Source organism: Orbicella faveolata, unplaced genomic scaffold, assembly GCF_042242905.1.
Source record: "Orbicella faveolata isolate gen_17 unplaced genomic scaffold, um_ofav_v1 contig_2, whole genome shotgun sequence".
NCBI classification, from domain to species: Eukaryota; Metazoa; Cnidaria; class Anthozoa; order Scleractinia; family Merulinidae; genus Orbicella; species Orbicella faveolata.
The window spans coordinates 16,444,126-16,515,045 of NW_028301547.1; the positions used below are offsets into that span (position 1 = coordinate 16,444,126).

At 39.5% G+C, this 70,920-nt stretch overlaps 7 protein-coding genes, 1 long non-coding RNA gene and 2 pseudogenes across 13 annotated transcripts; 4 read left to right on the plus strand and 6 right to left on the minus strand.

Annotated features, from left to right (window-relative positions):
- Positions 1-1,913: 1,913 nt before the first annotated feature.
- On the minus strand, positions 1,914-3,934 carry LOC149112155 (uncharacterized). The gene has a single exon (XM_089289298.1). It carries the CDS (start codon positions 3,618-3,620, stop codon positions 1,914-1,916), a length of 1,707 nt encoding a protein of 568 aa, XP_089145424.1. The 5' UTR covers positions 3,621-3,934.
- A 1,339-nt stretch (positions 3,935-5,273) lies between these two features.
- LOC149112156 (uncharacterized) lies at positions 5,274-8,527 on the plus strand (annotated as a pseudogene).
- An 8,238-nt stretch (positions 8,528-16,765) lies between these two features.
- Positions 16,766-19,077, plus strand: LOC110049578 (uncharacterized). Its single transcript, XM_020755382.2, has one exon. It carries the CDS (start codon positions 16,875-16,877, stop codon positions 18,510-18,512), a length of 1,638 nt encoding a protein of 545 aa, XP_020611041.2. The 5' UTR covers positions 16,766-16,874; the 3' UTR covers positions 18,513-19,077.
- A 2,351-nt stretch (positions 19,078-21,428) lies between these two features.
- Positions 21,429-25,550, plus strand: LOC110049581 (uncharacterized). The gene has a single exon (XM_020755384.2). The coding sequence runs from the start codon at positions 21,650-21,652 to the stop codon at positions 23,282-23,284; it is 1,635 nt and encodes a 544-aa protein (XP_020611043.2). The 5' UTR covers positions 21,429-21,649; the 3' UTR covers positions 23,285-25,550.
- An 8,252-nt stretch (positions 25,551-33,802) lies between these two features.
- Positions 33,803-35,414, minus strand: LOC149112157 (uncharacterized; annotated as a pseudogene).
- A 3,059-nt stretch (positions 35,415-38,473) lies between these two features.
- On the minus strand, positions 38,474-41,517 carry LOC149112158 (uncharacterized). Its single transcript, XM_089290629.1, has one exon. It carries the CDS (start codon positions 40,889-40,891, stop codon positions 39,260-39,262), a length of 1,632 nt encoding a protein of 543 aa, XP_089146755.1. The 5' UTR covers positions 40,892-41,517; the 3' UTR covers positions 38,474-39,259.
- A 5,961-nt stretch (positions 41,518-47,478) lies between these two features.
- LOC149112159 (uncharacterized) lies at positions 47,479-49,156 on the minus strand. The gene has a single exon (XM_089290065.1). It carries the CDS (start codon positions 49,111-49,113, stop codon positions 47,479-47,481), a length of 1,635 nt encoding a protein of 544 aa, XP_089146191.1. The 5' UTR covers positions 49,114-49,156.
- An 828-nt stretch (positions 49,157-49,984) lies between these two features.
- On the plus strand, positions 49,985-51,990 carry LOC149112160 (uncharacterized). Of its 5 annotated transcripts, none has more exons than XR_016207421.1 (5): positions 49,985-50,249; positions 50,466-50,658; positions 50,806-51,088; positions 51,488-51,627; positions 51,886-51,990. It is a non-coding gene; the product is annotated as an uncharacterized LOC149112160 (long non-coding RNA). The 5 variants fall into 5 exon arrangements; XR_016207424.1 differs by having other exon boundaries at positions 50,604-50,658; XR_016207423.1 differs by lacking the exon at positions 50,466-50,658.
- Positions 51,991-56,474: 4,484 nt separating this feature from the next.
- LOC110049656 (uncharacterized) lies at positions 56,475-62,642 on the minus strand. Its single transcript, XM_089289302.1, has 4 exons — positions 62,259-62,642; positions 60,148-60,726; positions 58,061-58,104; positions 56,475-57,647 (listed from the first exon to the last, which is right to left on the minus strand). Exons 1-4 carry the CDS (start codon positions 62,640-62,642, stop codon positions 57,068-57,070), a joined length of 1,587 nt encoding a protein of 528 aa, XP_089145428.1. The 3' UTR covers positions 56,475-57,067.
- LOC149112161 (uncharacterized) lies at positions 58,085-59,953 on the minus strand. Of its 2 annotated transcripts, XR_016207307.1 has the most exons (3): positions 59,697-59,953; positions 59,324-59,551; positions 58,871-59,205 (listed from the first exon to the last, which is right to left on the minus strand). XR_016207307.1 is itself a non-coding variant. In XM_089289915.1 (2 exons), exons 1-2 carry the CDS (start codon positions 59,924-59,926, stop codon positions 58,588-58,590), a joined length of 507 nt encoding a protein of 168 aa, XP_089146041.1. In that variant the 5' UTR covers positions 59,927-59,953; the 3' UTR covers positions 58,085-58,587. The 2 variants fall into 2 exon arrangements, 1 of the variants encoding a protein (XP_089146041.1); XM_089289915.1 differs by lacking the exons at positions 58,871-59,205; positions 59,324-59,551 and adding an exon at positions 58,085-58,864.
- Positions 62,643-70,920: the final 8,278 nt, after the last annotated feature.

Genomic DNA, 70,920 nt, shown 5'->3' on the forward strand with positions numbered 1-70,920 from the left:
TCCCCCAGGGCACAAATACGTCCTTCTTTGATATTTTACTTTGTATACTAAACTGAGGAGATGAAAAAGAAACGCGTTCTCCCCCACGCTTCTCGCAATTGTTATTTGTCTTGACTACGATGTATCGCGACAGAAACACTTTGTCATCACGAATAATGACTTAAAAATCGGTTTTGTTAAGCCGCTCCATTGGTTAGGTACTAGTCTAATTTATCGTGCAAATGAGACCCTATTGCATGTTTAATTTGTAAATGATAGCTTAATTCAGGTATTAAAAAGGTATTTATCACATCTTAAATAAAGATTCGAATTTTAAATATACTGGCATCTCCTGCGGATGAAAATAAAAAGGTTTGTTTCCGTGGGAGTTTTAGAGAGGACGAAACTGGAAAGCAACTTGCAGGGACATAGTGTATCAGTAAAAGAGTAGAGGACACATCTTGCTGGTATTTATAACAGCTGTACAAAATGGTACGATCCGGAAATAAAGGCTTTGACTGGGAGTCTTCTAAGAAGGGACCGTTAACTATAGTTGAATAGAATAATTGTGAAATAGTATCGTATTTTAATTCAAAAATCGCATTGGCTTGACATAAGCCAGAATATGGAACAGCAACCATCATAGCCGTAATCAGTATATGTGGTATTAAAGCATTGAATCAGAACCATTGAATAAAAGTCTATTTCAACCTTGAATAAACAACAACGAACTATAACATGAAACGGAATTAACTAGTTGTTTATAAATACTTAATACACAACTGAACGAACAGAATGTTTCTCTCTCCTCAGTTCAAGGAACTGTTTTTTGTTTTAAAGCAAAAAGTCATTAAAAGACCATGGGTGATTCTATTCTAGCCGAGTGGATAATAATGACAAAGCAGATTTCAACAAAATGCTACTTTTGACTTTTTGGCCAGAATATGTTGAGGATGATAAACCATCCCAAACCACGAAATCGCAGATCCAGCCAAGCATTTGCCCAATTTGGACTGGCAACTATTCGCCGTACCTCCAGCACAACACCACTCGAAGATCCAAACTTTTTAATTAGGCTCCTGACGCTAACGATGCCAAGTTCACCACCCTCAGAGAAGTAAATACTCGGGAGCATCGAGACCAGTCTACGGGTGATATCACGAAAACGGACGTTGACTGAACATAGGTTATTATACATCCGGCATACATGGTTAGGCCAGGAAAAACCAGAAGATAATAACGCCTCGGAAAGTATTTTCTCTAAAATTTCATTCGGGAGCCTTTCTATGGGGGTGGTTGCGTCGTTCGTGGAAACCATTCCAACGGTCTCGTTTCCAACAAAGTGGATGGGGATTTGTATACGATGTTGATCTTGTTCAGGCACCTCTCTTTCCTTTCCCATATACTGGCCGCGTGCGTAATCCTCCTGAGTAGATAACAAATCCGCGCCATCATCTTCCACCTCTTCTTCTGCCCTTTCTTCCTGCTCATCATCTTCCACCTTTTCCACCTCTCCATTTGTCTTTTTCTCCTGCTCCTCCTCCTCCAGCAACACTCTGCCGTCCACACATATGTAGTGTTCTCCGTGGTTCTCTGCATAATGCCCCAGCTGAACTCTTGCAGTGGGTATGCTAGAAGAGGGAGAAATTACCGCTGTGGCATCAGGTCCCAAGGTCGAAATTACAACAATTTCAATATTGTACAAATCTGCTGCCGCTTGTAAAGTTATTTGGTCACCATAGGTGCCATTCTTTGCCATTGAGCGTAAATATTCTGCCCAGGGTGTGGCCGCAAAAAGCTCCAAAGGCATACCTTCACTGTTGTTTGGATTGTTCGTCAGGTACTTTATAATTTCTTCCCGGACAGTTTCTGCTGATCGGTGTATACCGAGACGGTTTAACCAGAAGCACAGTGCCCCAAACTGACAGTTTCCGTCACCTGGTGGATTGTACATGAGAGACAAATCCATGTCGGGAAAGTCTAGATCCAGAAAACGATCGCGGGCTGTTAACGGTATGTACATTTTTTTTTCGAAGTTGTTTTATTTTCTGCTGTTTTATTGTTTTAGTTTCTGCTGTGCTTCCTCGGTGGCGTTTTCTAATGCTTGCAATGTCTTCTACCGAAAACCATTCTTCCATGTGTTTAGAAGAATTTGGAGGCCTAAATCTGACTTTATATGTATCAGGATTTGTTTTTCTCTTCTTTACTACTGTGCCTTTAACAACAAACATTCTTTTCGGTGCAAGTTTACCTCCTTTTTGCGGTCTGTAGCGTACCAGAACGTGCTCTTTTACTTTAAAAGTTTCCGCTTTGTGGCGTCGCTTGTGGCTCTTTACCATTCGATCGTTAAGCTTCTTGCTGTAAAGCTTAGCTCTCCGTCGGATCTTTTTTACTTTCTTCAGGTGGCAGGCCAATTCCCGTTTATTTGGCGCTGTGGTAACCATGTTATCATCAGAATCTACACAGTCCAGCGACGCCTTCACTAATTGATTTGACTTCCGCCCATAATATATTTCGAAAGGAGACCTCCAGCCAAGTTCTTCTTTACATTCTTCATTCAAAATCCGGTTATAGTCTTCAAGATTCGCTGCCCAGTTAACCCCTTTTTTACCCAGGGATACTAAGTCGTACATGATTTTTTTTCTTAATCGTCTGTGCGATCTCTCAATCTTTCCCTGCGACTGCGGGTGGTAGGGTCTCGATTTAATTAGTTTTATTTTTAACTGTTTGCAAAGAGGTCTAACCTTCCCTTCGAATTCTGTTCCTCTGTCACTTTGAAGGCGATCCGGTGGACCGTGCTCGCTATAGATCCTCTGAAGTGCCCGACTAACATGTTGGCTTGACTTTTTTTCCAGCGGCCGCAACCACAAATACCTACTGAAAATATCCATTACGCTTAGAACATACTTGTACACGTGCCTGTTGTGGTTGACAGCCTCTTTGCTTAAGTCCATCAGGTCAATTTGATGTTGACCTTGAATTGTCCTGGCGGTTACTGGCCTTGGCATGGCTTTATTTGTGAATTTGACATTGTGTATGCGATACTTCGCTTCGTTGTTTGTCACTCGTAGGATATTTCTTTCGCTCAGACCTGCGAAGCCATCTGCGGCTCGATTTCGCAGTTTTTTACATCCACCAGCTTTTGCTTGATCAAACGTTTTTGCAACAAGACTTGCTATCGACGACTTCTTAACTACTTTCTTGCCATCAAAGTACAGTGTTGGGGTAGACTGAGGTCCAAGGTGTAAGCTATCACGTTGGCGCCAATAGCGCACTACTGCATTCCTCTGTTCGCGTGTGCGTTCTGCCACGGGCAGGTTAAAATTTCCTTGTACCAGCAGCAACAGCGTCTCGTAAGCCTCGTCGCTTAATGAATGAAAATATCTCCCTTTCTTTTCTGCTCCGAAACTGCAAAAACACAGCATAAGGCAGCTCATAAAGGCTAAGATCCATTTATATGCCATACCGGCTTTATCGAAGGAAAAAACTATGAAGTTGCACAATAAAAGAATAGTCTTATCATAATAGAAAAGCCGGCTCCTAGGCGTCAAAATTGACACAAAGTTAAATGACGTTTTTCTCCAAGACCGCCCATAAGCGGAAGAGCCTATGGTGGAGTTGTTCATATGTTCACTATCCATGTACTAATTAACTTTATTATAATTTGTTTAGCTTTATTATTATTATTATTATTATTATTATTATTATTATTATTATTGTTCTTATAAATATTAACCCTCCAAGTTACGACCAGTTTAGGCGCCATGGCGACTAAAATTTTGCCTCTGGTGACCAGGCTTGAAAATGAGTCGCCAACGTGGCGACCATGAGATGTCGTGGGATGCCGTTCGAGTAGAACCGAAAACGAATCTGTACATTATTATTTAGGCAAACGGATGAACACACTTTTTAGTACATGCAGTTGTCATTTAAAAAAAGAATAAAGCAACTTCATGAAATCGCGACAAGGTGAAATAAAAAGAGCAAAAAGAATTTTGGTATTTGTCTTGTAATGGTGTTCAAGGTATCCCGACTTTTAGCCATGATTGTAGCAACTATTTTAAATCCTGTGACTACTCCCCCAAAAATTACCTCATATAGAACATGTGGCAAGTCACTTGAAGTCTCCATCTCCCTTACTAACCCTTGGACTCAACCCTCTCGCGTATCTTTTTATTTTTACCAGGAGTTATTTGCCCTCTGTTCACTTATTGCATTCCATCGTTGCTAAGCAAGCTGTGTTATCTCCAAAATAACAATTGCGAGAAGCGTGGGGGAGAACGAGTTTCATTTTCGTCCGGTCAGTTTAGTATGCAGAGCAAAATATCAAGGAAGAACGTATTTGTGCCCTGGGGGATTAGTTAAGTCATATAATTTCTACCAAATATCCTATTCAAAGGAAATTTGAAAGTTTATTACAAAGTGTGACAACTTGTTGTTACAAAGTGCGACAGCTTAATTTATTACAAAGTGCGACAACTTGTTATTACAAAGTGTGACAGCTATTTTATTACAAAGTGTGACAAGTGTTATTACAAAGTGCGACAGGTATTACAAAGTGCGACAGTTTTATTACAAAGTGCGACAGGTATTACAAAGTGCGATGATTATTACAAAGTGCGACAGAACACACCTCAGTTTAACATACATCGAACACTGTTCGACCACATCAAACGACTGACCATAGTTAGTGGATGCACAAAACCCAATAAGTGTCTACACCTGTCAGAGTTGCTAGTCAGTGGAAACGCTTCGGTCACTTGCGTAGTGAGCAGACAACAGAAGAAGGTGCCCAGTCTCGCGTAACATTCTAGTACAATTCTCGTCATCTTTGTTTGCTTCTTTGAAGTTTGTTTGAATTCATCTATTAATTATGGCCAGAAGAACTCCACTGCTCGTCATTTTAGGTTTGTTCCCGCTGTTTAAAATACAATGACTGTCTCGGGTCGGGAAACAGCTCTCGTAAGGTCTCACATGAATGGCTTGATATCCAGGACAATGGAACAGACAACAGAAACAATGCTTCTAGCCCCAAAACAATAAAAGCTGCTAACAAGCAAAATAATTATAGTTTTACGAAAACTGCAACACTTCTGACTGTTTCGAGTCCTCAAAAAAGATTAAATTAATTAAATAAAAATAAAACACGACAGCAAAACAGCCAGTATACCGATAAGGAATGTTTCGCTCACTGACTTGAACAAGCAATTATTATAGTTGGTGAGCATTATTTCCCTAAATTAGCATGTGACCTCAGCAGAACCTTATTTATTTAGCCTGTTGAGAGTAAAAACCCCTCATTATCATGCACAACAAGGCAAAAACTTAGTTTATCACTGAAATTCAGCTGCGTCATAAAGTGCTCGACCGTTCCTACACTAACTAATACACTAGTAGGGTTTAAAGCACCTGATCTACTGCTCACCGATTAACAATGAGTAGCAGAACACTGATAGAGGTGTTTGGTCATATCGTGTTCAGTTTTACACGAGGAGTGACAGAGCAATACAACCCACAAGAACCTGAACGCACGGCAGTGTCTTTTGACTACAGTCCTCTAGAAAGCACAGACCAAGAATGGTATCGTCACGGAGACCCTGATGAGGAGTATATTTATCAAGAATACAGCGACAGAGAAGCCACAAGCTTGGACTATCGTACGCTGCCTAACAGCCCTGAAATCATGCTTATAGACGCATCTTTAATGGAGGAAAACGACAAATTACAGGAAGATGACGACGACGAAAACGGAGGGATGGCTTGGAAGCGACTCAGACCATCCGCTCTCCGAACGGTCTTTAAATCAATGTACACTGGAGCTTTGATTTCTTTACTAACTGCAATCATCATAGGCTCAGTATACATGTTGATCTGCTATCTATGTTTTAAAACTATAAACAACTGTGAATTGTACCCAAAGAAGTCCATTCCAGTAAAAGTGCAATGGATGAGAACAATATCTGCTGTAATATCTACTGTTTTCCTATACCCGTCGTTCTTTATCTGCACGTTATTTCTACTTCATCAACATCAAGTAAAGGGGGTCAAACGAAAAATGATCCTGGTTATCTGCTTCGCATGGTTCTTGGATACAGTTTATCGAGTGGTTCTACAAGCCTTGGGAATATCGCATTCCAAGCTTTCTTTTTGGCAAAAACTTCCACTCAATATTTTGTTTCTTATGAGTGTATTATGTGAAGCCTATTTTCTAACGAATCACTTCCGTCTTCTACGGACATCATGCAAACAGCGATTGGCTTTGTTCTTACAAATGACAGTTCCTTTCTGTTCTATTATACTTCTTGCCGTTGCTGTGGTCACTATAATTTACCCACTGTATAACAAACAAAGTAAGGAAAGTATTCTACGCCTGGTAATCGCACTCTTCGCTCCTCTCGTTGGAGTGCTATTTAAAGTGATCTCACGAATTCTTGTTCAGCGGCAAGAGAACATTACCCATCCGGGATATTCGTGTGCTCTGTTAGCGCCATTGTTTTGTGTTTCAGCGATTATGTTCCGAGTGTTGCAAGCAGATCTTGACAGTTTACAATCCATGGCTATTCTTGGATTGATTCACGGCTTTACAGAAGTCATAGAACGAAGTACCATGGTTGTGATTGATCACATTTGTCACGTGATTTGGAAAAGAACATCAGCTCCTTGGGGAAGTTTTCGTACTCCTCGCTGTGAGAGACTAATGGCTGATATCGCCATCATGAGCATGTTGTTTGAATCAACTGCTATAGTGGCTGTTAACGGATTATTGTACTTGTATCGATATGTATACTTAAAAGACGATTCCCTATTAGAACTGGTACAGTCTTTTGCTATCGCAACTTTAATTCAATTGGGGATCGAATGGATTTCCACCAGTGTCTCTCTAGCGATCGAGACTCACTATCAGAATATAGCTGTCATGGCTGTTTGGCAAAGAAGATGGAAAAGACACATTTTAATGGCAGTTGTATCTATTTGTCATCAGCCCTATGGATTAGCGCAAACCTTTTAGACACTGCACATGAGCTTTTTGAAGTGCCTTCTACTCAGTATTGTAAAATGCCGTTCACTTAAAACTGGAGATCACAAAGAATCTTGATCTGCAATCTGCTCGACCTAAACAATGCCACACTTTTGATTACAGAGATCCTTGATTCTGGTTGTAGGTTTCCGATGAATTGTGTGTTTTCGCGCCATTACTTCAGTAACCAGAAATCAGACACTAAATGATTCGGCGAGCCGTTACATCATCAGCGTGGAATTTCGGGATTGATATTTTGACGTGTCTCGACTAAGAACTGAACTTAAGCGTGCGAAGGGTTTAGCTATGCGATTTCAAATACTTCACAAATAGCTTATGAATTCGAAACCTCTATGAAGTGATAGATGATGAGGCCTAAGGCCGAATCGACTATCATGCACCTGATAGAAATTGAGAGCGAACAGTCTAGGTTTTTTGGTAGAATTGTTACTAAATTTACTTCAAATGACGGTTTTCAATTATTTTCCTACGCACTTAAATCGGTTGGAAAATTAATGGCTTCAGAAAAGTTTGGACTGACTTCGTAAAGAGATTATTTCTTCTGGGTTTTCTTTCCCTGAGTGCTGCGATTGGCTTACTGAAATTAAGCACAGTTTGGACTGAGTGTTTTGGCCAATTGCTTGATATAGTCTGTCGTGTCATAACCTTTCTATATTCAGAGTTGATATTTTTGAAGCTGGGTCAGTAAATGAAGTGCTCATGCTTATGTAGACAAAGATTATCCTGTTGGTTGACTCTGTTTACTTGCCTTTATATTGCTTTTAAATATTGCTCAGCGTAGTTTGTATAATATCATATATCGTAGTTTGTATAATGTCATATATCATCATTTTCCTTTTAGCTGACTTGGAATTGTTGATTATTTTAAATCCACTTTAGGAACCGAATTATTTAATTATCCCTATAAAAAGTGTGTTTAACAATTATTACTTAAAGGCGGTAGTCATTCGAGATTATGATGTAAATAATTGGGTTGGTACCAGGAGCCCCGATTATGGCTCCTGGTTGGTACAATAAAAGTATAGATATTTGTTTGAGTCTTTGGATGCTCGTTGGGAGGCGCGGTGGCCTCATGGTTAGTGCGCTCGTCTCCGGATCGAGCGGTCCGGGTTCGAGCCCTGGCCAGGGACATTGTGTTGTGTTCTTGGGCAAGACACTTTACTCTCACAGTGCCTCTCTCCACCCAGGTGTATAAATGGGTACCGGCGAACTTAATGCTGGGGGTAACCCTGCGATGGACTAGCATCCCATCCAAGGGGGAGTAGAAATACTCCTAGTCGCTTCATGCTACGGAAACCGGGATAAGCTCCGGCCTGATGGGCCACTTGGCTCGCATGCAGACTTTACCTTTGGATGCGATCCTCTTCAAAGCCAGTTCTGTATGGCGTGACTGTATGGCTAACCGTTTATAGAGTGTGTTCATTTTGTGTTCATTGTCACGCCATTGAGTGGGTAAAGTCAAAAAAATTGTGATATTATAGACGATAAATAAAGAACACAGTTCTCCAAGTTTAACGTGTGTGTGTTATCCCAAAGTTGAGAGCGGCCTCTCCTCCCTGTGATGAAAAAAAAAATTTTTTCTACTGTGACCAAATCAAGTTTAATGAACCTGTACTTAAACCAGGAACACCAGAATAGTAGAATATCGCTAACCAGTAACTGTTAACGTCTTGCAGCTGAAAAAATAGCTGTTATCTGTCGAAAATTATACTGAAATCCAACTGTAAACATGTGCCTGCACATGGCGTAGTGCGCGCCCAGAACAAGTACGAGATAATCAAATGTTTTACTTACTGAGGAGGTGACAGGGAAAAATGTGACTGGCACTCTAAAAGTTTTGAAAAAAGAACAATAACTTTAAAAAAACGCGTGGTTACCCCTACCTTTTGTGTTATAAAATGGAAGTGGCAAGCCTGTTCAGCACGTCATTATTAGTTTCTGGTTGTGAGCAAAACATAGTTACAATGTATTTTAGCTGAACCAGAGGAAGGCTGTCAGAGACGCTAAAAGCGCTGTTGCAACGATTTTGTTATTAAAAACATATCAAAAATGGTTTTTATGTAACCATTCACCATTAAGTTTTAAGATCTTTATAAATATGTTTGCTTTTCTGTATGTAAAGGCGAATTCTAAGAAAATCTGTGAAGAAATATCTTCTCCTTCTTTTCTCAGAAAAATGCTGATGTCAGCTTTTTTGTGAGATTCAAGGCTAATTATCTCGGAAAAATGCGTGGCTACCCCAGTTTTTCTTTGTGGATTCCAATAGCCCTTGCAAAGATCTATTTTTTTCCGCGTGATCCTAACCTGGCGATAAAACCTTTGCATTTAGTAGGCACCGTGCTTAGTATCTTCATGTTGGTGTTGTGGGGGCATGTTGTGTGCAAACAAAACCTCAGTTAAATTTAACACCTCTTGGACCAAAACTACAGCAAAATCGCCGTGATAGAGCCAGTCTCTTTAAGCTTGTTCTGCATTTGTTTCCACGATGGGTATGGGAGATTTAACAGAAGCGTTCCTGCTGATCAAAGTAAAAAGTGAAGCCTTGGAGCCGACTGGCTCATAGCTGCCGGAGCTTATCCCGGTTTCTATAGCATGAAGCGGCTAGGAGTATTTCTACTCCCCCTGGACGGGATGCTAGTTCATCGCAGGTCACTCCCCCGCAATTTGTTAGGTTTCCCCAACAATTCGCTGCTACCCATTTATACTCCTGGGTGGATAGAGGCACTGTGAGAGTCTTGCCCAAGAACACGAAACAGTGTCCCTTGCCAGGGCGAACCCGGACCGCTCGATCCGGGGATGAGCGCACTAACCATAAGACCACCGCGCCTTCCTGCTGCTGATCAAGCTGATCAAGCCGGTAAAATACTGTCTGGGTCAGAATTAGTGCACAGGTGACAAGCCTGCAAGTGTTTCTACACGTAATTCTCTCAATCTTTCACAAGTGTCTCTTTAACTAGATAGAAACACCGAGGAAAAGTTTTTTGTTGCTTTTCGAACAAGCAGAGAGACAAAAGAAAGAAAAAGACTAGTTGCTCGTTTATTTCGAGTATCAAAATTCTATTTTCACACGCCATCATTACATCAAGAGGTCGTGCTAGTTCTGTGTCTCAAATCGAATCAGGGAAAACACGGCGGCTTTTAGTGTGCCCTTTCTGATGGGGTGTTTCCTAATAAGATCCTTAGTTTGGTTTACTTTAGGCCCCGGGCAAACGATCGCAACATTTCAACACAACATATGTCAACGTTGTTGGCCCAGCATTTGCAAGCTCCGGCCAAACGATCGCAACATTTAAAGGCAACATATCGCAACATTGTTGGGCGCGACATGTTGCACGCGTTTGGCCACCCTGTTACAACATGTTGCGACATGTTGGGTGTTAAAAATCGAACTAGTGCGCATGCCCTGGCACAAGATTGTTTCACGAACCTGGCTAAACGACTACAACATCATGCAACATCCACAAATGTTGCAAGAAAAATTTGACCAATAACACCCAACATGTCGCAACATGTCGCAACATGCCGTGACCAGGGTGGCCAAACGCGCGCAACACGTTGCGCCCAGCAATGTTGCGATATGTTGTGTTCAAATGTTGCGATCGTTTGGTTGGGGCTTTAGGCTAAAATAGCAATTTTTAATCAATAGCTTGAGAGAAGTTTAGATTGACTTTGTAAAAGATTATTTGTCATGTTTTGGTTTTGCTTTGGCTGAGCTCTGCGACTATCTTATAATTTTATAGCTTGATCAGTAAATGAAGTGCTCGTGCTTATATGCAGATATTCTAAACAAAGGTTACGTACCCTATTGGCTGACTCTATTTAATATATCTGATACCTTTTAATATTGCGCTGTGATTGTAGTACCAGACATATTAAAATATCCCATTAGTTTCTCTTTAGCCAACTTGTTGATTTTTTGCTTTTATATATATAACCGAGCTTTTTACTAGACACTGCAATGAGACTATTAATATTATTACACAAAGCCGGCTGTATTCATACAATAGAATAAAGGTATCTATCGGAGTCTTTTGCCAGGATCCTCTACAATTCCAGGCTGACCAAATTGGTTAAGGCTCACCAACCTGTTTCAATAATTGTGTGGATTTTCTAAACAGAGCAGTATTTTGTTATGCCAATTTTCTCGGACGCACGAATGCAAATAATTCGAACAGAGAGACTCAACCAGACAGTTTCCATTCCCTGCTGTTGTTATGAAAACTGCTTCGTGTTGTTAACTGAATGTATATCGAGTTATAGATACGCTTGAAAGTTTAAAGAGCACCCGAAAATCTAGATTTACTCTTGGCTACGCTCATTTTACGTCTCCAGATCTAGAGCCGCATGTCTATACCTGTCCATCTTAGCCGGCACAGAAGTTCTTAGTTCAAACAAGTAGCTGATCATATCATAGGTCTCCTGACCCACTCAGTTTTCCCTCGTGCCAAGCTAAGAGTGACATTTCATGCGCCTCTCGCGCTCAACAAACTCGTCCATGGATCAAGACAAAACTTGACTAAAGCAGGTTGAGCAGAAACGATAAGCATGAAGCGATTCTTTATTATTGACAGCTTCGATACTGATCGAGACTTCCTTAGCTGAATGCTAATCACATAGTTCTTCAAAATGATAATTATGATATTAGGACAAAGGAAGCTGCGCACGTTAAACGAGTAAAATGATACCTTGCTCAACATTTTGTGTACTTCAGTAAGTCACGTCAACTTCACCTGAAAGATAACAGATAACCAAGGATTTTAAAAAGCACTTTGGAATCTCCGCAATTATTCAGTCATTCAGCTAAAAGTAAGAGTAGCTATAGTTATTGTGGGTACAGGCAATCCACTTTGAAAATTTCAGACCATGACTTTAAGTAGTTTAATTTGTTAAACCAAGCAGACATGAATAACACGCTGATAAAGGTGTTCAGGGTTCACTGTGTTAAGCGTTACGTGAGGCAAAATTGCATATGTTGGAAAAAAAGCTAGAAAAAAACTGAGAAGAAAAGTAAGTTTCGATCCACGGACGCACGGGTCGAGAGGAATGACGTGCTTCGATTCAGCCACTGACAGAAAACTGCAGCCAAGGTCAAACCACAGGAAGATGCTTGAGAACACGTTGAAAACACAGTTCCTTTTGCTTAAAAATTCATTCCAAGTTATCATGCCATCAGGTCGACAAATTAAATTCAACTTTTTACTCGGGCTTTCCGAAGGAAACGCCCAAGGTAAAAATTCGGCTTCTTTTTTTTTTTTTTTTGCGTTCATTTAGAAATCGCCGTTGAGGTTACGGCGCATGCGTAGAATCTGCATAGTGCGCATGCGTAGTGTGCGCTACTGAAGCACACGGGCGAGTAATAGCGGATGGTGTTAAGGTCTCGTTGGTGACTGCGAATATTATGGAATCTAAAACGTTCAAAACACATACAAACGCATACATTTCTCAAGGTAGACCCACATTAAAAGATGTTGAGTATTTTCGGAAGGGGTCGGTCCGCGAGATTTACGAGAGATCAATTTACGAGCGAATCTTTACGAGTGAACCTTTTATCGTGAACCATGCTATGACTGCTTTATCAAATGAACTACCTATCGAAAATCATGCTATATCAAATCAGCTATCTCCTGTTAGCCTACGTAGAAATCGTCGTGTGGGTAAACGTGATCGAGAACCCAGCAGATTGCCGGTTCGAATTTTGAAGTCTGAGTATCAAAAGCAGAAAGCTGAAGGAGTTTGTCTTCAAACGTATCTGTGCAAGTATACCGAAGTCTTCCAAGCTTTACTGTTATGTGAAGGTTAGAAAACTTATAAAACATGAATGTAGTACAAAGATTACGAGCTTAAATAAAATTACACAACATGGAAAGAAGCTTTTGTTTAATTGCTCTAGCAGGGTTTATCAAGGGTTGATGAAGCTTAAATTTCGAGCAAATCGGTATTTATCATTGTTTACCTGTAATAGTTTGATGTGCCGGCACAAAAATCAGACCCATATATCAAATTTTTGTCAATTTAAACTGAGTACAGACATAGAGAAGAACCCTGGTTCTACTCCAATGTATATTGACCCAAGCAAAACAATATCAGCCCCTTATAGCCAAGGTAATGAGCTAATATTTGGACAGAATTCTGGACAATAATGTGTTGCAATGAGTTTATGCTCTTTGATCACAATAGCAAACAAGGAATCCATTCAGCCAATGACCTCATGGAAATAATGAATATTGGAAATCAGTTGTATTCAGGTTTGTCTCAGTTTGCCAGGCAATCCTTTTTAATGCAGTCAGAATTACCATCAATGCTAAATGTGTTCGAGACGGACTATCAACTTCAGTACAGTGAAAGCTACACTGGTACTCTCCATCAAGAGGCTGCCATAGAAGGATATCAATACTGTACTTCTTTGCTAAGAGCCTTTGAATCACTTTTGGCTGAAAATTACACTAATTTGGTATTGACAGTAGGGTGTACTGCTGTTGCTATCTATTGTAATGGTAATGTGGGGTTTAAAATATTTGATTCTCATGCAAGGGATTCATATGGTAGAAGCTATGCCCAAGGTACATGTGTGCTGCTTGAAGTATTGTCTCTTAGTGACTTAGTGCATTATTTTCAGAGTATACACAACAATGTTATGTTTGAGGTGAAAGGAGTAATAATTAATGAAGCTGAAAATGACATACTTGTTCAGACTTGTGTTAGTGAAACCATGAAGCTTAAGTTAAGTACTACTGTGGCTATTTATTCACTTTGCTATTCTATAATGAAATCCTGTGCTTATTGGACCTCAAAAACATTATCTTCTATTGTCGATAATGTCAAAAGATTATGTGATAGTTTATCTTTAGATATGAATTCACCATCCAATAAAAATTTGCCCAAAAGTGTTGATTTTTGTGGAGTTGAAGTAATTTTAGACCTTAAAAGTGATATTATTGAAGGAGTATTGTTTGAGTCAGTGCAAAGCAAATCTGTTCTCCAAAAATATTATAAAGAATAATAGTGAATGCACAGGGTTTTTGATATGGTTCGCATCTTTTTGCGTTAGCTGTATTTCAAAATCCATACAAAAATCAAAATATGTATATTCCCTCTTGGTCTATGATGAATGTCAAATCACTCCAGTTCAATATACTAAAAACATAAATGGTATTGCTTGTCTTGTTAAGGCTATTAGAAATGTTCAAAAAACATATCATTCAGCAGAGCATTACCAAATACAGTTTGTGTCATGTTTAACCAAATCTGTTGACAAGAATGAACGAAAAAGGATAATGAAAAATGAAAGGCAGAAACAGAATTATAAAGGGATGGAACCATGAAGGAAGACTATTATTTAACAAAAAGCAAGCAAAAGATTCTACAAATAAAAAAGAACTGCAAAAGAAACGAGCACAAAAATACAAAATAATGGATGCATTTAAGAAACAAAGGCTATCAAATAACTTTGAGATTTTCACGTTGCTTAAAGACGACTTCTGCAGCGTTCGACTTTTACATTGCAAGATGTTGGAAAAAAGCCCGAGTTCACGCAGTTATGCGTCTAGTTTGGCTTGAAAATTTGAACATGGCATACACGAAGATCTGGCTTTAGTTTATGTGAAAACGACTTTCTAGACATGCAAGAAAATGCTTACTCTATGATTCGCCAAATAAAAAACCTTACATGAACAGCTAATAGATTGATCAATATTGGGCTACATGCTTTTTACTTAGATTTCTAATTGGAAAATTTAGGGTTTTAGTTAGATATATTTATTTAAAGTGCCCTTAACCCCGAAATTTTTTTTCGCTGGAACGAATCTACTTGTTATTTGAAATACTTCTGCGAAAAATTTTTTGGGTTGGGTTAAATCTTCGATTTTCTGGGCCCCGACGAAATGTCGAAAATAGCTCCAAAACACCGCCATTTTGTTTCGCGACTGAGCTTGAGGGGAATGGGTCCAGCGGCTGTTGTGACGTCTACCCAGGAAGGTTGAATATCTCATGTCCTCTCATTTCCTTCAGGTGCAATACACATTCGAAAAGTGCGTAGAACGCCTTCCAGAGGTGCTATCGGCTGTTGCAGCAATATCCCAGATTTAAAGAAAAATATACTGTACAATTTACTGGCGATGATCGGTCAATGGTACAATAACACCGTAAACGATGGTTGATTTTGTCGAACCGAAACAAGCGAACTGAGTCTTTGAGAACCATTGAAGAACTCTCACTGGAATTTTTCCGGCAGACTTTCAAACGCTATTTTCAAAATTTTCTGCTTATTAAAGCCAACCAGCAGTTTGTAGAAATACTACCGACAACCTGTATCTTCCAATCCCGCAGTATTTATAACATAGCCGGCAAAGTTGTGTGATCAATCAAGAAGCGTTACGACCATTATATTGATATGTTAATAGTCGCAACTGTACGCCGCCAACCAACATTTATTTCTCTTTCGATTTAGATAAAAGTCTAAGATTAATCCTTTAGAATTACATAATAACAAAATTGTTAGACTCATAGAGTTTTTCGAAGGTTTGGAAATCAGCAGTGCGACAAACATTCTGTGCAATAGTGTGGAAAATATGACCACGTAACATTATCTGCGGACCGCTTAGGGAACACATCCTTTTTGCTTATCCGACGAATTTCACGGCAAACTTTGAGAAAAATTTACATTGGTTATATGGAGTTACGACTTAAAACGTGTGACAATGTGAAATCGGTTACTGTATGAAATGTTTCCTCTCGCTTTGCTTCCCGCACGATCGCGATTTTCAATCGATCCAAGCCAGTGTTCTGGAGGTCATCAAGTCTCGAAAACTGCAACACTTACGTCGCTCTTATAAACATGAAGCATTCGAGAAAGTAAAACACAAACTGGGTCTAATAGAACAATCATACCTTGACAAAATACATTCTCGCTAAGGACAAATGTAAACGGGCTATAAACACGCGTGGGAATCTTGTGTTTAGGTGACAAAATTACCATCCAAAGCAGTCCTTTAGTTTTCTTTCCTGCTTTCCGTTTGCCTGCTCCTTCACTTCACTTCTTTCCATTCCTAATATTCAAGGAGCTCGTCCGCAAAGAAGTCTTCCCCGTCGTCGCTTGAAATATTGCAAATCGCTCTCAAAGCTCTAAGCAGTGAGTTCACAGTTGTCAAACGTGCTCGATCGAAGTTTATTTCGGAGTCTTCGAAATCGAAACTTAACTTTGACTACAGTGACGAACAAGAAATGATTCTGAAACAAAACTTGGACGTTTTAGTCCCAAAAAATATTGGAACGATCAGTTTTGTTTTCCATTTTCTCGAGCAAATACAGAGAGCTGACTGAGGCGCCATTGTGTTTGGTTCCTGGGTAGGCGTCATTAGCAACCGCGCCGACCCAGACTCCCGAAAACGCGGTCGCGCAACACTTCAAGCGCGACTTTGAATGGCCATAGCAAATCGAGGATTCAACCAAATTCAAAAATTTTTTCGCTCAAATGCTTCGAATAGCAAATGAATTCGTTTTAACGAAAAAACATTTTTCGGGTTAGGTGTACTTTAACAGGTGGAGCAAAACAACCAACCTTTTTTCCTAAAAAAAATGAAATTTCGAAAGTATAAGTGTAAGAGAGAAAACAGACATAACAGTGATACGGCCCGCTGGTTTCTCCACAAAAGGCTTGGAACGAAACGGAAGCAACTGACACAGGAAGGCATAGTTTGTCAACTGCAGATTGTCACCGGCCGAATTTCATTTGAGCTGCTTGCTGTACTACTAAGATCAGCACTAACCAGGTGTCGGTTAGGAAACGTGCTCCTGGACTGACTGATACACTACGTCGGGCTTTGATATATTTGTTCAACTGATCTCCCAACTAAACACAATGAGTAGTAGCACACTGATCGAGGTGTTTGGCCACATCTTGTTCAGTTTCACACGAGGGGTGACAGAGCACTACAACCCACAAGAACCTGAATACATGGCAGAATCGTTTGGCTACAGTCCTCTAGAAAGCACAGGTCGAGAATGGCATCGTCACGGAGATCCTAATGAGGAGTGTATTTATCAAGAATACAGCGACAGACAAGCCACAAGCTTGGACTATCGAGCGTGGTCTAACAGCCATGAAATGAGAGTTATGAACGCGTGCGTAATAGAGGAAAACGACGAAACACAAGAAGATCACGAAGACGAAATCGAAGCCATGGCTTGGAAGCGACTCAGACCATCCGCTCTCCGAACAGTTTGTAAATCAATGTACATTGGACTTTTAATTTCTTTACTAACTGCCATCATCATAGGCTCAGTATTCATGTTGATCTGCTATCTATCCTTTACAACTGTAAACAACTGCGAATTTCACCCAAAGAGGTCCATTCCAGCAAAAGTGCAATGGGCGAGATCAATTTCTGATATAATCTCTACTGCTTTCCTATATCCTTCGTTCTTTGTATGTTCCTTATTTCTTTTTCGTCAAGGTCAGTTAATGGGGGTCAAACGAAAACTTATCCTGGTTGCTTGCCTTGCATATTTGTTGGATACAATTTATCGAGTGGTTCTACAAGCCAAGGGAATATCTCATTCCAAGCTTTCTACTGTGCAAAAACTTCCACTCAATATTTTGTTTTTTCTGAGTGTATTTTGTGGGGCCTGTCTTCTAACGAATCACTTCCGTCCTCTACGGACATCATGCAAAGAGAAGTTGGCTTTGTTCTTAAAAATGACAGTTCCCTTCTGTTCCATTATAATTGTTGCCGTTGCTGTGGTCACTATCATTTACCCACTGTATAACAAACAAAGTAAGGAAAGTATTCTTCGCCTGGTAATCGCACTCTTCGCTCCTCTCATTGGAGTGCTATTCAAAGTAGTCTCACGAATTCTTGTTCAGCGGCAAGAGAATATTACTCATCCGGGATATTCGTGTGCCCTGTTAGCGCCATTGTATTGTGTTTCAGCGATTATGTTCCGAGTGTTGCAAGCAGATCTTGACAGTTTACAATCCATGGCTGTTCTTGGATTGATTCACGGTGCTACAGAAGTCATAGAACGAAGCACCATGGTTGTTGCTGATCACATTTGTCACGTGATTTGGAAAAGAACATCAGCTCCTTGGGGAAGTTTTCGTACTCCTCGCTGTGAGAGACTAATGGCTGATATCACTATCATGAGCATGTTGTATGAATCAACTGCTATAGTGGCTGTTAACGGATTATTGTACGTGTATCAATATATATACTTACAAGACGATTCCCTTTTAGGGCTATTACGGTCTTTTGCTATCGCAACTTCAGTTCAACTGGTGATCGAGTGGTTTTTCACCAGTGTCTCTCTAGCAATCGAGACTCGCTATCAGAATATAGCTGTGATGACTGTTTGGCAAAGAAGATGGAAACGACACAGTTTACTGGCAATTGCAACTACTATGTTATCAGCGCTATGGGTCAGCGCAAACCTTTTAGACATGGCACATGAGCGTTTTGAGGAGCCATTAAATCAGCCTTGTAAAATGCCGTTTGCTTAAAACTTTGATCTGCCGGTTGGTCGACCCGAACAATGCCACACCGCTGACTACTAAGATCCGTGATTCCGGTTGTAGGCTTCCAATGTATTGTGAATTTTTGCGCCGTTAGTATTGAGTGACAGCAAATCAGACACCTAACGGCTCAGTGTATTGTTACGTTATCAGCATGGAATTTTGGGATGGAATCTTTGACTTGTCTCGACTAAGGAAGAACTGGACCTTAAATGGACCTTTAAGTCTATATTTCTGATGGGGTGTTTCCTAATATGATCCTTAGTTCGGTGTAGTTTAGGCTAAAATAGCAATTTTAAATCAGACAGTGGCCTTAGAAAAGTTTACACTGACTTTGTAAAGGGATTTGGTTTTGGTTTGACTGAGCTCTGCGATTGGCTTAAAAAAATTCAGTTTCGATAAGCGTCACGCCCTTTCAGTATAAAGAGCTGATATTTTTGTAACTTGGTCATCAGTAAATGAAGTGCTCGTTCTTATGTGCAAATATTGTAAACAAAGATTATCCTATTAGCTGAATCTATTTACCTTTTTATGCTACTTTTAAATTTGTAAATGTTGCCATGCGATTGTAGTATCAGACATAATATCATAAGTTATTAGTTTCTTTTTAGCCAACTTGTTGATTTTTTGCTTATATATACCTTATCACATGATATTTTCGCGACACGTTAATTTCGCGAATTTCGCGATTTAAAAAAAAATCGCGAAATTAAAGTGATTAAAGTGACGCGAACAATAAGTCAAAGTGATTCAAAATACAAAATTTCCGCCAAATCGCGGAATTTAAGTGTCGCGAAATATGCGCACCTCAAAATCGCGAAATAAACGTGTCGCGAAAATTTCATGTAATAAGGTATATACCAAAGTTTTTATTTGTCACTGTCATGAGATATTATTTCTCAAAAGCAGGTTGTTTTTGTTTGAGATTATTAGTGATACAATAGAATAAAGGTATCTGTCAGAGACTTTGGCCAGAATCCTCTACAATGCCAGGCTGAGAATGGTATTATCATCCTTAAAAGCCTTGTTAATATCGAAATTGGTGAAGGTCTAACTAAACTGTTCTAGCTGTGTGGATTTTGTAGCCTCCCAAAGTTTTTTACTGAAAAAGACAGTCAAAACAGAGGAGTATTTCGTTATGTAAATTTATGGGACGTACGAAAGCAACAAATTCGAACAGAGAGATTCAACCAGACAGTTTCCATTCCTTGCTGTTGTTATGAAAATTACCTCATGTTGTTAACTAGATGTGTAACGAGTTATAGATACGCTTGAAGTTTAAAGAGTTGACTCGAAAATCTAGATTTACTCTTGGCTACGCTCATTTACGTCTCCAGATCTAGAGCCGCATGTCTATACCTGTCCATCTTAGCCGGCACTGAAGTTCTTAGTTCAAACAAGTAGCTGATCATATCATAGGTCTCCTGACCCACTTTTCCCTCGTGCCAAGCTAAGAGTGACATTTCATGCGCCTCTCTCGCGCTCAACAAACTCGTCCATGTATCCAGACAAAATAAACTTGACTGAAACAGGCTAAACAGAAACGCCGGATAAGCATGAAGCGATTCTTTATTATTGACAGCTTCGATACTGATCGAGACTTCCTTAGCTGAATGCTAATCACATAGTTCTTCAAAATGATAATTATGATATTGGGACAAAGGGAGCTACGCACGTTAAACGAATAAAATGATACCTTGCTCAAATTTTGTGTACTTCAGTAAGTCACGTCAACTTCATCTGAAAGATAACAGTTTGAAAGTTGAAAGTGAAGAATGATCATCGCAGTTAATTTTCCAGTTTAAGCAATTGGAAAGAAGAAACCTGAAAAAATCAGGGCTTCAACGGGATTCGAACCCGTGACCTCCGCGATACCGGTGCGATGCTCTACCAACTGAGCTATGAAGCCACACATTGGGAGCGAGGTCAATTAGTTGAGTTCATATCTTCCCGTGAGGAGTGAAATGATGTGAAGTTTATATGAAATAATTCACATATGAACTGCGGTTGTAGATGAAAGTGAATAATGATCATCGCAGTTAATTTTCCAATTGCTTAAATTGGAAAATTAACTGCGATGATCATTCTTCACTTTCATCTACAACCGCAGTTCATATATGAATTATTTCATATAAACTTCACATCAGTTTGAAACTTGTTGACCAAAGATTTCGAAAAGCACTTTGGAATCCCCGCAATTATCCAGTTATTCAGCTAAAAGTAACAGTAGCTATAGTTCTTGTGCGCACAGTCAATCCACTTTGAAATTTCAAACCATGACTTTAAGTAGTTCGTTGAACCAAGCAGACATGAGTAACACGCTGATAAAGGTGTTCAGGGTTCATTGTGTTAAGTTTGTCGTGAGGCAAAATTGCATATGCTGGAAAAAAAGCTAGAAAAAGGCTGAGAAGAAAAGTAAGTTTCGATCCATGGACGCACGGGTCGAGAAGAATGACGTGCTTCGATCCAGCCACTGACAGAAAATGCAGCCAAGTTCAAACCACTAAAAGATGTTTGAGAACACTTTAAAAACACAGTTCCTTTTGCTTAAAAATTCATTCCAAGTTATCATGCTATCAGATCAACAAATTAAATTTAAGTTTTTGGCTTGAAAATTTCAATATAGCATACACGAAGATCTGGCTTTAGTCTCTGTGAAAACGGCTTTCTAAGAAGAAAAGAAAATGCTTACTCTATGATTTGCCAAATAAAAAACCTTACACGAACAGCTAATAGATTGATCATTATTGGGCTACATGCTTTTTACTTAGATTTTTAAGTGGAAACTTTAGGGTTTTAGTTATAGATATTTATTTAACAGGGGGAACAAAAAACAACCTTTTTTCATAAAAAAATGAAATTTCGAAAGTATAACTTTAACGGACGAAACAGACAACAGTGATACGGCCCGCTGATTTCTCGACAAAATGCTTGGAACGAAACTGTAGCAAATAACACAGGAAGACATAGTTTGTCAACTGCGATTGTCACCAAATTTCAGTTATGCTGCTTGCTGTTCTCCTAAGATCATCAGTGTCGATAAGGAAACGGGCTCCTACACTGACTAATTAATATACTACTTGGGTTTTACAATATTTGTTCAACTGATCTCCCAACCAAACACAATGAGTAGCAGCACACTGATCGAGGTATTTGGTCATATCCTGTTCAGTTTTACACGAGCAGTGACAGAGCACTACAACCCACAGGAACCTGAATACATGGCAGAGTCGTTTGGCTACAGTCCTCTGGAAAGCACTGGCCAAGAATGGTATCGTCACGGAGATCCTGATGAGGAGTGTATTTATCAAGAATACAGCGACAGAGAAGCCACAACTTTAGACTTCATAAGCTCCAGCAGAATTAATGCAAGCCTCACAGACGCAAGTTTGCCAGAGGAGAATGAAGAAACACAGGAAGATCAGCAAAATGAAGATACAGCAATGGCCTGGAAGCGACTCAGACCATCCGCTTTCCGAACGGTTGGTAAATCAATGTACATTGGAGCTTTGATTTCTTTACTAACTGCTACAATCATTGGTTCAGTATACATGTTGATCTCATATTTATGTTTTAAAACTGTAAACAACTGTGAATTTCACCTAAAGAGGTCCATCCCAGTACACGTCCAATGGATGAGATCAATTTCTGACGCAGTCGCTTGTGTTTTTCTATACGCTTCGTTCTTTGTAGTCACCTTATTTCTTTTTCGCCCATATCAGTTAATGAAGGTGAAAGGAAAACTGATCCTAGTTGCTTGCCTTGCATATTTCTTGGACACAAGTTATCGAGTGGTTCTACAAGCCTTGGGAATATCTCATTCCAAGCTTTCTACTTTGCAAAAAATTCCACTTTATGTTTTGTTTTTTATGGGTGTGTGTTGGCAAGCCTATCTTCTAACGAATCACTTCCGTCATCTGCGACAGACAAGAAGAGAGCAGATGGCTTTATTCTTACAAATGACGGCTCCCTGCGGATCTATTGTAATTCTTGCCATTGCTGTGAAATGTATTATTTACCCACTTTATAACAAGCAAAGTACGGAAAGTAAACTGCGCCTGGTAATCGCACTCTTCGCTCCTCTCGTTGGAGTCCTATTTAAAGTGATCTCGCGAATTTTTGTTCAGCGGCTAAGCAGCATTACCCATTCGGGATATGCGTGTGCCTCAATAGCGCCACTGTATTGTTGTTCAGCGATTATGTTCCGAGTGTTGCAAGCCGATCTTGACAATTTACAATCCATGGCTGTTCTTGGATTGATTCACGGCGCCACAGAAGTCATCGAACGAAGCACGATGGTTCTGATTGATCACATTTGTAATATGATCTGCAAAAGAACATCAGCTCCTTGGGGAAGTTTTCGTACTCCTCGCCGTGAGAGGCTAATGGCTGATATTGCTATCATGAGCATGTTGTTTGAATCAACTGCTATAGTGTCTGTTAACGGCGTTTTGTACTTGTATCAATATATATACTTAAAAGACTATTCCCTTTTAGAACTGCTACAGTCTTTTGCTATCACAACTTCAGTTCAACTGGTGATCGAGTGGTTTTTCACCAGCGTCTCTCTAGCGATTGAGACTCGCTATCAGAATATAGCTGTAATGGCTGTTTGGCAAAGAAGATGGAAAAGACACATTTCAGTTGCAGTTGTAGTTACTATTTCGGCAGCCCTCTGGGTTAGCGGAAGCCTTTTAGACTTGGCACATGAGCGTTTTGAAGAGCCTTCACATCAGCCTTGTAAAATACCGTTTGCTTAAAAGTAGAGACTTTGATCTGCAATCTGCTTGAACCAAACAGTGCCACACTGTCGACCCACTAAGATCCATGATTCTGTTTGTGCACTTCCCATACATGGATTGTGAGTTTTTGTGTCATTTATAGTGAAGTAACAACGAATCCGACACCAAACGGCTATTTTTTTTAGACAATTTTCTTAAACAATTTTTTTGAGACAATTTTTTTAAAACAATTTTTTAAGACATTTTTTTTTGAAACAATTTTTTTAAAACAATTTTTTTAAGACAATTTTTTTAATACAATATTTTTAAAAGGTAAACTAGTGAGCAGCACTATGTGAACTGCAGTTGTAAAACTTGTTTATTCTCCGACGCGTTTTGCCTAACTATCGTAGACTTCTTTAGGGAGTTTTACAAACATACATTAAACGCCTGTATTTAGTGGCAACTATTTCGATGGCCACAAACCACAAAGGTTTGGCCGGATTTACGAAAGGGAACAGGGGAAGCTGTGAAATATTTACGCAAGGCGTGATAGAGTTTTGGGGGCAACGGTTTTAGCTAAAATCCAGATCTTGAAGACAAACTCTTTACGTTACGCAAAGAACTACGAAAGAACATTGTGGTTGGCAAACCGCATTGGAGGAACAATCTCACAAAGCAGGAGCGAGAAGAACTTCACGAACTGAAATTCAATCTTAGCATCAGAGTTTTGCCTACAGACAAAATTCTGGGGCCAGCTCTTTTGTCTACGGATTGGGTCCAAGCCGAGACACTTAGACATTTGCATAACGAGCTGTCATATGGTAAAGTCACACAACAGGACTGGTATGATAATCGTCTTAATGTTATTAGCTCTTGCGAAAAGCTTATGTCTATCTATAGTAGATTTATTTTCTCTAACGTAGCTCGCTTTTTGCGTAGTTTCGAACATTTTGTTAGTTCGGCAAAATTTCATATTATCCCTAAGATCCACAAAGACCCGATGATGACCGATGGTGGGTAGGCCTATTGCCGCCTCCCATTCCTATATTATTAGGCCTATAAGTATTTTTGTTGACGAGCTCATTAAGCCTAAAATACGCATGCCTACTGTACTTAGGGACTTGGGTGAGCTTATTCAATTACTAGAGAGCAGGGTATTGCCCAATACGGATTGTTTCCTGGTTACGACGGATGTTGTATCGCTCTATCCTAACGTGGACACCAAGAAGGTATTAGTCGTCCTTGACTCTCTCCTTCGGTAAGCAAGGATTCCTGAGACCCCACTATTGATTCAGCTCGCCAGACTTGTTTTTGAAAACAACTATTTATCTTCTAAATTTAGCCCGGATATGTTTCATCAAGAGTTTGGTATAGCTATGGGCACTCCTTTTGCAGTCACAGTAGCGAACGCTTTTATGTATCATCACGAGAAAGATATTGTAGAGCATTACTCCCAGTATCCGTTATACAAACGGTTTATTGATGACATTTTTGTTATCTGGTGTGGGCCCAAAGATACCCTACTAGAATTTCTAGGCTCTCTTAACAACAAAACCGATCGCCTTAAGCTTACTTATTGCACTAGCGATAGTAGCATTTCTTTTCTGGATCTATTTCTCTATAGAGATAATTTTTCGAGCGTGCTGCAATTTTCAACCTTTCAGAAGCCTCTAAACAAAAACCTGTACATACCCTTCGAGGTGTTTCATCCTCCTAGCAATAAGAAAGCCTTTGTTAAAGGGGAATTAATGAGGTATGCTAGAAACAGTTCTTCCTTTAAAGGAGAACTGAAGGCAAAAATCAAGTATTTTTTTTCTTATGGTTTAGATCTACAATCATGGACAAAAGTCTTGGGACAAATTTACACTTTTGGCGCTTTTGCGCACACGCGGGAGGCGAATACTACTGGTTAACATTGCCCCCCACCCCCCATACAATGTCGAAAACTACTACCTGCAATTTCTTCTGATTTTCAACACTGTGTTGGGTGGGAGGCGGGGGGCGGGGGGTAGTAACGCGTTTTTAAATGGAAAGCAGCGCTTTTAAACTTCAGTAGTAAAACACAGAAAATTCGTAAATTAAGTGTCTCAAGGACTTTTGTCCACGATTGTTTTATATTGATGTTTTAAACTTTTTTTTCATTTCGGCCTTTTTTTGACTTCAAAAAAAAAATAGCTTTTACTGTGATTTTAGGCTATTGGCATTGCGGCTCAGAATGGGTGGGTCAGCGATCACTTTAGTAGTTTATGACGTATGGTATGGGAAACATGTGCGAGAGACTTAAAAACAGAAGCAGAGTTTTGAGCGATGTTGACCTTGTTGGTTAGTGTAGTAAGAAAGATTTGCAACATTGAACATGGAAAGATGCCTTTAAGCAGTCCTCCGACGTGATATCTTTACTAGAATGTTCCAACTTGGACATGGAAGCGTGAATTTTCGCTTTTCGCTTGGACATGGAAGTGTGAGTTATTTTGCGAGCCTCGAGCTGCGAGCCACGAGTCTCTTTTTGCGAACCTCGAAAGATTCCCATCAAAAAGTCGAAAAACGGGCATGAAGGGGGGCTTCCATTATGCCAATATAGATCCAATACGATCAAACAGGGTCAACCAAGAGGAATCGGACTCTTACCATTTTTTATTCCTTTTCCGAATTCCTACATAAGGGAAGAGAAGTAGGGCAGTGAAGAGGTTTGTCAAAAATGTAACGGCAAATTTCGGTCGGACCGGTGTGACCGAAATAAGTGGACCACCTCCAGAAGTGACCTCGAATATTCCGGTCGGAAGAAATTTCCATTTGACTTCCGACTGTCCGAAATTTCAGGAATCTTTGGCATAATGGAACTTTTTGGTACTCGTAGCTGCAAGCTACGAGTGATTGTGAAATAGATTTTTATCGAGAAAACACAGAAAATAGGACGCGTTGTAACACTGGAAGAGAATTAAACAAGGATTTGTCGAGTACAAGTACGTTGTGAGTGTGCGAGTTAAGGTGTACCTCACAAGTTTGGTACAGAGGTAAACTTTTGCTTGATCTTTAATTAGTTTGCAAGGAGTTGTGATTTTTTCAGCACAGTAGATTGTACTGACTCTCACTGGGCCGGGCGGATGGGTTTTATCCCCAAACTTTTGAATTGTTCGAAATAAGCAGTCGTCCAGTATTACAGGAGAACTATTAAAAAAAAAGACAATTAAGAGCCTGGTTTCCCAAGAGACAAAACAACGGACAACTGGGAACCAAAAAATAAATAAATAAATAAATAAATAAATAAATTATGCATCTTTCGTGGCGGAGTTTCTCGATGACAATTACGTAAAATTCGCCTCACTTGAACGTTTCCCTGTTTGTATTTGAATGCTAGTCAATTTTGCATAATCAACATTTTGATACGAAAATTTGCGAAGGAAACTCATTCATAGCTCATTCATCTCATTCATATCTGAAACTTCAAAATCCGTTTTGATACAGATGGAAAAACTACCTGCGCGAAATTTCACGCGCGAAAGAAAATCGAAAACGTTTATTCTTTCTTCTGCCAAGTGTAGCATTTACTGAGTAAAACGTTAACGTTAAATTAAAAACTCAAAAGAAAAAAAAAAAACACAGTGGCTCGCAAAAATACGCTCGCGGCTCGCGGCTCCGGCTCGCAGTGCATTCGCACATTAGTTACACTCGTTCTCGGGTGTCTATACTAGTCTTGTGTCTTTTTAGTTGCATAATTATTCATTGTCAGCTTCTAAAAGCTTCTATAGTTAACGTTGCGACAGTTTTAGGGTTTGACTGAATTACATTTCGAGTAAGTTCAGCGCTTCAATAGACGGAAATCCCATGATTGCAGTTTACATTGTCACTGTCAAATTTTGCAGCTTCTCTTAAACTGTATCATGACAATGTGCCAAACTTGCTCAACTTGAAAGATTTCATTCACCTCGGCTCTAGATCTGACCAAGAAAGCGTTATGTAATCTCTTATACCATCTTAGTGATGAAGAGACAAAATCGACTTAAAGCAACGGAGTACGTTGCCCTAGATTTTGAGAAGGAGCAGTTCTCAAAATTACAGAGGAATTAAACTTATAGTGGCACCAAATAAGTAAGAAAACAGTTGAGTTGAACGTATTATGTTTTATTTGTTAAGGACTGATTGACAGTGTGTAACATCATGATGTCAGTAGCGTTAACTTTAAATTGCCTTCAACATGTGTCTATTTAATCATGCAGAACTAAAACTAGCCAAAAGTAATTTTATTTTCCAGCATCCAAAATAAGATGTAATGCATACAGACTATACTTTATTCCTTGAGCAAAATACAAGGAACAATGAAGAACTTACTAAAGAATAATTTTTTGTGTACGTAATTTACACACTGTACATTAATGTACATGGTTGTATTCAATATTAGGTTTGATTCAAAAGCTAAGAATATCATTTCTTTGCTCTGCATAGAAAAGAAGTGTATTAAAACAAAATTAATGTGGCATTACTCAAAGGTTCTGTTGACATTTCAGTTCATTTTCTTCTTCATGTGGTTCTACATGCACATGCAAATTATGAGGAGGCTCATCATCCGTCATACTTTCCTCTTCTGAAAAGTTGTCTTCATGTTTAACTTTGGGGTTGTCTTGTGCTGCCCCCGATGGTTTCCAGGTCTTGAGTGAGCGGGCTTCTTTAAGCATCTGTTTGCAAACAGGATAGCCCTTTTTAATCTCTTTGTGAACTTGTTGAATGTGATTTGACAGGCGCTTAACCACTGATTTGCATCCTGAAATAGGACACCTCCTGTGGCGGTGATAGTCTTTTGATTTCTTCTCCGTTTTAGCCCCTGATGATTGTTGGACAGGCTTTTCGACATGTTTCGGAAGGAAACTTTTCCTTAGTCCAAATCTAGAAGTGGCCTTCTTTGCCTCTTCCTTGGTCCACTTGTGGGCATCTCTCAAGTGGCGTGGGAGATGAACTACTTTGGACTTACAGCCTTTTAATGGGCAGCTCCGTGGTACTCTTTCTTTTCCCTTTTTTACCTGTACGTGCTTACCGTCTCCACCCTCATTGTCGCTGCTCCAGCCAGCGCTGGTGGGGAACTCCTGGGTGTCAGTATAGAAAAACACAAGCAACTGCAGCAGAAATTGATTTCATCCATTGGACTTTTACTGGAATGGACTTCTTTGGGTAAAATTCGCAGTTGTTTACAGTTTTAAAACATAGATAGTAGATCAACATGTATACTGACCCAATGATGGTGGCAGTTAGCAAAGAGATCAAAGCTCCAATGTACATTCATTTACAGACCGTTCGGATAGCGGATGGTCTGAGTCGCTTCCAAGCCATTGCTCCGTTTTCGTCTTCGTGATCTTCTTGTGATTCGTCGTTTTCCTCTATTGAGCAAGCGTTTACAAGCCTGATTGCCAGGTTGTTAGACTGCGCTCGATAGTCCAAGCTTGTGGCTTCTCCGTCGCTGTATTCTTGATAAATACACTCCTCATCAGGATCTCCGTAACGATACCATTCTTGGCCCGTGCTTTCTAGAGGGCTGTAGGCTTAAGACACTGCCGTGTATTCAAGCTCTTCTGGGTTGTATTGCTCTGAAACTTCTTTTGTTAAACTGAACACGATATGACTAAACACTTCCAAAAGTGTCCTGCTGCTGCTACTCATCGTTAATCGGTGACCAGTATATCAAATACTTTAAACCCTATTAGTGTATTAGTTAGTTAGTGCAGGAACCTAACTCTAAGCGACAGTTAGTAATACTGAGATTCGATGACAAACGTTTTGCAGTGCGTGCTGATTGTTTTCGTGCTCCTGCATATGATAATGAGGGTTTCACCCGCCGGCTAAATTAGCTCGCCTCTGTCATATGCTAATTTAAGAATTATTAGTATGCTGCTTGTTTTTTTGTCACTTAGATAATATATCGAACACGCGAGACAGCCATCGCATTTCAAATATCGGGAACAAATTTAAAATGACGGGTAGTGGAGTTCATCTTAACACATTTAATAGATGAAGTCCGACAAACTTCAAAGAAGCAAACACCGATGACACTATTTATGCTGGAATGTTCGACTGTGTGCCGTCTTTCTGCTCATACACTGAGCTTGAATAACGTGACCTTAACATTTCTATTGGCTAGTTGCCGAGACGACTCGTGACACCAATTTTAGTGGTTTGGTTCCGCGTTCCTGCATATGATAATGAAGGGTTTTACCCGCTAAATCAGTTCGTCTCTGCCACATACTAATTAAAGGACGAAATCCCAATAGTTATTATTCAGCATTGTTATATGGCTGTGCCTCACAAGGACTGGGAACTACCGAATTCACGAATTTGATTGCCTGAAATCGATATTGACCGCGGTCTAGATTTTCCTATCTAGACCGGCATCTAGACCGGTTTCATTTTGGGTTGAAAAAGTAGCAAACTAAAGTACAAAAATGTTAACCGTATTCTTTTATGTTCTTCTCAATCATTTATGGATCGGAAGTGCTAAAAAGCCTGATGACAAAAAAAAAAAAGAGTACAGAGGACGAGCAAATTTCGGCAGTTTTAAGTTAAGCTCATCGCCGTTCGCAAGCGAAATGTCAGCAAACCAGTTACATTAAACGAATTAAAGTTTTGTTCTTTGCCATATAATAAACATCTTATTAACCGAGCTAAGTCGGTCTGTATGGGAGATTATTATATGGCTGTGTCTCACAAGAACTGGGAATTACCGAATTCACGAATTTGATTGGCTGAAATCGATATTGACCGCGGTCTAGATTTTCCCATCTAGACCGGCGTCTAGATCGGTTTCATTTTGCGTTGACAAAGTAGCAAACTAAAAAACAAAAATGTTCACCATTTTCTTTTATTTTCTTCTCAATCATTTATGGAAGTGCCAAAAAGCCTGATGACAAAAAAAAGTAAAGAGGACGAGTAAATTTCGGCAGGTTAAAGTTAAGCTCATCGCCGTTCGCAAGCAAAATGTCAGCAAACCAGTTACATTAAATGAATTAAAGTTTTCTTCTTTGCCATATAATAAACATCTTATTAATCGAGCTAAGTCGGTCTGCATGGGAGAATCTTGACCTCGGTCAAGATTCTCCCATACAGACCTCCAGCTCGGTTACTAAGAGCTAAAAACATTCCTTATCAGTATGCTGCTTGTTTTGTTGTAAGTTTAACGATACTGTGATCGCATTTCAAACATTGGGAACAAATTTAAACATGACGAACATTGGCGTTTTTCAGACCATAGTTCAGTAATAGATGAAGTCCGACAAACTTCAAAAGAGCAAACAAAGATGACGCTATTTATGCTAAAAGTTCGACGGCGCAGCGTCTTTTGTCTTCTGGTCACTGTCCACTGAACTCAGAGAATAACGGTCAGAAAGACTTTCCTATTGGTTAGTAGCTTACATAGAAGTAAACTCCTATCGTGTTTCCTGCATCTATTAACTATGTTTTGACGCCAATTTGATTCGTGTGAAATTGTGACCGAGCTGTGTTCGCCCCCTGTTCGCTATCTCTTCTGAGACCTAAATTAAGGAGTTATGATGGATTGTACTGATAAATACCGAAAGTAATCATCCCCGTAATTATTGACTATAAAATAGTAACTTTAAGCTACTCCAGGGCGACCCTAAAACGGGCCGAATTTTAACTCAAACGTAACACCAGTTATTTCAGTTAAACTATGGACAAGAATCTTGGCAGCCCTTGAGTCAAAGTTCTCTCAAATCCAACGAATAACTCTTGTCGTTTCTTTCTCAAAGCTCTCAACGTGTCCGGTCGGAAACGCTAAATCAAAATCACCGACGGTTTTGATTGTACATCTAACAATGTAAAATAAAGCATAACTTTCACTATGTTTTAATATGTTTTACTTTGGTTGGACTGGAATAAGACTAAGAAATCGTTTCCGCGAACATCATTACTGTAATACTTTGTGGAGCAGAAAATTCAGACCCATAGAAAAGTTGACAAGACCCTGAGTGTCATGAACCCTGATGATGAGAATATGCCGAAAACGTTGGGTTTTATAATAGATTTTCCATTCTAGTTTTTAGCCTTGTAGACATATTATTTTGCCTTTAGTACCGTTTATTATTTTCCGAAATAACCAGGATTCATGAAGCTTCTCGGCTTGGCTTTATAGAGACTCTGACATTTTTTTGCTTGTATTGCATCCCTCGGGGGGTGGGGTGGGGGTACTTTCTAAAATGGCTGATACGGGGAAGCTCCGTCCGAAACGGGTACCTTTCTCAGGCTTCAGGTATATTGAAGGGTGGGAATTTCACAAGTTGAGGTATATGAAAGGGTAGGGAAATCGGAGTATCTTGACTCCCACTACAACACCAACTGAACAAATAGTACTTTTTCTTTGTAATGTCCCTGCTGCTATTTCTTGGTGTTCTCCCATACTATTATTCCTAATTTCATTGCAAGGGTTTAGAAAAGGGAGACAGTGTTCTAAAGTAGATATGTGAAAGAGGTACCTTTTTCAATATAAGGTGTACGAAAGGGGTAGCTTTTCTTTCAAAATAGTATACAGAAGGGTAAGGGGTTTAACCTCGGGGCGGGGCTTCCCCCCTGGAAAACTTTCTGAAGTGGTCCCCACCCCCAGGGATTGCATGACGCCAATTATTTACGCAATAATATCTCAAACGAATTCACCCTTTGGGTAATAATTGTCAAAAATAAACTTTATTTATAGTGAGAATTAAATAACTTGGTTATAAAAGAAATAATAATCAACAAATTAGCTAAATAAAAGTAATGGTATATAATATTATACCCACTACAATCTAAAGTTAAGTAAATACGAGTCAACCAACAGGGTAATCTTTGTCTACAATATTTGTACATAAGAACGAGCACTTCATTTACCGCCGAGCTACAAAAATATCAATTCTGAATATTGAAAGATCATGACACGCGCGACAGACTATATCAAGAAATTGGTCAGAACGCTTATCCAAACTGTGCTTAATATTATGGCAATCGCAGCACTCAGTCTAAGAAAAACTAAAAAAAAAAATAATTTTTTTGCAAAGTAAGGGCTCTATTACAAATCACATTACGAACCACCCTGTAAGAAAGTGGGCACTAAAAGCCGTACTTTTTTAACTCGGAAAAAACATAGAACTAGCAAGAGCTGGTGACGATATGATGGCGTGACACTGAAAGCGATTTTACATTTTGGCAATCGAAATATACGAGCAAATATCCTTTATTCCCCTTGTTTTTTTTTTTGGTTTTTTTGGTTTGTTTTTTTTTTGGGAGGGGGGAAGGGGGAGGGGTTTGTTTGATGTTGTTTTTGCGGAGTTTCCTGAAAGCAATTTCATTCACAATGTGCCTTTGAATAAAATAACTCTAAAACGTTTACAGATGCAAATGAAAACTGAACTCGATTTAAAAAGAACAGAACTCAACAAGCTGGTTAAAAAAAGTATACCATTTTCTCGTTCTCCTGAACCTATTAAACAATTAGTATCATCAATCAAGAATCATCTAACAGAGAGGAGAGATAACGATCTAATTGTTTTAGTAGAATTCTGTCTAAATCTCCTTCAGCTAAAAATTTTCAAAATAATAGTTCTTAATTTGTACATAGTAAGTAGTATTTTAACTTCACCCATATGCAAAGTCATCTACCGATTAAATTGTCGTTTGAAATATACAGCTGCTTTCACTCGCGCTAATCAGTTGACGTTTTTAAAAAGTCACAAAAAGGCCAATTTCCTATCTTAGTCTTCTTGGGAATTGAATTATCCAGTAAAATTTCTAAATTTCATACAGAAGAGGAGAAAACGTCGCCATGATAAAGACGAATTCCGGCCAGTCCACACTCATTAACAGTTAGACTAGGAGACTTTGTTTCTTTGAGCATTAAGGCATAGCCGAGTTGACTTTCACTGATCATGATAGAAGACGAGGGCGAGTACTCTAATTGGTTTAGTAGAGACTCTAAGATTAGAAAACGATGAGAGAACCAATCAGATTCGTGGATTTCCAATAGAACACAGCTGAGTGGCTACTTTTTGCTGATAGTGTACGTTAGCTCAACCAATTGCATTGCAGTAGTGTAGAAATCTACCAAAACTCGATCAAAAGTGGAAAACGTTTTCAATTTGTTAATTTATGACAGCTGTGACTATTGTCTTGTCAGCGGACCGGTCAGACTACAATCTGTGCAAGCGCATGTAAGCTTACGGTGATGCGCATGTCACCTCTTCCCTGATTCTGACTCAGACAGCATTTTGAAGCCATAATCAGTAGCGTTTAAGTTAAACGAATCTCCCTTGACTAAAATATGGTAAAAATATTAGGTATATGCTTGAATAGCAACAAATTCTTCCTTAAACCAAACACGTTTGATATACGATCCAGACATTCCAGGACGATTTAGAAACAGAATACTGAGAGGTATTGATTCTTAGTGGTCGTTCACAGTAATGGCCCGAAATTTCACAATCACCTTCAAGCAAACAACTAGAATCACGAATCTCTGTAGTCAGATTGTGGTATTGCTCAGGTCGAGAATCTTGCAGATCAAAGTCTTTGTGATCTCTACTTTCAAGCAAAAGGCATTTCACAATTTTGATTATGGAGTTTTTTAAAGCGCTCATGTGCCATGTCTAAAAGGTTTGAGCTAACCCATAATGCTGGTGATATAGTAGCCACAAATGCCATTAAATGTGTCTTTTCCATCTTCTTTGCCAAACAGCCATCACAGTTATATTCTGATAGCGAAAAACCGCTCGATCGTCAGTTGGACTGAAGTTGTGTCTGTGATAGCAAAAGACTGTAGAAGCTCTAAAAGGGAATCTTCCTTTAAGTATATATATTGATACAAGTACATTAATCCGTTGAAAGACACTATAACAGATGATTCAAATAACATGCTCATGACAGCGATATCAGCCATTAGTTTCTCACGGCGAGGAGTACGAAAACTTCCCCAAGGAACTGTTATCCTTTTGCAAATCACATGACAAATGTGATCAATCACAACCATTGTGCTTCGTTCTATGACTTCTGCAGCCCCATGAATGAATCCAAGAACAGCCATGGATTGTAAACTGTCAAGATCTGCTTGCAACACTCGGAACATAATCGTTGAGGCACAATACAATGGCGCTAATAGGACACACGAATATCCCGGATGGGTAATCCTTCCTAGCCGATGAACAGAAATTCGTGAGATTACCTTAGATAGGATTCCTATGAGAGCAGCGAAGAGTGCGATTACCAGGCGAAGAATACTTTCCTTACTTTGTTTGTTATACAGAGGATGAATAATAAATACCACAGCAACGGTAACATCATAATAGGACAGAAGGGAACTGTCATTTGTAAGAACAAAGCCATCTGCTGTCTCCTTGTCCGTCGCTGACGGAAGTGATTCGTTAGAAGATAGGATTGCCAGCATATACTCATAGAGAACAAAGCATAGAGAGGAAGTTTTGCAAAGAAGAAAGCTTGGAATGAGATATTCCCAGGCCTTGTAGAACCAGTGGATAAGTTGTGTCCAAGAAATATGCGAGGCAAGCAACCAGGATCAGTTTTCCTTTCACCCTCATAAACTGATATGGGCGAAAAAGAAATAAGGTGTATACAAAGAACGAAGCGTAAAGAAAAATACTGGCGATTGCAGCAGAAATTGATCTCATCCATTGGATGTTGACTGGAATGGACTTCTTTGACTGAAATTCACAATTGCTTAAAATTTTATAATATAAATATGAGAGCAACATGTATACTGAGCCTATCATTATAGCAGTTACTAAAGAACTCAAAGCACCAATGTACATTGATTTACCAACCGTTCGGATAGCGGATGGTCTGAGTCGCTTCCAAGCCATTGCTCTATCTTCCTTTTGCTGATCTTCCTGTGTTTCTTCGTTCTCCTCTGGTAAACTTGCGTCTATAAGGCTTGCAATAATTCTGCTGGATCTTATAAAGTCTAAAGTTGTAGCTTCGCTGTCGCTGTATTCAGTTCTTGATAAATACACTCCTCATCAGGATCTCCGTGGCGATACCATTCTTGACCTGTGCTTTCTAGAGGACTGTAGCCAAAAGACTCTGCCGTGTATTCTGGTTCTTGTGGGTTGCAGTGCTCTGTCACACCTCGTGTAAAACTGAACACGATATGACCAAAGACATCTATTAGTATACTGCTGCTCATTGCTACTCAGAGACTCGATCAAAAAGTGATAATTTTAATTTGGCCTAACAGGAAAATATCTTAGCCGTAGGATGCAACGTCTTCGGTTCTATATTTCCTCCTCATGTGATCAGTTTCGACTCGAAAGTTATGTAAAAGACGCGATGACGTCAGCTAAATCAATAAGAAAGTGTAGGCGATTCTTGCGATTCTTAAAGTTGCCTTCTTAGATCTTTAGCGGTTTCTTTCGTATTACACATTTCGTTCAAATTATATTAATGCGTACTTTCGGTTGACTTGCTATTGCAAAGATTCGTAAGTAATGTCAGCTGAAACGCCCCGCGCACTCGAAAATAATGACTCGTCGAAAGTAATACTCGTTGTTTTTCATTGTACTTGATGTATTGATAAATAACGAAAGTAACCACACCCATAACCATAACGATAACTAACTTTAAGCTACTCCAGGACAACCCTTAAACGGGCAGAATATCACTCAAACACCACTTATTTCCCTTAAACGCGGCAAGAATCTCATTAACTTTTTAGGCAAATGCTCTCTCGAATCTAAGGGACGGACCATTAGAAAGGTGATGGAAGGGGAGAAAACAAAAAAAAATTGATGCAAGGAAGGCTGAGTGAAAAAAATATCGTGCAAAGAAGAAGAGAAGGAAAAAAGAATCCTGTAGAGTGATTTGCACTGTTGCGTTTACAAACTGTACCCGCCTGAAGGGCACCTTGGCAGCCACTTTATACTGCAGTTTTAATTTCTTGGTCCTGGTTTTCTCTACAATTAGGAAAACGGCACTTTTCCCTTCCAAGGGTGATACATTCTGTGCGTAGCAACCTCATCATGGACACTGGTAGCCAAACATCCTTGCACAAAAACCCTTACGGATAACCATGCCTTAAAAGTGATAAGAAAAGAAGACCATGTACTATATACATAAACAGCTATCCTGCTTGATTTATTTTCAATTAAGAAAGTATATACCGTGTTTTGAAAGCCTCGACATATAGGAGTGATTTCACAACTGACATGTGTAAATGACGATTGTGGACACCGATTTGCACACCCATGGCGAACCGTGACACTTCCCCGAAGGTGGCCGCTAAGATCAACGTTGGACAAACGTCGTAATCTATTAAGAAAATCATGAACTTATGCGTTCAGTATGGGCTTTTTCAATCTATTTTAGGTTTTAAACAAAGTAAACGACGTATCATCATTCAAGTCCAATCGACACATTAAATTTATTGGCTGAAAATCGTGGAAAATGGGCCAAAAAACGCCTCAATTTTGCAAAATTTTCTCGGGGTGCATGTCCCCAGACTTCCCCTAGTGGAATAGGCCTTTTGCCCCCATGTTTGTTACTGAACGACTACTACAGAATCCTAGCTAAAACCTGATTTAATACATGCCAAGCGTGAATTTTATTACGAGGGGAATGAATAAATTAAATAGATTGCCCTAAACATCAAACAAGAAATGCAATGCAGCCCCATCAGTTAGGCAATAGCACTTAAATCTGTCTGACACTTGGTTATATTTCCCCAGGAGTATAATTTGCACAGGAAGGCAAAACGACTGTCTAAAAGATAAAAAATATTTGTTTCAAGCCTCTTCCTGGTAATCAGATTGTGGCGAGTGTTAAGATTAAGATTGCGAGAGTAGAAAATCGACGTACTCCCTCCCCGCTCCCCCCGCCGCCTCCCCAGAAAAAAATAAAAAATCCTTACAGGAAACTTGACTCCGTAAAAAATTCCTGCAGAGGCAGTGAAGGTGAAATAAAATTCCTGCAAGCTGAAGAAGTCAATTTTAATGTTGCGTATGGTCTGCATCTGGAGATCTTGCTGGACATATTGCAACATGTCTCTGGAGCTGTTTAGTTCGGTTCTCATTTCATTCTGGTTGTTTCGCAAAACGTTTACTTTGTCTGTCGCCCATTGTAATGATTTCTTTTAATTAGCTCTGTGTTTTCTTCCTTTAGCAGCGCTAACTGGGTCTTAAGGTCTTCAATTAGAGGACAAAGAGCCAAAAGTTTGTCAAGCTTCTGATTAATTTCTTCAAAGCGAGTAGCGCTTGTCTGATCGTCGTCTTGGTCAACTTGGTCGCCATGTTGGCCTCAAATCATGTTAGAATCGTTAGTTTCTTCGTCCGTTTTGGAGCAGCTTCCTATTTGAAGTTTCCTACTTCTTCCTCTTTTGGGCTAATTAGGTTTTCCACTATCTTCAGGCATTTCAATGGTTAGCTTCGGGACCGTGATCACTTGTTACTCCGCCATTTCGAGGAGCAACGAAAAACACGTCCGACCACTAGCACGTTATGTATGTTCAACCTCCAAGTTTGTTACTGGACGGCTAGTCACAGAATCCTAGCTAAAACCTTGATTCAATGCATGCCAAGAAGGAATTTCATTACGAGGGGAATGAACAAATAAAATTTATATTTCCCGAACAAAAAAAATGCAAACAAAAATGCAATGCAGCCACATCAGTTAAGCAATAGCACTTAGATGTGTCTTATACTTGGTTGTGTTTTCCCCGGAGTATAATTTGGACAGCAAAGCAAAACAACTGTGTAAAAGATAAAAAAAATATTTGTTTGAAGCCTCTCCCAGGTAATCAGATTGTGGCGAGTGTCAAGATTAAGATTGCGAGAGTAGAAAATCCACGTACTCCCCTCCCCCCTCCCCCCGCCGCCTCCCCCCCCCCCCCCCCAAAAAAATAAAAAATCCGTACAGGGGACTTGACTGCGTAAAAAATTCCTGCAGAGGCAGTGAAGGTGAAAATGTCTAGCGTTTTAATGTCAACGTTTCGAGACCGTTACAAACTCTGGCCAACTCTTTATGTGCTCTAACCATACATTACATTACATCCTTGTATGCAATGAAGACATAATTTACATATGCGGTTACACATGCAGTCGCTCTGTTACAGGCCTGGCTTCATGAATAGGATCGTATCCAAAGATTCAAATGGATATCTATACTTTTATTGTAGCAGGGCAGTTAGTTACACAAAAATCTCAAACAAATACACCTTTCAGTAATAATTTTCTAACACTTTATTTATAGGGATAATTGAATAACTCATTAACCAAACATTATTTAAAATTATCAGCAAGTTAGCTTAAAGGAAAATAATGATACTGATATGATATCATACAAAGTACGATTGCTTAGCAATATTTAAAAGCAAGCTAGGTAAGCAAATAGAGTCAACCAACAGGGTAATCTTTGTTTACAATTTTGTACATAAGCATGAGCACTTCATTTACTGATCGAGCCACAAACATATCTAATCTGAATATTGAAAGGTCATGACATGGCAGACTATATCAAGGAATTGGTCAGAACAATTATCCAAACTTAATTTTATGGCAATCGCAGAGCTCATTAAAAGCAAAACCAAAACAAATACTGTTTGCAAAGTCAGTCCAAACTTTTCTAAAGCCATTAATTTGCTAAGCGATTTTTCTAAGGTACAAAGTTTAATACATTGTCATAAGTAGAATAATAATTGGAAACCGTTATTGGAAGTAAATTTTAGTTGGAATTCTACAAAATATTAGATTCTTCCCTCTCGATTTCTACCAAGTGATAGTTGATTCGGCCATAGCCTGCAGTGCAGGCGTCTTATTGGGGCGAGTTAGCGTTACAACCTTGCGACCGCCTTTTCAGACCGCCATGTTAGACCGCCATGTTTTTGACTCTCGCCCCATTTTTCGCGCGGCCAAAACACCGAAAATCCCGTTCCTCGGTCTTTCTTTACTCCCGAACCCCACGGAAACGCTTGCTACGCAGGCTATGTGGCACTGTTCGGCTCGAACGGTTTGCAGCTCAAAATCTTTGTGATCTCCAGTTTTAAGTAAACGGCATTTTACAAGGCTGATTTAAAGGCTCTTCAAAACGCTCATGTGCCATATCTAAAAAGTTTTCGCTAACCCATATGGCTGATGAAATAGTAGCTACAAATGCCATTAAAATGTGTCTCTTCCATCTTCTTTGCCAAACAGCCATCACAGCTATATTTTGATAGCGAGTCTCGATCGCTAGAGACATGCTGGTGAAAAACCACTCGATCACCAGTTGAACTGAAGTTGTCATAGCAAAAGATTGTAGCAGTTTTAAAAAGGAATCGTCTTTTAAGTATATATATTGATACAAATACAAAACGCCGTTAACAGACACTATAGCAGTTGATTCATACAACATGCTCATGATAGCGATATCAGCCATTAGTCTCTCACGACGAGGAGTACGAAAACTTCCCCAAGGAGCTGATGTCCTTTTCCAAATAACGTGACAAATGTGATCAATAACAACCATAGCACTTCGTTCTATGACTTCTGCAGCGCCGTGAATCAATCCAAGAACAGCCATGGATTTTAAACTGTCAAGATCTGCTTGCAGCGCTCGGAACATAATCGCTGAAAGACAATACAATGGCGCTAACAGAACACACGCATGTCCCGGATGGGTAATACTCCCTAGCCGCTGAACAAAAATTCGTGAGATTACTTTAAATAGGACTCCAGCGAGAGGAGCGAAGAGTGCGATTACCAGGCGCAGTTTACTTTCCGTACTTTGCTTGTTATAAAGTGGGTAAATAATACATTTCACAACATCGGCAAGAATTATAGTAGATCCGAAGGGAACTGTCATTTGTAAGAACAAAGCCATCTGCTGTCTCCTTATCCATCGCTGACGGAAGTGTTTTGTGAGAAGATAGACTTGCCAACATACACCCATAAAGTACAAAACATAAAGTGGTAGTTTTTGCAAAGTCGAGAGCTTTGAATGAGATATTCCCAGGGCTTGTAGAACAACTCGATAAGTTGAGTCCAAGAAATATGCGAGGCAAGCAACTAGGATCAGTTTTCCTTTCACCCTTGTTAACTGATATGGACGAAAAAGAAACAAGGTGTATACAAAGAACAAGATGTATAGAAAAACACAGGCGACTGCATCAGAAATTGATCTCATCCATTGGACGTTTACTGGAATGGACATCTTTGGGAGCAATTCACAGTTGTTTATAGTTTTATAACACAAATACGAGATCAACAAGTATACTGAACCTATGATTGTAGCAGTTAGTAAAGAAATTAAAGTTCCAATGTACATTGATCTACCGACCGTTTTGAGAGCGGATGGTCTGAGTCGCTTCCAAGCCATTGCTCTATCTTCATCTGGCTGATCTTCCTGTGCTTCTTCGTTCTCTTCTGGTATACTTGCGTCCATAAGGCCTGCATTAATTCTGCTGGATCTTATAAAGTCTAAAGTTGTGGCTTGTCTGTCGCTGTATTCTTGATAAATACACTCCTCATCAGGATCTCCGTGGCGATACCACTCTTGGCCAGTGCTTTCCAGAGGACTGTAGCCAAAAGACTCTGCCGTGTATTCTGGTTCTTGCGAGTTGTAGTGCTCTGTTACTCCTCGTGTAAAACTGAACAGGATATGACCAAATACCTCGATCAGTGTGTTGCTACTCATTGTGTTTGGTTGGGAGATCAGTTGAACAAATATTTTAAAACCCCTAGTAGTATATTAGTCAGTGTAGGAGCCCATTTCCTAACCGAGACTTGGTTAGTGATGATCTGAGTAGTACAGCAAAGCGGCTTTACTGAAATTCAGTGACAACCTGCAGTTGACAGACTATGTCTTCATGTGTTATTCGCTTCAGTATCGTTCCAAGGCTTTTGTTGAGAAATTAGCAGGCCGTATTACTGTTGTGTCTTGTGAAGTTATACTTTCGAGAACAGCTGTTTCGACAAAGGTTGTCCCACAGAATTCAAGCCTACGCCTCAATGCCGATTGACAATGATAATTTATCGTCACTTGATTTAGGCTCACGGTGTTTCAGCAAGAAGGAAAGGGAAGCATGAGTACACGTGTTTGTTCTGTTTCTTTCTATCACGCTGAAACACCTTGCAGCTTCAATCAAGACACCTTAAGCCACCAGTACCCATATTACTTTTCGACATATTCGCGTACGCTAATACGCTTTTGTGGGACAACCTTTCTCGAAACAGCTGTATTCAGTTTTTTTAAAGACCCCCCGTTCCGCCGGTTAATTAAATAACTACGAAAACCCTCAATTTTCGACTTAAAAGGCTAAGAAAAAGCATGTAACCCAATAATGATCGATCTATCAGCTGTTCATGTAAGGTTTTTTATTCGGTAAATCACAAAGTAAGCATTTCCTTGAGAGTCTGGAAAGTCATTTTTCACACAGGCTAGATCTTCGTATATGCTACATTCAAATTTCCAAGCAAAAAAAAGTTGAATTTGTCGATCTAATAGCATAGTGACTTGGAATGAATGTTTAAGCAAAAGGAACTGTCTTTTCAAAGTGCTGTCAAACGTCTTTCAGTGGTTCGAACTTGGCTGCGTTTCTGTCAGTGGCTGGATCGAAGCTCGTCATTCCTCTCGACGCGTGCGTCAATGGATCGAAAGTTATTTTTCTTCTCAGTTTTTTTTTTTTTTTTTTTCTAGCTTTCTTTCAAGGAGAAGAAATTTTGCTTCATGTAAAACTCAACACAGTGAACCCTGTACAACTTTATCAGCTTTTAACTCATGTCCGGCTGGTTTAATAAACTACACTGAAAGTAATGGTTTGAAGTTTTCAAAGTGAAACCTTTTAGCTGAATAACTGAATAATACCGGGGTTCAAAAACACTTATGGTCATCAACTTTGAAACTCTCATCTTTCAGGTGAAGTTGACGTGACTTACATAAGTACATGAAATGTTGAACTATAGATATCATTTTAGTCGATATTCGTTCGCTGCTTCCTTTGTCACCTAAAATCATATTTATCATTTTGAAAAACTATTTGATTAGCATTCAGCTGAGGAAGTTTCGATCAGTATCGAAGCTGTGCATAATAAAGAATCGCTTTATGCTTATCGTTTCTACTTAGGCTGCTTCAGTCAAGTTTTGTCTGGATACACGAAGGAGTTTGTTGAGCCCGAGAGAGGCGTGTGAAATGTCACTCTTTAGCTTGGCACGAGGGAAAACTGAGTGGGTCAGGAGACCTATGATATGATCAGCTACTTGTTTGAACTAAGAACTTCAGTGCCGGCTAAGATGGACAGGTATAGACATGCGGCTCTAGATCTGGAGACGTAAATGAGCGTAGCCAAGAGTAAATCTAGATTTTCGAGTGCTCTTTAACTTTCAAGTGTATCTATAACTCGATATACATCCAGTTAACAACGTGAAGCAGTTTTCATAACAACAGCAGGGAACGGGAACTGTCTGGTTGAATCTCTCTGTTCGAATTTGTTACTTTCGTGCGTCCGATAAATTTGAATAACGAAATACTCCTCTGTTTTGACTTTCTTAGTAAAAAACTTTGTGAGGCTAGAAAATCCACGCAGCTAGAACACACAATTAAGTTAGACCTTCGCCAATTTCGAAATTAACAAGGCTTATAAGGATGATAATACCATTATCAGCCTGGCATTGTTGAGGATTCTGACCAAAGACTCTGAGAGATACCTTTATTTTATTGTATCACAAGAATGATCTCAAACAAAAATAGCCGGCCTTTGACTAATAATATCTCGTGACAGTGACAAGTGAAAAGTTCGGTATACATATGAGCAAAATATCAACAAGTTAGCTAAAACGAAACTAATGGTATATGATATTATATATGATACTCCAATCACATGGCAATATTTACAAATGTATAAACAACAGATATATAAAAAGGTAAATAGATTCAGCCAACAGGGTAACCTTTGTTTAGAATATTGGCATATAAGCATGAGCACTTCATTTACTAACCGAGCAACTAAAATATCAGCTCTTAATATTGAAAGAGCGTCACGCTTATCGAAATTGGATTTTTTTATTAATTAAGCCAATCGCAGAGCTCAGCCAAAACAAAACCAAAAACAAATAATCCCTTTAAAAAGTCAGTCTAAACTTTTCTTCAGCCGTTGATTTAAAATTGCTGTTTTAGCCTAAAGTACATCGAACTAAGGATCATATTAGGAATCACCCCTGTCAGAGAGGTCACACTACAAGCCGGCGTAGTTCTCTGCCTCTATTTCAAACACAGAATTAGCACAAGCTATTGACGTGATGGTGACGTGAGAAAATAGAATTTACATTTTGCTTCTGGAAATAAACGAGCACCGTCTCTTTTCCTTTCGTTTGTCTCTCCTTTTGTCTAAAAGCGACAACAAACATTTTCTCATTGTTTCTACCGAGTTATAACAACACTTGTGAAAGCTTGAGAGAACCGTAGAAACACTTGCAGGCTTATCACCTGTCCCGTGATTCTGTATTTTACAGGCTTGATCTGCAGGAACGTTTCTGTTAAACCTCTCACACTTAACATAGCAACAAATACAGAACACGCTTAAAGAAACTGCCACTATCACGGTGAGTTTGCTGCATTTTTGGTCCAAGCAGTGTTAAATTATGACTGAGAGGTTTTAATAGTAGTTATGCAACGCTCTCTCGTGTTATTAACAATTATAATCCATCAAATGTTTTCGCTCCCGCGCGATTGGTCTAAATGCGTCACGTGACTGAATATTCTACAGCAAAAACTGGGGAATGTCCGAGTGATATTCCCTAATTTTCAAAACCGCAGGTGTTGCGAAAAACATCTGAAGGATAATATACACAATAGGCTCCATTTGAGGCGAAAATATGCTCGTATATTTGCTCTTAGACATGATCTTTTCTTCAAAACTCACAGTTTTCTTTCACACTTTTCAAAAATTAGAGTTTTCTTCCCGTGGTTTTCGCTTCTCGGAACAGATGATTTTGGCGGACAAATATCCGAGAATATTTTCGTGTGAAATGGAGGCTATTGTTTATTTATTCCACGAGCGCGCGTTGGATTTGAGATGGTAAATAGCCAAAAAGACGCCCAGCGCCGAGTTGGCTGTAATCATCTCATATCCAACAAGCGCGAGTGGAATAATTGTTTCATTAAAAACGCTCCTGTAATATAGAAAACTAATCTGACATAAAAACGAACCAAAAAATCACGTGCACGCTTACCATATTTGTAGAGCTAGCATGGTATAATAAACACTTAATGACAGGCGTCAAGGGAAATAGTAGGTTTTTGAGTGTCGTAAAACCAAAACCAAGCCAATTACATACCAATTGGACTACTCAGCCAGTCTCAAACCGTAGCAAAACCAAAACCAAAGTAATTGTCTAATTGCTTTCGACACTCAATTGAAAACCGCTCTATTACTATTATTACTAACAATTAAAATACATTGGCCAACACAGTCAATGCGACATACACGACATACTTTGTCTACAATATTGGCATATAAGTATCAGCACTTCATTTACTAACCGAGCAACAAAAACATTAGCTCTTAATATTGAAAGAGCGTCACGCTTATCGAAACTGGATTTTTTTACGCCAATCGCAGAGCTCAGCCAAAGCAAAAGCAAAAACAAATAATCCCTTTAAACAGTCAGTCTAAACTTTTCTTCTGCCGTTGATTTAAAATTGCTGTTTTAGCCTAAAGTACATCGAACTAAGGATCATATTAGGAATCACCCCTATCAGAGAGGTCACACTACAAGCCGGCGTAGTTCTCTACCTCTATTTCAAACGCAGAATTAGCACGAGCTCTTGACATGATGGTGACGTGAGAAAATAGAATTTACATTTTGCTACTCGAAATAAACGAGCAGCTTCTCTTCTCCTTTCGTTTGTCTCTCTTTTTGTCTAAAAGCAACAACAGACATTTTCTCAATGTTTCTACCGAGTCATAACAACACTTGTGAAAGCTTGACAGAACCGTAGAAACACTTGCAGGCTTGTCGCCTGTCCCGTGATTCTGACCTAGACAGTATTTTACAGGCTTGATCTACAAGAACGTTTCTGTTAAACCTCTCACACTTAACATGGCAACAAATACAGAACAAGCTTGAAGAGATTGGCACTATCACGGCGATTTTGCTGTATTTTGGTCCAAGCAGTGTTAAATTATGACTGAGAGGTATTAATAATAGTTATGCAACGCTCTCTCGGGTTATTAACAATTATAATCCATCAAATATTTTCGCTCCCGCGCGATTGGTCTAAACGCGTTACGTGACTGAATATTCCCCAGCAAAATCTGGGGAATGTCCGAGTGATATTCCCTAATTTTCAAAACCGCAGATGTTGCGAAAAACATCTGAAGGATAATATACACAATAGCCTCCATTTGAGGCGAAAATATGCTCGTATATTTGCTCTTGGACATGATCTTTTCCTCAAAACTCACAGTTTTCTCAATGTCACACTTTTCAAAAATTACACTTCTCTTTCGCCGTTTTCGCTTCTCGGAACAGATAATTTTGGCGGACAAATATCCGAGAATATTTTCGTGTGAAATGGGGGCTATTGTTTATTTATACTATGCTCTACAAATATGGTAAGTGTGCGCGTAGCATTTGGGGGAAGCTTTTATATTTGTTTTAGTTTATTTCTCTATCTTTTGGGGGTGTTTTTAATAAAACAACTATTCCACTAGCGCTTGTTGCATAATTGGATATGAGAAGATTTTAGCCCTCCCCTACGCGCCTCGTTGGCTATCTACTATTTTATATCCAACGCGCGCTCGTGGAATAAATGTTAAGCATACCACGAGAGAGTGTTGCATTAAGTGGTTTTTAATTGAGCGTCGTAAAACCAAAATCAAACAAATTACTTACCAATTAGCAGTCTCAAACTGTAGTAAAACCAAAACAAAAACCAAAGTAGTTCTCTAATTACTTTCGACACTCAATTGAAAACCGCTCTATTACTATTATTACTAACAATTAAAAATACAGTGGTCAACACAGTCAATGCGACATACGCGCGGCGCATGATGGGAAGGTTGAATGTAATACCGTCCAATATACAACGGCTCTCCTGTATTCTGATTGGCTGTATTTCCTATGGCATGGTATAAATCGTATTAGTATATTCTCAGCTCCGACTATTGCATTTCTAGCTCTCTGATTGGCTCAAAAACTCCGACTATGAGCCATTAGTCGGAGTTTTACCTTATATGGAAAACAGTGCGCCAAGTTTAAAAATTTTCCGCTCTGTAAAATTGTTGAAATAAAAATCGGCGGCAAAAACCCGATTAAGAATATACTAAAACAATTATTCCATTCGACCTTGTTGGATATGAAGTGATCATAACCAACGAGCGCGTAGCGCGAGTTGGTTATTTATCACTTCATATCCAACGCGGTTTCATGGAATAATTGTTAAATAGTTGAGTTACACCCGGATACCACAGCAAAAGGACTTTAACGTCCCGACGCAGGCTTAGATTCTTCCTTGCTTAAAGTGCCCATAATGTGAAAACTGTTTTTTCGCTAATGTAATTCTACATTTCACATAATGAGCTCCTGCGAAAAAAATTTTCGATTTGGATAAAACGCAACTGTTTTACGAATCTTTACAAAGTTCAAAATTCTATTTTCTTGCGGTCAACCCCTGCCGCTGATCACAAGAATAACGTGCTCAAAATGGCCACGAGACTGATGCCTGTGACGTAGGTTCAGGAACCTACGATGAAGACTGATGTTGTTTTCTGGATCATTAACGTTGTTACAAAGAGCGGCAACGCACCTTTCCGGCATTTTAAACTAAATGTAGACAACTCTGAAGCAAAATTTCCACTTGTTTTCAAGTCAGACAAGTCATGACCTAAATCACGTGTTCCTGAACCTACGTCACGACTCACTTCAAACCGACGAAGACTGGTGCGAATGGTGGACCAAAATGGCGGCAAATTTGAACGTCTTTAAAAACTTATAAGAAAATCTAGATAGCATTTTATCCAAATCGAAAAATTTTTTCGCAGAAGTTCATTAGGTGAAATGTAGAATTAGATGAGCGAAAAAACATTTTCGACATTATGGGCACTTTAAGAGACGTTGCAGGCTTCTGACGCACTAGTACGCTGAGACGTTTTGCGTCTGATTAACTGCCTTTTACTTACAATTTCAAGCCAATTAACAACCAGAATCTGGGGTCTCTGTAGTCAGCCGTGTGCCGGCACTGTTCGGATCGAGCAGCTTCCAGATCTTTGCGAACCCTAGCTTTAAGCAAAGGGCGTATCACAAGGCTGATTGAAGGGCTCTTTAAAACGCTCATGTGCCATGTCTAAAAGATTTGAACTAAACCATAGTCCTGAAGACATAGTACTAGTTACCAATGCCATTAAAATATGTCTTTTCCATCTTGTTTGCCAAACAGCCATTACAGCTATATTCTGATAGCGAGTCTCTATCGCTACAGAGATGCTGGTGAAAAACCACTCAATCACCAGTTGAACTGAAGTCGTCATAGCAAAAGACTGTATCAGTTCTAAAAGGGAATCGTCTTTTAAGTATACATATTGATACAAGTACAATAATCCGTTAACAGACACTATAGCAGTTGATTCATACAACATGCTCATGATAGCGATATCAGCCATTAGTCTCCCACGGCGAGGAGTACGAAAACTTCCCCAAGGACCTGATGTCCGTTTGCAAATCACATGGCAAATGTGATCAATCACAACCATGGTGCTTCGTTCTATAACTTCTGTAGCGCCGTGAATCAATCCAAGAACAGCCATGGATTGCAAACTGTCAAGATCTGCTTGCAACACTCGGAACATAATCGCTGAGGCACAATACAATGGTGCTAACAAGACACATGAATATCCCGGATGCATAATACTCCCTAGCCGCTGAACAGCTATTCGTGAGATTACTTTAAATAGGACTCCAATGAGAGGAGCGAAGAGTGCGATTACCAGGCGCGGTACACTTTTCGCATTTTGCTTGTTATACAGTGGGTAAATTATGGAGACCACAGCAACGGCAATAATTATAATAAAACAGAAGGGAACTGTCTTTTGTAAACCCAAGGCAATCTTCTGCCTCCATGTCCGTAGCAGACGGAAGTGACTCGTTAGCAGATAGGCTTGCCCACAGACACTCATAAAAAATAAAACATTGAGAGGAAGTTTTTGCAAAGTCGAAAGCTTGGAATGAGATATTCCCAGGCCTTGTAGAGCAACTCGATAAGTTGTGTCCAAGAAATATGCGAGGCAAACAACCAGGATAAGTTTTCGTTTGATCCCCGTTAACCGGTGTGGGCGAAGAAGAAATAAGGTGTATACAAAGAACGAGATGCATAGAAAAACACAAGCGACTGCAGCAGAAATTGATCTCATCCATTGGACGTTTACTAAAATGGACTTCTTTGGGTAAAATTCACAGTTGTTTATAGTTTTAAAACATAGATAGTAGATCAACATGTATACTGACCCAATGATGGTGGCAGTTAGTAAAGAAATCAAAGCTCCAGTGTACATTGATGTACAAATCGTTCGGAGAGCGGATGGTCTGAGTCGCTTCCAAGCCATTGGTCTATCTTCATCTTGTTGATCTTCTTGTGCTTTTTCGTTCTCTTCTGGTAATCTTGGGTCTATAAGGCTTGCATTTATTCTGCTGGATCTTATGAAGTCTAAAGGTGTGGCCTCTCTGTCGCTGTATTCTTGATAAATACACTCCTCATCAAGATCTCCGTGACGATACCATTCTTGACCTGTGCTTTCTAGAGGACTGTAGCGAAACAACTCTGCCGTGTACTCTGGTTCTTGTGGGTTGTAGTGCTCTGTGACTCCTCGTGTAAAACTGAACACGATATGACCAAACACATCTATCAGTATACTGCTGCTCATTCCAACTCAGAGACTCAATCAAAGGTAATAATTTTAATTTGGCCTAAGGTAAAAAAAAAAACTCTTAGCCGTAGGATGTGACCTCTTCGGTTTCTATATTTCCTCCTCATTTCCGCCTAATGTGATCAGTTTCGACTCGAAAGTAATGTAAAAGACGCAGTGACGTCAGCTAAATCAATAAGAAAGTGTTGGCGATTCTTGCGATTCTTAAAGTTGCCTTCTTGAATCTTTAGCGCTTTCTTTCGTACTACACATTTCTTCCAAAGTATATTAATGCATACTTTCGTTTGACTTGCTAGTGCAAAGATTCATAAGTAATGGCAGCTGATCATGAAACGCCCCGCGCACTCGAAAATAATGACTCGCCGAAAGTAATACTCGTTGTTTTTAATTCATGTATTGATAAATAACGAAAGAGACCGACATGGTTTACAATGTCACTTCCGGTTGCGCTGCATCCCAGGCTCTAGTTCCCGGGATCAGTGAACTGCAAATGTACTAATTGCACTAAAATATTAAACATTGAATAACGTCAGCAAGCGCTTGGGACTTGAAATCAAAAATGATCAAATTATAGGATCAAAAAGGATCCGATAATTATCAAACTATGTGAATTATACTAGCAGTGCTAATTTTTTAAAAAATGGGAAAAATTATGCCCGTTTGCTCAAATTATGCTAAAAATTATCCTAGCACAGTACTATAAAAGCCTAGTGGGATCCCCATTCAACTGGTTTTCTCTATAATTAGGAAAACGGCATTTTGCCCTTTCAAGGCCGATACATTTTGTGCGTAGCAACCTCATCATGGACACTTGTTAAGTAGCCAAACATCCTTGCACAAAAACCCTTACGCATAACCATGGCTTAAACAGTCCGGGATCGTTATCAGATTTGATAACCATGTGACGTCACAACATGGCGGCCATTTCAAAAACCGGGAATTTTCGTATTCACTTCGCTTTGCTCGTTATTTGTTCGATTATACTCGGGTAATTTACCCATAATTCTATTCGATAATTACCAGAAAAGAAGGAGCCTCACGTGTTTTGAAGATGGCGGTTGAAGACCAGCGTAAATGATGTAAAATGCTACTCGTAAAGTGAAACAGCGCTTGCAATTTTGCATCCAAACCAGGTATGTTTTTCATTCTGTCATTAGATTTAAGTTACCTGGAGATTTTTCCGAAAATCACAAAAAATATGTCGTTAATCTTCACGCCATATTCTTGGGATTTAACGTGTTTTTAGTGTTGTGCACGATTTGTGAAAAAAGTGCACGGGGGTATTTTGATTTGCGATGTGTTGTTCGTAACGGCGGCCATATTTACAGCTGTAATCGATATGTTCCTAGGTATTGAGATGGCGGATGCTGGTACCCATAGAATCAAAATAGCAAATTTATGTCGATTTTGTGGATATAGCTTGGTCATTACATAGGGTAGGTTTATTGTTGTCGAGTTTTGCAGCATAAAATTTTCGTTCCTTTTAGGCCTGACAGACACGCAGCATTCAACTTTAAGAATTACTGGTGGCAAAATCAAGGGGTACGTAAAAGTAACTTACATAAATCATCTAAGCCCCTTCAGAAAAAATTATAGCTCTTAGTGAGTCGCTCAATTCATGGTACGGCAGTCCAGGTGGTCGGGAAACCACTTGCGAATCTAACATTACCTGTTTATTTTCTTTTGAAGGGTTACCATGAGGTCAAAATCAAGGGGCCAGCAGGAACTCCTTTTCATGTCCTTCCTGAAAATTGGAAACAAAGACTCGTTCGCACTTCGTTGTGTTTTGCCGGAAATTAGAGAAATACCCGAAACACTTCTAGACGTGCCACAGTCTGGTATCCAAGAGCGCTGAGAAAAATTACACTTTGAGAGAAGTTGCTGGAAGACAGATAGGCCGGGTGCAATACTTCATAAACAGGGAACTAAAACACCTTTCGGACTGCGGGAAAATCGACAATCACGTTAAAGGGTAAGTTGCCTATATTTTAGAGTCAATTTCAACAACTCGCGGTCCTGAAATATTTTCCGGAAATGCCGGCCAAACTAGGTCAGTTTTCTGGCACACCAGTCGTTATATAATGAAGCTTATTGTTGGATTTAGCGAGTGAACTATGGTACGAAAACATATTACTTGAATTATAGTTTCTTTTATATGAATCGGTCATTAAAAGCGTTTTTCCATATCACCGAATGCACAACAATAGACTACTGATCTACAACTAAAACAATTTTTTTCCGGAAATGCCAAGACTTCCAAGTTTACTGTCACATCTCACGACATAAAGTGTTGCATGTACCCATTCCACTGAACGGAGGTGTATCACGAATTAAAGTAAATATACCTGCTATTTTTTTGTTGTTGTGCCAGAACCATATCAGGCGAGCCCACAACGACAAAGAGAACTCCAGTGCATCCAAGATGGAAACGAAATGTACAATACGGCAGAAGGGATTGAATTAGCAATCGCAGAAATGGAATTAGGCGTGGGATGGGATATGGCCATCGAGGTAAGCTATGCTATCTTCAGTATATCTGGACAGAGAGTCGACAGAGGGAGGGTGGTGAACTGTTTCGATACAGTTATTTCCATTTCATAGTAATGAATCATAGTAGGAGATGTTTCGGTCCTAACCACGCTTCGCTCATGCAAATTGAACGAAATTCAGTTACAGCTTTCCGCTTGGAATATAGAAGCAACTTGTTCAGTGTCAATTTGTGAACTCAAGATGTATTTATTGTTAGTGTTTCGTTTATATTTTATACAGACTGTTGAACAGCCAGCTTCGCCAACTGCCAAGAAAATGAAGCCTGAGTGAAAATAGAAGCTATCATATTAGTATCAATAAACAACGCTTTTGTGAACAGAATAACTGTTGTCTACCTTCGTGTGTTTTTACTCGGAACAAATATTATACGGTGTCTATCTGAAAATGAAACTTTTCGCTGTAGCTTTTGGAAAAAGACAGTTTTCTTCCATACATCTCTGTTTCTATTCCATGATCCAGTAACCTATTGCGAAGTAAACATACAATTACAATTAAATGAAATTGCATTGTGATGTTGTGAAAAAAGTAACTCCTTTCATCGCAGCGCCCCATCGACCGCCATATTGAATTATACACTGTTGCTACCAAATAATGTCACGTGAACGAAAACTTGCGCAGCGATTGGTTAATGGTTTGTTTTGGTCGAGGTTATCAAATCTGATAACGATCCCGGACTGTTAAAAGTGATAAGAAAAGAAGACCATGTACTATATATATAAACAGCCATCCTGCTTGATTCATTTTTGAGTTATTTTTTTTTTTTTAAAATACCTCTTAGTCGGCGCGTCGGGTATGTTATGGACGGGTCAATGGGTGAGTGAGTGAGTGAGTGAGAGATGTATGTATGTCACACCAATCAGATTGGATCTTCTATGAACAGCCAATCAAATTTCTTGTTGTAAAGGTAAATGGTTCGTGAGAAACACAAGATATGTATAAATACAAGGACTTTGGTAATTGAAAAATAAAGAGTGACGTGTATGTTGCCGGTTTGTGATTTTTAGTTCGGTTTGGAGGGGAGTGTGACAGTTACATACGTACATTGGGTTGTTTTAGAGTGCATAATTTTCAGTGTAATGGTGGCTAGTTATGAACGAGATGAGTCTTGAGTTTTGAAGCAGTTCATGAGTAGTAGGCAAATGGCACGAGTTATTTTTATTTTTAATTACAAAGGGTAACTTGATACTTTTGTTTTCACGAATCGTCGGTTCTAGTTCTTAGGACATGTTTTAGAGGAGACGAGACAATTTAGATTTGAAGCGGTTTTAACGTTTACAATCGTAAGTGTAGGTAACGATTGTTTTGTTCTTATTGGATGCAAATATAACGATTTTTATTTTTTAGTTACAATGGGTAATTTGGCACTCTTGTTTTTCACAAGGTAGTAAATTCAATTAGAGCTGACGAATCGTCGCGACTTGTTCCCACGAGATGTTTGCTATTTTTAGTTACAAATGGTAACTCGACACTTTTGTTCTTCATATGGGAGTAAATTCAATTAGAGCTTACAATTTATCGGCTATTGTTCCCAGGATATTAAACAAAAAAGAAGCTTTCCTTTCTAGAGTGTTTTTACGTCTCTGCAGTAGCAGTTTAATGTTTTTATTTGATGGGCATTTTATGACATTCTTTCCAGTCCGATATTTTTAAAGGTAAAAAGTATGAAAACTGTTCAAATGTTCTTTGAAGACTGTGTGGCACCAAGTTAAAGTGCAATTTAATTAAATCAGACTTTCAACGTGTCAGAGAGGTTTTTTTCCCTTTCTTTAAATTTTCGGTGAAGTAGGGTTGTTCCGTTGTGTTGTGTAAAAAGGGTAAACTTACTACTCGTATAAAATGCGAAAAGTTCTCTTAACTTGAGTATTTTTGAGCAAAAATTCCTCTTGGGGGCTGGAAGGCTTCCCGAGGGGGTACTCGCAGAAAAATTGGTTGGGGGTGTGCGGCCCGCTTCCCAAAACCCTTACCCTGTTTATGACCAAAATCTGCGATATTCCTTATCCTATTTATGACCTGACCAAAAATTCGAAACCCTATTTACGACCTGACCCTCAAATCAAAACACTGTTTCAGACCTGCGTTATAATTAGCTCCCTAGTTCAAACCAATGTTAAATTACCGCAAACATATAAATTTGTGAAGGGCTTTTGTTGATTTCTTTTCGATAATGATGAAAAAGTGGCTTCTTCTTAAAGCATACCCATATCAAGGCTAGAGTGCAAAAACCATACCCTATTTATGACCAAAATGACCAAAATCAGCTAAAATCGATACCCTATTTATGACCAAAACGGCTGAAAAACCATACCCTTCGGTGCCGTACAGACCTATATAGTCCATATAAGATCACGTAGTCCTTCCCCGGGGGAAGGGCTACGTGATCGGTGAGTGAGGGAGTTATGCATGTGCGCGTGTCAGACCAATCACATTGTGGGTTGTATCAAAGAACGAATAAAATTGCTTGTTAGAAAATAAGATGGTATCTATATTAATCTGGAGACGTGTCAGATTACTGTAGTTTGTTCAGTCAAACATTTTATGGCTTACTATTTAGTTATCTTACCATTACCGATGTAACATCGTATGTACATTATAAACTCTCAGTTTCTTTCTTGCTGTACATCGCAACCAAAAAAACTTGTCAAATCAACCAAATCATTACTGTAAACAGTTCCATAAATGCTCCCATCTCCGAGACTTTTAGTTCACAAAAAAATAACTCTTGCACGCCTTGCGTGCCTATGTTGAATTAAGAAAGTATATACCATGTTTTGAAAGCCTCGACAAATAGGAGTGATTTCACAACTGACATGAATAAATGACGATTGTGGACACACATTTGCACACCCATGGCGAACCGTAACACTAGTACTTCCCCGTTGGACAAACGTCGTAATCAAAGACAATCATGAACTGATGCGTTCAGGATGGGCTTTTTCAATCTATTTTAAATCTTTGACAAAGTAAACGACGCATTATCATTCAAGTCCAATCGATACATTAAATTTATTGGCTAAAAATCGTGGAAAACGCACCAAAAAAACGCGTCAATTTTGCAAAATTTTTTTCGGGGAGGGGGTGGGGAAGCATGCCTTGAGCACTTCCTAGTGGAATATGCCTTTTCCCTCCATGTTTGTTAGTGGACGGCTAGTCACAATGTATCCTAGCTAAAACCTTGATTCAATGCATGCCAAGAATGAATTTTATTACAAGGGGAATGAATCAATTAAGTTTATTTTTCCCTTAACATAAAAAAAGAAAGATGCAATGCAGCCCCATCAGTTAGGCAATAGTTCCTAAATGTGTCTGATACTTGGTTATGTTTCCCCTGGAATATAATTTGGACAGGAAAGCAAAACGGCTGTGTGAAAGAAAAAATATTTGTTGCCTGTTCTAGGCAATCAGATTGTGGCGAGAGTCAAGATTAAGATCGCGACAGTAAAATATCGTGTAGGGGGACTTGACTCCCAAAAAAGAATCCTGCAAAGGCAGTGAAGGTGCAAAAGATTTCCTGCAAGCTGAAGACCTCCTATTCCCCCCCCCCCTTCCCCACCCCGTTATCACTTTTCTAATGGTGGGTCACTAACGTTTCGTTCTCAAATCTGTCAACGTGTCTGATCCGAAACACTCAATTAAAATCACCGGTGGTTTCGACTGCTCATCCGTCTTACAATGTAATCACGAGCGTAACTTGCACGCTGTGTATAATGATATCAAGCTTTACGTTGGTGTGACGGGGAGAAGAATTAGGCCATGTTTAACTTAAATCTATCCAGGACGACCCCCCTGAAAACGACAAGAATCTCGGCAACTGTTTAGTTAAAGCCCGGAGGGGGTACTCCCTTATATGGGCTATATAGGTATATGCGGCCCCAAAGGGTATGGTTTTTCAGCCGTTTTGGTCATAAATAGGGTATAGACTTTAGCTGATTTTGGTCATAAATAGGGTATGGTTTTTGCACTCTAGCCTTCATATGGGTAAGTTTTTAAGAAGAAGCCACTTTTTCATCATTATCGAAAAGAAAAACAACAAAAGCCCTTCACAAATTATGTTTATTTTAACTTAACATTGGTCTGAAATAGGGAACCAATCATAACGCAGGTCTGAAACAGGGTTTTGATTTAAGGGTCAGGTCATAAATAGGGTTTCGAATTTTTGGTCAGGTAATAAATAGGGTAGGGAATATCGCAGAGTTTGGTTATAAATAGGATAAGGGTTTTGGGAAGCTGAAGAATAGCCAGAAACGTTATTTTAAAAGCCTTCTCGTGCGCGTGATGCAACACTTCTCGCTTTCTTCTGAAATCTATCAACGTGTCCGGTCCGAAACAGTCAATCAAAATTACCGATACTTTCGATTGCACATCCATACTGATATATCCACCTTCAGTATCCTCATGGTCAACCTTGATCTTGAGAATATGTCGAAAACGTTGGGTTTTACAATAAATTTTCTTTTCCAGTTGTCAGCGTCATACATATAAATTTACCTTCACAATCATTTACCACTTTCGAAAATGACAAGAGTTTTTAGTTTCTCGGAATTTTTTAAAATATCTACCGCTTTGATGTCAACGTTTCGAAACCGTTACAAACTCTGGCCGACTCTTTATGTGCTCTATCCATACATTATATTACATGCTTGTATACAATGAAGACATAATTTACATATACGATTACACATGCAGTCGCGCCGTTACAGGCCTGGTTTTGAATAGGATCGTATCGAAAGACTCAAACGGATATCTATACTAGCCTTTGTAGCAGGGCAATTACTTACACAAAAATCTCAAACAAATACACCTTTCAGTAATAATTTTTAAACACTTTATTTACAGAGATAATTGAATTACTCAGTTACCAAAGACAATTTCAAATAATCAACAAGTTAGCTGAAAGGAAAATAATGATACTGATATGATATTATACACACAACAATCGCTTAGCAATATTTAAAAGCAATAGAAAGGCAAGCAAATAGAGTCAACCAACAGGGTAATCTTTGTTTACAATATTTTGCACATAAGCATGAGCACCTCATTTACTGACCGAGCTACAAAAATATCAACTCTGTATATTGAATGGTCCTGGTACAACATACTACAACAAGGAATTGGTCAGAACACTCGCAGAGCTCATTAAAAGCAAAACGAAAATAAATCATTTATTTACAAATTCAGTCCAAACTTTTCTAAAGCCATGAATTTTCTAAGCGATTTTTCTAAGGTAAACAGTTTAATACATTGTCATAGGTATAAAAATAATCAGGAATCGTTATTTGAGTAAATTTTAGTTGGAATTGTACAAAAAAAATAGATTTTTCCCTCTCGATGAGCCAAGCTAATGACGTAGCAGAACGCCGAGCCGTTTAGTGTCTGATTTGCTTTTCAGTTGTGATTTCCAGTTTTAAGCAAACGGCATTTCACAAGGCTGATTTGAGGGCGCCTCAAAACGCTCATGTGCCATGCCTAAAAAGTTTACGCTAACCCATGGGGCTGATGAAATAGTAGCTAAAACTGCCACTGTAATGTGTCTTTTCCATCTTCTTTGCCAAACAGCCATGACAGCTATATTCTGATAGCGAGTCTCTATCGCTAGAGAGACGCTAGTGAAAAACCACTCGATCACCAGTTGAACTGAAGTTGTCATAGCAAAAGACTGTAAAGGTTCTAAGAGTGAATCGTCTTTTAAGAACATATATTCATACAAATACAAAACGCCGTTCATAGACACTATAGCAGTTGATTCATACAACATGCTCATGATTGTGATATCAGCCATTAGTCTCTCACGGCGAGGAGTACGAAAACTTCCCCAAGGAGCTGATGTTCTTTTGCAAATCACATGACGAATGTGATCAATCACAACCATTGTGCTTCGTTCTATGACTTCTGTAGCGCCGTGAATCAATCCAAGAACAACCATGGATTGTAAACTGTCAAGATTTGCCTGCAGCACTCGGAACATAATCGCTGAATGACAATACAATGGCGCTAACGAGACACACGCATATCCCGGATGGCTAATGCTCTCTTGCTGCTGAACAAAAATTCGTGATATTACTTTAAATAGGACTCCAATGAGAGGAGCGAACAGTGCCATTATACCAGGCGTAGAGCACTTTCCTTACTTTGCTTGTTATAAAGTGGGTAAATAATACACTTCACAGCATCGGCAAGAATTATAATAGATCCGAAGGGAACTGTCATTTGTTAGAACAAAGCCATCTGCTGTCTCTTTGTCCGTCGCTGACGGAAGTGATTCATTAGAAGATGGGCTTGCCAACATACACCCATAAAAAACAAAACATAGAGTGGAAGTTTTTGCAAAGTCGAAAGCTTGGAATGAGATATCCCCAGGCCTTGTAGAACCACTCGATAAGTTGTGTCCAAGAAATATGCGAGGCAAGCAACTAGGATCAGTTTTCCTTTCACCCCCATTAAAGGGCATGTAAACCCAAAAAATGCTATTTTGGGGACCACATAGTAATTTAGTACATACATGACATCTGTCAAATCTGTAGATCTTTTGTTCACTTTAGCCCGTTTTTACGTTGAAAAATCGCTTCAAAGTTCTAAACATCCGCCATCTTGAATTGCGCAATCTAGCAAATGACGTCACGGGTGGACCTTTAATTACGGGAAATCAAAGGTCTTTCTTGAACACGTTGTGAAATAAGAACATGTTTACATAGTTTCTTTTGGAAAAACACCACATCTTCATTATGGTAAAACGCTGTGTCGTTCAGTTTTGCAGTAATTCGAACAAAACAGGCGATACTATGCATAAGTTTCCATAAGACGCTAATTTGAGGCGGCAGTGGGTAAAATTTGTTCAAGGCGGAAATCGAGCCTAGTGAAAAGGGCCGATTTCGTAGAACCGACGGAGCATTCGGTTATTTGCAACATTCATTTTTCTCCGGATTGTTACGAAAAAAGTTTCATGGTAGAAATGGGGCTGAGAAAGCAAAGTCCTTTACTTTCTGGTGCTGTACCGACGATAGAGTCTCCAGCAGCAACAAATTCTTGCGACAAACGAAAGCGGCCTATCCAAAATGAAGGCAGCAAAAACCGGAAATGGCTGACAGTGCCGATAAAAGGCCTAGAAGAAGTAGAGCTCTTCAAAAGCTTGAGGTTAATAGGGTAAACCACTTTATCTGCTATTCTTCGCAACACAGGTAATCTCTGCTTCCTTTGAGAAACCCTGCAAAGAAACAGCAGTAGAACAATATGTGTCACGCTTGCACATCCTTGAGTAACCAGAAAGGTAATTACGGGAAACCACGTTTGTGCCTTTGTATATGTTGAGCCCATTGCTGCCAGTGCTGTAACATATTTTCAATAATTATGATGTAAATTAGCAATCACCTTCTTATCCCTCACTGGGTTGGTGGCTTCAACCCAGTATACGTGGTGCCAAAATCGGCTGGAAAGGTGCTTCGGATCTTGTTTACAGCACAAGATGGCAGCGCAACTCGGACATGTTTACCAAGATAACCCCAGCACCAACGAACAAGTTGCCGATAGGCAATGTATCGAAATCTCCTACACGAAAATACAGAGAAATAACTATCTACACTAGTGTTGTACTAAAATAAAACCAGTTACGGCAGAGGTAAATCTGACAATTGAACCGCGATGATTAAAATAAAAGTAAACGTACTCGTTTCCTGTGTGATTATCTGTGCCGTGCTGCTGCCTGAATGCGTAATAAGCAGTTTCAAGCACCCAAACATCAAGACAGGTTGACTGAAATCCTGGATGTTAGGTAATACATTTCATTTGTATTTCTGGCCTCTGATTTTCTACTTTTTGCCAGAGTTGTCCGATTTCAGCGCAGCAAACACTTTCGTGAGCAGTCGGCATTGGCTGACATACTTGACACTCGCACCTTTTAATGCACCCAAGAAAGGTCGGGAAAAAAGACAACAACAAAATTTGGTGAGCTTCTATTTGCGTGCTAATCTGACTATGCGCCAGCTTCAATTGATGTTCATCTGCTAAAAATGTAATTTAATTGCAAAATGATTAAATACCAGTCTGTGTTTCCAAGACGGTCTGAGTTGTTGTCATCTGGTTCTGGGCTGGCTTCTTGTTGATCGTTTTGTCGGACCCTTCGTGGCTCAAATTGATACGGACGAGGCCCAGATTGTTCCACAGCTGCAACTGAATTTTCTACATCACTATCATACAAATTCACCAAATTTGAATCGCTGTCATCCGATAAAAGATCCTCCGAGCTACTCCCACTTTCCCGATCCGCCATAGAATTCTCATATGGAATCCCTATTGCGCAATGTGTGTATTCCACCGCTTACGTCACGGCAGATGGCCATTGTTTTCACCGGAAGTGGATTTTTTCTCGTAAAAGCTGTTTTTCTCCTTAACGAAACCCAAACGAGCAAAATAAATGCCAAATTCGTTTTCTACGTTGCTGTTTGCGTCGAATAAGAAAAACTGGTATTTTTGGGTTTACATGCCCTTTAACTGATGTGGGCGAAAAAGAAATAAGGTGTATACAAAGAACGAAGCGTATAGAAAAACACAAGCGACTGCATCAGAAATTGATCTCATCGATTGGACTTTTACTGGAATGGACATCTTTGGGTGAAATTCACAGTTGTTTATAGTTTTATAACACAGATACGAGATCAACAAGTATACTGAACCTATGATTGTAGAAGTTAGTAAAGAAATCAAAGCTCCAATGTACATTGATTTACAGGCCGTTCGCATAGCGGATGGTCTGAGTCGCTTCCAAGCCATTGCTCTATCTTCAACTTGCTGATCTTCCCGTGTTTCTTCGTTCACCTCTGGTAAACTTGCCACTATAAAGCTTGCATTAATTCTACTGGATCTTATGAAGTCTAAAGTCGTGGCTTCTCTGTCGCTGTATTCTTGATAAATACACTCCTCATCAGGATTTCCGTGACGATACCATTCTTGGCCAGTGCTTTCCAGAGGACTGTAGCCAAAAGACTCTGCCGTGTATTCAGGTTGTAGTACTCTGTGACTCCTCGTGTAAAACTGAACACGATATGACCAAACACCTCTATCAGTGTACTGCTACTCATTTATCTGTAAGTGACCAGAACAAAAGGTGATAACCTTGAATTTGGTCCAAAGGGAAAAAACGTAGTCAGAGGATCTAACATCTTCGTGTTTTATATTTGCTCCTCATTTCCGCCTCATGTGATCAGTTTCGACTCCAAAGTGATGTGAAAGACGTCATCGTGATATCAGATAAATCAAAAAGAAACCAGTTGACTTGCTCGGTTGCAAAGATTTGTAAGTAATTTCAGCTGGAACCATCCTCTGCACTCGAAAATAGTGATTCGTCGAAAGTCGACGATCATCACTTATGATTGATTGTACTGATAAATACAGAAAGTAACCATACCCGTAACCATAACTATAACTGACTTTAAGCTACTCCAGGACGATCCTTAAACTGGCAGAGTTTCAACTCAAGCACCAGTTATTTCCTTTAAACTCGACAAGAATCTTGGCAGCTCTTTATTCAAAGTTCTCTCAAATCCAAGGAATAACGAGCACAGTAACACTTGTCTTTCTCCCTTTAATAGAGTTGTTAACGTATCCGGTCCGAAACGCTCAATCAAAATCACCGATGGTTTTGATTACACATCTTACAATGTAATCTAGAGCATAACTTGTACTCTGTTTAAGATGCTTTACATTGGTTGGACTGGAAGAAGACTAAGCTATCGTTTCCGCGAAAATCGTGCATTACTGTGATACTTTATAGGACCAGAAAATTCAGACCCATAGAAAAGTTGGCAAGACCTTCAGTATTGCATCAACCCTAATGATGAGAATATGTCGAAAACGTTTGGTTTCGTAATAAATCTTCTTTTAAGTTTTTAACCTTGTATATTATCATTTTGTCCTAAGTTTTTTTTATGTTTTTTGGTGAATGGCCAGGCCACCCTAAAAAGGGAGAGTGCAATGCCTGCCAGTCGAACAGAACTCAGTTCTTGGTGAACTCAGTTTTTGGTGAGCCGTTGTTGTTTGACGGGCTAGTAGCCCGTCAAACAACAACGGTTCACCAAAAAACGGGGGTGCACCAGCACGTCAAACTCACCGAGGGATCGAACCCCGCCCCTACAGACAAAAAAACATAGAAACAAACAAACGAGGGACGAACAGGCAATAAACGTCGGACAACAGGACAAACATACACTGTTCCAGAGCAACGGCGAAAGGTGACCCAAAAAGGGACACTTGTCTACAGACTAATCCTATAAGAATAGGTTCGCCACCAATATGCAACTAAAACAAACCAAGACCAAACAACAACAACAAATCAGTCCAAAAACGACAGTCCAAACTCAACGAAGCACAGGCAAAAACGAGAGAACAAGACCAAACGGAGTGGGCAGCAAGACAGGAATCATAACCAAGACAAAGCAAGCCAACGGGAAAAACGGAGAACAACTCGGCAACAACGGAGGACGGACGACAGGCGAAAAAACAGGTGAACGAAAACTGGGCAGCAAACGGCACGGTGCAGCAACTGGACTAACAGGGCGACTGGGCAAAACAGGACGAGGCCAAACACGAGGAGGACCAGAACTTACAGGACAACTGGGCGGTGGAGAAGACGAAACAGCAACGGAACTGATAGGACGACCAGGCTGAACATGCGAAGCAACAACAGAAGTAACAGGACTAGAACAAACAGGCGAAACATCAACACTAGGACGAACAGGCGAAACTGCAACAGGTTCAACAGGACTGGAGCAAACAGGCGAAACAGCGACGGAAACAGCTGGGCAACTAGGACGGGCAGGCGAAACAGCAACAGGCTCAACAGAACAACTGGACTGGACAGCAACAGAGTCGACAGCAGGGACATCAATATTAGCTAAACCACAGGTAGAAACAGCAACAGAAGAAGACGGACGAGTGGACAAACTGGACGGTACATCAAGTGAGAACTCAAGGGCAGGACGAGACAACATATCGCATTCGTAGTCATACACAACATTTCATGCACAGACATGGAGGCTTAGAGTCATAGCACGGAGGCTTGACCGGAAGATCCATGATAAACACACAAAGAGCCGACTTAAATACAAAAAAACTCCCGGGTTCTCACTCTGCCGTGTATTTAGGTCCTTGTGGATTATAGTACTCTGTCACTCCTCGTGTAAAACTGAACATGATATGAGCAAACACCTCTATCAGTGTACTGTTACTCATTGCTCTTCAGACGATCGAACAAAAGGCGACAACATTAAATTTGGCCTAAGGTAAAAAATCTTAGCTGCAGGATGTAAAATCTTGCTGTTTGTTATGTTAACCTAATTGTCACCTGGGCAGTTTCGACTCCAAAGTGATGTGAAAGACGTACTCGTGATATCAGCTAAATCAATAAGAAACCAGTTGACTCGCTCGGTCGGAAAGATTCGTTAGTAATTTCAGCTGCAACGTTCCCTGCACTCGAAAATAGTGACTCGTCGGAAGTAACAATCACTACTTATGATGGATTATAACATAGCGCGCGTGCTAGTCCCATCTAATTCTTTTTGAGCCATCATGAACAAAATCTCTATATACGCACGGCCGTGCGTATATAAGATGACGTGTACAGTTTCAATTTAGCTGCAAAATTTCCGTCGAGTTTAGTACAAGTTCCTTTTGTTAAGTTTCGGCAATGTGAAGATTATTCTGAACAATCCAAATTCTAATTCGAGCCTTTGACTTTTGCTAGGCTAAGATGTTTACGTAAACCTGAGTATTTTGACTTAATTTGGCTAGATTTTCATCGAGTATTTTTGACTCTCTCTGCCTACATTTTCATCATAATTTACTCGAAGAAGCGAATTTTTCATTGACAATTTTAGAAACCAGGTTAAGCGTTTTCGCTCAACCGTTGCTCAACCGATTGTGGCGTGTTAGAATCCTAATGACCTTTGTTTTTCTTCACCGTGCATTGTGAGAACTTTGTAGACATTAACAAATGAAACATTTTTTAGCGCCCAAGCTGTTGGCGCCATGTTATAACAGAATTGGTTCATACTTTTAGCTGTGCGTATATCGAGTTATGAATGCACTTGGGAAGTTTGGAGAGCTCTCAAAAAGCTAGAGTTGCTCGAGGCGACGGCCGAGAGCAACTCTTACGCTTCTTTGGTGCTCTCCAAACTTCCCGCGTGCACCTATAGCTCGATATACGCACGCTAAACATGAACCAATTCTTAATTGCATTGATAAATAACGAAAGTAACCATACCCGTAACCTTAACTATAATTAACTTTAAGCTACTCCAGCAAGACCCTTAAACGGGCAGAATTTCAACTCGAGCACCAGTTATTTCCTTTAAACTCGACAAGAATCTTGGCAGCTCTTGAGTCAAAGTTCTCTCAAATCCAACGAATATTCAGGCGCTGTAACTGTTAACGTTTCTTTCACAAAGCTGTTAGCGTGTCTGGTGGGAAACGCTAAATCAAAATCACCGATGGTTTTGATTGCACATCCTACAGTGTAATCGATCTAGAGCATAACTTTCACTCTGTGTAAGATGTGTTACATTGGTTGTATTGGAAGAAGACTTTTCAAACGCATTAATAATTCATCAAGTTTAAACAAAGGAAATCAAGACCTTGACAATGTTTCGAATTCTGATCTTAATTAACATAGATTTTTACGATTTAATTCTCCAGTTTCTCCTTATTTTTGGCTTCGACTGAGGAGATATATCAACCACTCAAAATAGTGTTTGACCATATTTACAAACACCTCAGAGTTCATGAGACATGAAATATAAGTGATAGAAACCGACGTTTCGGTGCAGCTTGCGCCATTATCAAGGTTACATAATGAAAAATAAAAATAGGTGCGCAATGCGTACGCGTGTTTAATGCGTTTTCAGCCAACTGGCGCCATAATCAGAGACGGACACTTTAAGGGGGGAGCCGTCCGTGGAGTAGTGGAACAAATTATAAGTTTTAAGCACGAAATGTTATTGACAGAAGTTTACCGACAAATGTCAAATTAACTTGTATGATAAATGAAACTGAGAGTGGTAAACAAGACCAAACACAAATGCTTATTGAAGTGGCTCCCGAGTATACGCTTCAGAGAGAAGTCGACAACATTTCTGACACTAATGAGCAGCTGGTACACTTCAGAAAACACCACAACAAGGATTTTCTGATTGCACACCTTAACATCAATAGCATTCAAAACAAATTTGAAGAGCTCACGCATATCATCAAGAAATTAAATACCCATATTATATTCGTTAGCGAAACCAAGATCGACGCAAGTTACCCCAATGCCCAGTTCACCATCCCGGGCTTTTCACTTTACCGTAACGATCGAAAGAAAGGCGGCGGCGGAATTTTGGCGTTAGTATCTACATCATTGATCAAGTCGCGGCTCAAACTCGATAAAAACTACAAGACATTGGAAATTATTGCTTTCGAAATTAAAACGAAGCGGGGTAATATGGTAATCATCGGCATTTATCGTCCCCCGAGAGTTCTCTGCGGTGCATATCAAACACAGCTCGAAAATGAATTTAGTTATATCTGTAGCTGGGCTAGTCTCAACAGTAACTTCGTTGTTATCACTGGCGACCTGAACTTGGATAGAATGCGCCCGGACAAACCCGAAGGTAAACTAATCCGCGATCTGGAAGTTGAACAAGGTTTTGAATGTCTAATCACCAACCCGACAAGAATACAAAAGCGTGGATCGATTATAACAGAGAGTTTAATTGATGTTGTGCTTACAAACAGACCTGAAGTTTTTCAACGGTCCGGCAACTATCATCCCTGCCTTAGTGATCACCAGCTTGTTTATGGAGTTCTGAAGCACAAAATAAATCATAATAAACCGAAGGTCATCACTTTTAGGAGTTACAAGAACTTTGATCCTGAACAATACAATCAACTTTTGTCCTCAGCCCCCTGGTCCGTTGGGCAATTGTTTGACGACGTGGACGACCAAGTTCACGTGTGGAATGTATTGATGAACGACATTTTGGATGAAGTGGCGCCTGTAAAGAAAATGCGTGTGCATGACAAAGACGTCCCTTATATGACAACTAATTGGAAAAACGCAATCAGGGCTAAACGTAAAGCCAATAACAAATACCTGAAAAATAAGACCGCTGAAAATTGGGAATTACGGCGCATTGCAAGGAACGAGGCAACTAAACAAAGAAGAATAGCAATTAAATCTTTCTGGGGTAAAAAGTCAGAGGATCTTAAGAACAATCCCAAGGCGTTTTTCAATACTTTTAAGCCTTTCTTAGGCTCCAAGGGCTGTGCAGAAAAAAACGATATCCACTTGAACGTTAACGGTACCACGATCACTGATCAACAACAAGTGGCTGAGGAACTGGTGGAGTATTTCGCTACCGTTGCAGACGGTATTGGAGGCCAAGCGGCTGATCTAAGATCTATTGACGACTTTACGAACCACTCTTCTGTTCAAAGGATACAACAAGAACACAGGAGTTCTGAAGGAGCTCTAGAAATCAAACCAGTCACGCAGAAAGAAGTCCTTCGGGTCCTCGAATCACTTGACGTGAACAAAGCCACTGGTAACGATGGTATCCCAACAAAGGTCTTAAAATCTGGCGCTGAGGAGTTATCAAGTTCTTTGACTACTCTGTTCAACTCCTGTATAAACAAAAGTGTATGGCCTACTGAGTGGAAGAGCGGAGATTGGGTTCCAATACATAAAAAGGATGACAAAATGGTGAGAGAAAATTACAGGCCAATCACACTGTTACCATGCGTAAGTAAAGTCCTAGAGAAACTAGTGGGGGTGCAAGTGAACTTCTGCTTCCATGATCGTATATATCTGCATTCTTCCGCCTATCGTAAAGCGCATAGTTGCGAAACAACACTAATCAATTTAGTAGAAAACTGGAGGCTTGCTAGGGATCAAGGAAAAGTAGTCAGTATATTATCAACAGACATGTCTAAGGCGTTTGATTCTCTCCTCCCACCGCTACTATTGAGCAAGTTTCGGGCATACGGTTTTCGAGAGAATACCGTACAACTGCTAAATAGCTACCTCACAGACCGGAAACATCGAGTTAAGATCGGTCGTCACGTCAGTTCGAGTCGACTGGTAAACCGCGGCTGTCCACAAGGCTCCGCCCTTGGCCCGCTGCTATGGAACATTTTTCAAAATGATCTACCCTATGGCCTCAATGCGAAATTGTCGATGTACGCAGATGATCACCAAATTTATCATATCGGGGACGACAGAGAGCCGTTACATCGCAACTCAAGGAGAGTGCTAATTTTGCTACAAATTGGTACGGCTCAAATCTCTTAGCCGGGAATATCAAGAAGTACCAAGCCATGAACATCGGCTTTAGTCAGAGCAATGGTAACATCCATGTAAACGGAGAGGAAATCAAGACCACGGATAATCTTCAGCTTTTAGGCGTGACACTAGACTCCGATCTTAGTTTCTCCGACCACATAAATCTTAGCTGTAAAAAAGCTAGTCAAAGAATAGGCGTTTTAATGAGATTAAGAAACCTAATTCCTACGCAGTCAAAACTAACATTGTTCAAATGCGCCATTTTACCCTACGTTACCTACTGTCACTTAGTATGGTACTTTTGTAAACTAAGCTAGCGATACTAGAAAACTGGAGAGAATACAAGAAAGAGGCCTCAGAGCAGTTTTTAAGGATAACAGCTCAAGCTATAATCAACTGCTCGCGAGGGCCGGTCTGCCCACATTACTTAATAGACGACTTCAAGACCTCTCTACTTTGATGTATAAAGTTAAACATAAGTTATGCCCCTATTATCTCTGTGATTTTTTCAGCAATAACCCTAGTACGTATAACTTAAGACAATCTGACTTTACAATGCCAAGGTTTAACTCGGTGAAATATGGTAAGCACTCGATCAGATATCTAGGACCCAAATTGTGGTCAAAATTACCAAAGAGCATGAGAGAGGCCACATCTCTCAGCACTTTTAAGACGAACATCAGAAATCTCAACAATCTTGATGCATTACTAGATGATGGCTGCAGAGGTTGTCCCCTCTGCTCCTCCTAAAGAACTTTTTTTTAAGTATGTATTATTGTATTATAAAATCCACTGTACATAGTCCCATAACATCTTTTAACTTGGATTTAAATTTTACTATTGTAAATTTAGTATTTTTTTTCTAATTTAACTCGTTTTTGTTATGTCCCCGTATTAGTAGGGGAGTTTTTCCCCAGCTAGGTGGTTGATGACATTCTTAATAAAGTTTCTATCTATCTATCTATCTATCTATCTATCTATCTATCTATCTATCTATCTATCTATCTATCTATCTATCTATCTATCTATCTACATGACGTGTCAAGATGGTTTCCTGGAATTATTAAGCCTACTATATAAAAGTCAGTAACTGAGAAAGTTAGCCCCAAGTCGACGCCTTAATGGCCTTGAATTACACTGAAGTTCTGATATTTAGTTTTTACCATGGCTGTAAAGGGCATATAGACATGTTAAACAACAATCAATTTGCATGGAGAATTTACAGGGTTCTCTCATTAAAATGTAACTGTAAGTGCAATAAAAAGAAAGCAATAACGTTAATCGCTGTACATTTTGTATACTTCTTACGATAGCTTGTTGTAAGGTTGCCTGTTGATCAATGGGTAGTTGTTTGTAAAATGTCTGCTGGACAGAAGAGTGTTTCTAATAATTAACTGAATCAAAATCTTCAAGTGGTTGTCAGAATACAATAGTTGCACAAAGAATTCTGTGAATTAGCTCAACTCCTCACATAAAACATATTGATGAAACGTTGATACAAAGTTAAATACTTGTATGAAAAAAAAAAACAAAACAATGGAGAACAGAGTGTTCCATTTCCCATTGCCCAGTGTGCCTGACTTTCGTTGACTAGATTCTTGTGCTCACATCTGACATGACATGGTGCAGATGTCTTGCGTTGTTGTTAGTATCAAAATTGTTCAGTGCCAACTTTAAGTCAAAGTGTAAGAGCATGTTTCCAAAGCAACTGTCCTCAACTTTTCTGTACATTAGTTACTTCTTTATAGGTGCAGGTCAAAATGTTGGTATTTCGTCTGCTTTTGCATCTGAAGGTAAATGTCAGCACTGTTAATTTTGAATTTGCATTTTACATTATGTGTGAAACTCTGTGCTGCTTTGTTTCACTGGATCTGTTTATAACTCACATAATTATTGAACTGCAGTAATAATAGTCCCAAAAACACGTGAAAGGGTACAAATATACAGCAAAATTGTACAATTAGTTATTTTTATAGCAGAAATCCTACTTGTCAGGCCTGTGCAAGACATGCAAAACTGTCGCACTTTCCCTCTTTCCCTTTAATTAGTTATTGACTACAACATTTGGGTAATAAATCCCTTATTAAACGATTTCAAGTGCAGTATCGAAGTATAATTTTACTCGGGTGTCTGGAAAACCCGAATAGAGAATAGCGACTAGCGAATAGTCCCGAATAGTGCGAATACAGTGGAACCTCGATTTAACGAACCTCTATTTAACGAAGTCCTCGATACAACGAACGATATTCTATGTCCCGGCCAAAGTTACAGTAAAATCTATGGAATAGAACCTCGATATAATGAACCTCGATATAGCGAATTCTTCGATATAACGAACATAATCCGGAAGCCCAAACATAAAATCTACCTCGATATAATGAATTACAATGTCAAAATGCGACAGAAGATAAACGCTGAACAGATCAACAGTCAACAAAATCCTTGTAATCCTTATGATAAAGAGACAGCAACCTTTCAGTCAACGGCTTATTATATGTCATAGACATTGGCACTATAGTATTTCGACATCAATTAACTTCTGCTCTATCTTCTTTGAAGTCCGGAAATGTTGGGTAGTGCAACATAAGAACACTAACGCCCGTTTCCTTGTTTCCATAGACAATTTTCTGTATAACCTCTATGTTGCAACATTTTTAAATCACTACTCTGAAAGTGTCGTTCTTTTGTAAACAAACGCTGCGTGTCTCCTCAAAAGTGAAAATAATTGATACTGAAAGCCACCATGCTTAATGATTTGCATCTCAAAATGCGGCACTTCTGGGTGACGAAAATTCCATTGAATTGCGTGACAGAAGTAACCTGTGTTACAAATCAGTCATTAACTATGACCTCGATATAACGAACATTTTGGTTGTTTCCCCTCAAATTCGTTATATCGAGGTTTTCGATTTAACGAGCAAATTTGCACGATCCCCAGCGACTTCGTTAAATCGAGGTTCCACTGTAGTCTCGAATAGTGCAAATAGTGGTGAACAGTCGCTAAAAGTCGTGAATAGTCGTCAATAGTCACCGCTTTAGATCTAATATCCAGCGTTAATTAATTATCCAAATAAGCAACAGAATTTCAGTGAATTTATTACCTTTTCTTCTCCGGACTCAGGCTGGTAGGCTGTCCATCGCCGACATTAAGAAAACAGAAAACACAAGGATAACCTAATAAAGACGTATTTACGCTTTTGCAGCGGTTAAAACAGAAGAAATTACGTTTAGAAACGCCTTTTATCCTGATAAGCGTCTGTGCTTTTTAGCGGAAAAATCCCATCCTAAGTTGCTAGGAGGTTGACTGCGAGATACTGGATACCCTATTTGTTACTGTTTGCCACTATTTCAGTGCCACTATTCGCCACTATTCGAGACTGTTTGCCACTATTCGCACTATTCGCACTATTCGATATTCGCTACTCGGGACTATTTGCTGTTCGCTCTTCGCGACTATTCGCTCTTCACTATTCGGGTTTTCCAGACACCCATTTTACTCGTTGCTTGTGTATTGACTTGCTCATCAAAATACAGCACATTGATTCATAATAACATAGAGCAATACTTTGTACATCAAAACATCTATTAAGATATATCTGCTGTATTGCATTGCACGGTATGCCATAATAGCCATTCCCTCCATGAAATGCGCCTGCAGGGAAACATAATGGTAGTTGTATTAATCATCTTGGATTGGATATTTGTTTTCATAAATACAACTACCATGATTCCCTGCAGGCGCATCTCATAGAGGGATTAGAGCATTGCAAGGTATTGTATTGTATTGTACATGTATACATCTATGAAAAATTGGAAACAAACATGGAATTAATGCAGTGTATGACATTTGCAAACTACAAACTACATTTAGGCCTAAATAGTGGCCTGGTTAGCCTAAAAATCACTCTGCTTAGCCTATATAAATATCACTCAGGCTAGCCTGAATAATG

Bases quoted from the DNA above. Each gene is read 5' to 3' on its own strand.
- LOC149112155 (XM_089289298.1), bottom strand. From the start codon at position 3,620: ATGGATAGTGAACATATGAACAACTCCACCATAGGCTCTTCCGCTTAT.
- LOC149112159 (XM_089290065.1), bottom strand. From the start codon at position 49,113: ATGAGCAGCAGTATACTGATAGATGTGTTTGGTCATATCGTGTTCAGT.
- LOC110049581 (XM_020755384.2), top strand. From the start codon at position 21,650: ATGAGTAGCAGCACACTGATCGAGGTATTTGGTCATATCCTGTTCAGT.
- LOC110049656 (XM_089289302.1), bottom strand. From the start codon at position 62,642: ATGTTGTCTCGTCCTGCCCTTGAGTTCTCACTTGATGTACCGTCCAGT. The intron at 58,105-60,147 runs TTAAAGGGCATG...TTTACATGCCCT, and splicing joins TTCTTTTTCGCCCACATCAG to TTAATGGGGGTGAAAGGAAA. The intron at 57,648-58,060 runs ATATTTCTTGGA...GTTAGCGCCATT, and splicing joins ATCCTAGTTGCTTGCCTCGC to GTATTGTCATTCAGCGATTA.
- LOC149112161 (XM_089289915.1), bottom strand. From the start codon at position 59,926: ATGGCGGATCGGGAAAGTGGGAGTAGCTCGGAGGATCTTTTATCGGAT. The intron at 58,865-59,696 runs GTATTTAATCAT...GTTTCTTTGCAG, and splicing joins CGTCTTGGAAACACAGACTG to GGTTTCTCAAAGGAAGCAGA.
- LOC149112158 (XM_089290629.1), bottom strand. From the start codon at position 40,891: ATGAGTAGCAACACACTGATCGAGGTATTTGGTCATATCCTGTTCAGT.
- LOC110049578 (XM_020755382.2), top strand. From the start codon at position 16,875: ATGAGTAGTAGCACACTGATCGAGGTGTTTGGCCACATCTTGTTCAGT.